The following is a 62,813-nucleotide window of genomic DNA, read 5'->3' on the forward strand; positions in this document are numbered from 1 at the left end:
ACTGGTATAAACCAGTATGGACCGGTATGGACCGGTATGGACCGGTATAAACCAGTATGGACCGGTATGGACTGGTATAAACCAGTATGGACCAGTACGGACTGGTATGGACCGGTATGGATGGGTATAAACCAGTATGGACCGGTACGGACCGGTATGGACCGGTATGGATGGATATAAACCAGTATAAACCAGTATGGACCGGTATGGACCGGTATAAACCAGTATGGACCGGTACGGACCGGTATGGACCGGTATGGATGGGTATAAACCAGTATAAACCAGTATGGACCAGTATGGACCGGTATGGATGGGTATGAACCAGTATGGACCGGTATAAACCAGTATGGACCGGTATGGATGGGTATAAACCAGTATGCACTGGTACGGACCGGTATAAACCAGTACGGACCGGTATGGACCGGTATGGATGGGTATAAACCAGTATAAACCAGTACGGACCGGTATGGACCGGTATGGATGGGTATAAACCAGTATAAACCAGTATGGACCAATATGGACCGGTATAAACCAGTATGGACCAGTATAAACCAGTATGGATGAGTACGGACTAGTATGAACCAAGAAAAACCGGTATGGACCAGACTGCGAGGGATCCCAGTATAAACCAGTATGGACTGGTACAAACCGGTAAAAACCGGTATAAACCAGCACAAACCAACCCAAACCAGTCCAAACCAGTACAAACCATTACAAGCCAGTCCAAACCAGTATAAACCAGTCTAAACCAGTGAAAAACAAGCCAAACCCCTCCAAACCAGTATGAACCATTCTAAACCAGCCCAAACCAGTCCAAACCAGTCCAAACCAGTCCAAACCTCTCCAAAGCAGTCTAAACCCATCCAAAGCAGTATAAACCAGTACGAACCAGTCCAAACCAGTATAAACCAGCGCAAACCAGTGCAAACCAGTATAAACCAGTCCAAACCCCTCCAAACCAGTATAAACCAGTCCAAACCCCTCCAAACCAGCGCAAACCACTCCAAACCAGCACAAACCAGTGCAAACCAGTATAAACCAGTGCAAACCACTCCAAACCAGTACGAACCAGCACAAACCAGCACAAACCAGTGCAAACCACTCCAAACCAGCACAAACCAGTGCAAACCACTCCAAACCAGCACAAACCAGCACAAACCAGTATAAACCAGCGCAAACCAGTGCAAACCAGTACGAACCAGCACAAACCAGCACAAACCAGTGCAAACCACTCCAAACCAGCACAAACCAGTGCAAACCAGTATAAACCAGTGCAAACCAGTGCAAACCAGTATAAACCAGTGCAAACCAGTGCAAACCAGCACAAACCAGCACAAACCAGCACAAACCAGTATAAACCAGTGCAAACCAGCGCAAACCAGTATAAACCAGTGCAAACCAGTGCAAACCAGCACAAACCAGCACAAACCAGTATAAACCAGCGCAAACCAGCGCAAACCAGTATAAACCAGTGCAAACCAGTGCAAACCAGCACAAACCAGCACAAACCAGTATAAACCAGCGCAAACCAGCACAAACCAGTCCAAACCAGTATAAACCAGCGCAAACCAGTGCAAACCAGTACGAACCAGCACAAACCAGCACAAACCAGCACAAACCAGTATAAACCAGTGCAAACCAGTGCAAACCAGCACAAACCAGCACAAACCAGTATAAACCAGTGCAAACCAGCACGAACCAGCACAAACCAGTATAAACCAGTGCAAACCAGTGCAAACCAGCACAAACCAGCACAAACCAGCACAAACCAGTATAAACCAGTGCAAACCAGTATAAACCAGCGCAAACCAGCACAAACCGGTATAAACCAGCGCAAACCAGTGCAAACCAGTATAAACCAGTGCAAACCAGTGCAAACCAGTATAAACCAGTGCAAACCAGCACAAACCAGCACAAACCAGTATAAACCAGCGCAAACCAGTGCAAACCAGTACGAACCAGTAGGGGCGGCGCTCCTCGGGGCTGAGGCTGCGCCACAGCTGGGCCAGGTCCCGCGTGGCCGCCGTGGAGGTGAGGCCGGGGATGGCGCTGTCACCTCAGTGTCACCTCAGTGCCACCAAAGTGCCACCAAAGTGCCACCAACCCCCACCCCGTGTCACCTCCCCAGGGTCCTCAGGTGTCCCCAAGGTTCCTCCCCGTCCCCATCGTCCCCATGTCCCCCTCAGTGTCCCCTCCATTGTCCCCTCCCTGTGCACCTCGCTGTCCCCAATGTCCCCAGATGTCCCCAGTGTCCCCATACCCCCATATCCCCCAACTGTCCCCAAAATCTCCACATCCCCCCAATGTCCCCAATGTCCCCAATGACCTCAATGTCCCCAATGTCCCCCCAAAGTCCCCAATGTCCCCAATGACCTCAATGTCCCCAATGTCCCCCCAATGTCCCCAATGACCTCAATGTCCCCCCGTGTCTCCAAATGTCCCCAGTGTCCCCATAACCCCAATGTTCCTATAACCCCCAAGTGTCCCCAATGTCCCCGATGTCCCCATGTCCCCCAATGTCCCCATACCCCCCCATCCCCCAACTGTCCCCAATGTCCCCGAAGTCCCCAATGTCCTCCAATGTCTCCAATGCCCCCAGTACCCCCATATCCTCCCAATGTCCCCAACGTCCCCATATCCCCAATGTCCCCAATGTCCCCACAATGTCCCCTAAGTCCCCAATGTGCCAAATGTCCCCAGGTGTCCCCAATGTCCCCAGGTGTCTCCTCATGTACACGCGGCAGAACGCGATGAAGCCACTCCCCAGTGTCCCCAATGTCCCCGTTGTCCCCCGTACACCGATGTCCCCAATGTCCCCGCATCCCCCCAAAGTCCCCAATATCCCCAATGTTCCCAGTGTCCCCTCAATGTCCCCAATATCCCAATTGTCCCCCCAGTGTCCCCCAATGTCCCCAGTGTCCCCAGTGTCCCCAATGTCCTCAACATCCCCATAGCCCCATATGCCAATTGTCCCCCAATGTCCCCAATGTCCCAACGTCCCCCCAATGTCCCCAACATCCCAAATAACCCCATACCCCCATACCTCCCAATTGTCCCCAATTGTCCCCAGTGTCCCCAACATCCCCAATGTCCCCAATGTCCCCCAATGTCCCCAACGCCTCCAATGTCCCCGAAGTCCCCAGTGTCCCCAACACCCCAATGTCCCAATAACCCCCAATATTCCCATATCCCCCCAATGTCCCCAGTGTCCCCAATGTCCCCATATCCCCCAAACCCCAATTGTCCCCCTGAAATCCCCGATGTCCCCAACACCCCCGGTGTCCCCAATGATGTCCCCAGGTGTCACCTCATGTACTCGCGCCGGTTCACGCGGCAGAACATGATGAAGCCGTTGACGCACTTGCGCTTGCGGGGACGTCCCTGTCCCTGTCCCTGTCCCTGTCCTTGTCCTTTGCCCTGTCCCTGTCCCTGTCTCTGTCCTTGTCCTTGTCCTTGTCCCTGTCCCTGTCCCTGTCCCTGTCTGTGTCCCTGTCCCCGGCCGCGGGTCCCCTCAGGGCCACCGGAGGCCACCGGGTCCTGTGGGGACAGGGGACAGAGAGGTGGCACCGGGGTGGCATTGGAGAGAGGAGAAGGGGGACAGTGAGGGTGACATTGAGGGTGACAACGAGGGCAGAGAAGTGGCATCAGAGTGGCACTGGGGGGGCATTGGAAAGGGAAGGGAGGTGACAATGAGGGTGACATTGAGGACAGGGAGGTGACAATGAGGGTGATGCTGAGGGGAGGGAGTTGGCACTGAGGGTGACACTGAGGTGGCATTAAGGTGGCATTGAGGGTGACACTGAGGGGAGGGAGGTGGCACTGGGGTGACACTGAGGGTGGCATTGTGGTGGCGTTGAAGGGGATGGCACTGGGGGTGACACTGAGGGGAGGGAGGTGGCACGGGAGCGGAATTGAGGGTGGCATTGAGGTGGCACTGAGGACAGGGAGGTGGCACTGGGGGTGGCATGAGGGCAAGGAGGTGGCACTGGGGGTGGCACTGAGGTGGCACTGATGACGCTGAGGGCAGGGAGGTGACACCGAGGGTGGCATTGAGCGCGACACCGAGGGTGACACTTGAGGGTGGCATTGTGGTGGTATTAAGGGTGACAATGAGGGTGACACTGAGAGCAGGAAGGTGGCACTGGGGGTGACACTGAGGGTGGCATTGTGGTGGCATTGAGGGTGACACCAGGGAGGTGACACTGGGGGTGGAACCAGGGAGGTGACAATGAGAGTGGCATTGGGGTGGCATTGAAGGGGATGGCAATAGGGAGGTGACACTGGAGGGGCGACAATGGGGGAGGTGACAATGAGGGAGGTGACAATGAGGGTGGCACCGGGGAGGTGACAATGAGAGAGGTGACAATGGAGGAGGTGACAATGAGGGAGGTGACAATGAGGGAGGTGACAATGAGGGTGGCACCGGGGAGGTGACAATGGGGAGGTGACAATGGGGGAGGTGACAATGAGGGAGGTGACAATGAGGGTGGCACAGGGGAGGTGACAATGGGGGAGGTGACAATGGGGGAGGTGACAATGAGGGAGGTGACAATGAGGGTGACATCGAGGTGACAATGGGGAGGTGACAATGGGGGAGGTGACAATGGAGGAGGTGACAATGGAGGTGGCAATAGGAAGGTGACACCAGGGAGGTGACAATGAGGGTGACACTGGAAATGGCAATGGGGAGGTGACAATGGGGGAGGTGACAATGGGGGAGGTGACAATGAGGGAGGTGACAATGAGGGTGACATCGAGGTGACAATGGGGAGGTGACAATGGGGGAGGTGACAATGGAGGAGGTGACAATGGAGGTGGCAATAGGAAGGTGACACCAGGGAGGTGACAATGAGGGTGACACTGGGAATGGCAATGGGGAGGTGACAATGGGGGAGGTGACAATGGGGGAGGTGACAATGAGGGTGGCACTGGGGAGGTGACAATGGGGAGGTGACAATGAGAGAGGTGACAATGGAGGAGGTGACAATGGGGGTGACATCGAGGTGACAATGGGGAGGTGACAATGGGGAGGTGACAATGGAGGAGGTGACAATGGAGGAGGTGACAATGGAGGTGGCAATAGGAAGGTGACACCAGGGAGGTGACAATGAGGGAGGTGACAATGGGGAGGTGACAATGGAGGAGGTGACAATGGAGGTGGCAATAGGAAGGTGACACCAGGGAGGTGACAATGAGGGTGACACTGGGAATGGCAATGGGGAGGTGACAATGGGGGTGGTGACAATGGGGGAGGTGACAATGAGGGAGGTGACAATGGGGGAGGTGACAATGAGGGTGGCACCGGGGAGGTGACAATGGGGAGGTGACAATGAGAGAGGTGACAATGGAGGAGGTGACAATGGGGGAGGTGACAATGAGGGTGACATCGAGGTGACAATGGGGGAGGTGACAATGGAGGAGGTGACAATGGGGAGGTGACAATGGGGGAGGGGACAGCACCCACCTGGGGGCTGAGCTGCGCATCCGGGAACAGCTCTGGGAGGGGGGGGGAGGGGACACAAAGTGACATTGAGGAGGGGGAGGGGACAACCCCAAATCCCCCCAAAACCCCCCCAAAAAAAAACCCGACAAAAATAACCCAAAAAATCTCAAAAGTCTCCCCAATTTCCCCCCCGCCAAAAATCTCAAATTTTTCACCTAAAAATCTCCCAAAAAATACAAAAAACCCACAAAAACATTAAAAGCCCAAATTTCTCCCAATCCCCCCCAAAATTCCTAAAAAAAAATAGAAAACAACCCCAAATCCCCCAATCACCCCCAAAAAACAAAAATTTCACCAAAATTTGCCCCCAAACTTCATAAAAAACCCATGAAAAATATAAAAAACCAAATTTCCCCAAAATCCCACCAAAAATACCCCAAAAACCTCAACATTTCACCAAACTTCCCCCAAAAAACCACAAAAATAACCCCCAAAACCCCAAATCCCTCAAAAAAATGACAAAAAAGGAAAAAGGCCCCAAACCCCCAAATCCCACCAAAATCCTCCCCAAAAAACCACCAAAAAAAACCCTAAAAAAAAATCAAATTTTCCCCAAATATTCCTCCCCAAAAACGCCCAAAAAATCCCCCCAAAAAATCCCAAAAAATCCCCAAAAATCCCAAATTTTCCCTCGCCCACCTCTGACGACGCCCTCGGGGGGCTCGGGGGGCTCGGGGGGGGTGAAGAGGGAGGGGCTGAGCCCCAGGACCCCCCCCCGGGGCTGGGGGGGGCTCAGGGGGGGCTCCCAGTCCGGCCCAGTTTGGCACAGCCAGGGACTGGTGTCCCCCTCCCCCTCCTCTTCCTCCTCCTCCTCCTCTTCCTCCTCTTCCTCTTCCCTGGGGGGAAATACCCCAAAATTATGCATCAAAAAAGCAAAAAAAAAAAAAAAAATCCCGAAATTTCAACTTAAAACTACAAAAAAAAAATCAACCAAAATTTTGCAAAAAACGAGCTAAAAAGCAAGTGCGAAAATTCCGCCCAAAATCCCGCCTCGAAACACCAAAAAAAAAAAAAAAATCTCGATATTTTGCAAAAAAAAAAAAAAAAAAAAAAAAGAGCCCAAAAAATAACTTCAAAATATCTCCCCCAAAACCGCCGCAAAACCCTCCCAAAACCCCCCAAAATTTTACCTTGAATGTATTAAAAAAAAAATCTCGAAATTTTGCAAAAAAAAGTACCCAAAAATAATTTGAAAATTTCTCCCCAAATCCTCCCACCCCCCCCCAAATTTCCCCTCAGAACCCCCAACATTTTCCCCCAAACCCCCCCAAATTTCCCCTCAAAACCCCCCAAAATTTTCCCTCAAATTTCACAAAAATCCCCCCAAAAAAACCTTTAAAATTTCTCCCCAAATTCTCCACAAAATCCCCCCTCAAAACCCCCCAAAATTTCCCCTCGAAATTTCCCCCAAAATCCACCCAAATTTTGCCCCCCAAAACTTCCCATTTAACCCTTCTCAAAACCCCCCCATTTCACCCCAAAACCCCCCAAAATTTCCCCCCACAAACCTCCCCAAATTTCCCCTAAAAACCCCAAAATCTTTCCCCAGAACCCCCCAAATTTCAGCCCCAAAACCACCAAAATTTCCCCTCAAAATTAACCCTCAAAATTTAACCCCTAAAACCCCAAATTTCCCCCAAATCCCCCCACAAAAAAAAGTCCCAAAATGCCCCAAAATGTCCCCAAAAAAGCCCCAAAATGTCCCCAAACGCCCCAAAAAGTCCCCAAAATGCCCCAAAATGTCCCCAAGTGTCCCCAAGTGTCCCCACCTGGGCTCGGTGTCCCCAAGGCCGGGGGGGGGCGGCTCCGAGGTGTCCCCGCAGGGGGAGAGGCCTGGGGGGGATTTTGGGGGGATTTTAGGCGATTTTGGGGTTTTGGGGGTTTTTTTGGGGGGTGGGATTATTTGAGGAGGGGTCTGGGAGGGTCTAAAGTGGAGTTTTGGGGGTGAAAGGGGATTTTGGGGTTTTTGGGAGTTTTTTTGGGGGGTCAGGATTATTTGGGGAGGGGTCTGGGGGGGTCTAAAGGGGATTTGAAGGGGGATTTTGGGGGGTTTAAAGGGGATTTTGGGGTTTTTGGAGGGTCAGGATTATTTGGGGAGAGGTCTGGGGGGGTCTAAAGGGGATTTGGGGGGGATTTTGGGGGGTTTAAAGGGGATTTTGGGGTTTTTGGGGGGTCAGGATTATTTGGGGAGGGGTCTGGGGGGTCTAAAGGGGATTTGGGGGGGATTTTGGGGGGTTTAAAGGGGATTTTGGGGTTTTTGGGGGGTCAGGATTATTTGGGGAGGGGTCTGGGGGGGTCTAAAGGGGATTTGAAGGGGGATTTTGGGGGGTTTAAAGGGGATTTTGGGGTTTTTGGAGGGTCAGGATTATTTGGGGAGGGGTCTGGGGGGGTCTAAAGGGGATTTGAGGGGGATTTTGAGGGGGATTTTTGGAGGGTTTAAGGGGATTTTGGGGTTTTTGGGGTTTTTTTGGGGGGGTCAGGATTATTTGGGGAGGGGTCTGGGGGGTCTAAAGGGGATTTTGGAGGGTTTAAGGAGATTTTGGGGTTTTTTGGGGTTTTTTTGGGGGGGTCAGGATTATTTGGGGAGGGGTCTGGGGGGGTCTAAAGGGGATTTGAGGGGGGTTTAAAGGGGATTTTTTTTGGTTTTTTTGGGGGGGTCGGGATACTTTGGGGAGGGGTCTGGAGGGGCTAAAGGGGTCCCACAATTTGGGGAGGGGTCCCAGAATTGGGGAGGGATCCCTAAACTGGGGAGGGGTCCCGAATTTGGGGAGGGGTCCCTAATTTGGGGAAGGGTCTCTGATTTGAGGGGGTTCCCTAATTTGGGGGGGATCCCTGGTTTGGGAAGGGGTCCCAGAACTGGGGACGTGTCCCTAAATTTGGGTTGGGGTCCCTGATTTGGGTTGGGGTCCCTGATTTGAGGAGGGGTCCCTAATTTGGGGTTGGTTCCGAATTTGGGGAGGGTCCCTGATTTGGGGGATCAGTTCCAAAATTGGGGAGGGTCTGAGAACTGGGGACGTGTCCCTAAATTTGGGGAGGGGTCCCTGATTTGGGTTGGGGTCCCTGATTTGGGTTGGGGCCCCAGAATTGGGTTGGGGTCTCTCTTTTGGGGGGGGTCCATGATTTGGGGGATCAGTTCCAAAATTGGGGAGGGTCTGAGAACTGGGGACGTGTCCCTAAATTTGGGGAGGGGTCCCTGATTTGGGTTGGGGTCCCTGATTTGGGTTGGGGCCCCAGAATTGGGTTGGGGTCTCTCTTTTGGGGGGGGTCCATGATTTGGGGAGGGGTCTCTGATTTGGGGGGTGCCGAATTTGGGGGGGGAGGTTCCTAATCTGGGGAGGGGTCCCTGATTTGGAGTCGGTTCCGAATTTGGGGAGGGTCCCTGATTTGGGTTGAGGTCCCAGAATTGGGGAGGGGTCCCTAAATTGAGGAGGGGTCTCTAATTTGGGGAAGGGTCCCTGATTTGGGTTGGGGTCCCCGATTTGGGTTGGGGTCTCTAATTTTGGGAGGGGTCCCTCATTTTGAGGAGGGGTCTCTAATTTGGGTTGGAGTCCCCGATTTGGGGAGGGGTCCCAGAAGTGGGTTGGGGTCCCTGATTTGGGTTGAGGTCCCTGATTTGGGTTGGGGTCCCTAAATTGAGGAGGGGTCTTCAATTTGGGTTGGGGTCTCTAATTTGGGGAGGGGTCTCCGATTTGGGTTGGGGTCCCCGATTTGGGGAGGGGTCCCAGAAGTGGGTTGGGGTCCCTGATTTGGGTTGGGGTCCCCAGTTTGAGGAGGGGTCCCCGATTTGGGTTGGGGTCCCCGATTTGGGTTGGGGTCCCTGATTTGGGTTGGGGTCCCCGATTTGGGTTGGGGTCTCTGATTTGGGTTGGGGTCCCCAATTTGGGTTGGGGTCCCCAATTTGGGTTGGGGTCCCCGATTTGGGTCGGGGTCCCCGGTTTGGGTTGGGGTCCCCGGTTTGGGTTGGGGTCTCTGATTTGGGTTGGGGTCCCCAATTTGGGTTGGGGTCCCCGATTTGGGTCGGGGTCCCCGGTTTGGGTCGGGGTCCCCAATTTGGGTCGGGGTCCCCAGTTTGGGTTGGGGTCCCCAATTTGGGTCGGGGTCCCCGGTTTGGGTTGGGGTCTCTGATTTGGGTTGGGGTCCCCGGTTTGGGTTGGGGTCCCCAATTTGGGTCGGGGTCTCTGATTTGGGTCGGGGTCTCTGATTTGGGTCGGGGTCCCCGGTTTGGGTTGGGGTCCCTGATTTGGGTTGGGGTCCCCGATTTGGGTTGGGGTCCCCGATTTGGGTCGGGGTCCCCGGTTTGGGTTGGGGTCCCCGATTTGGGTCGGGGTCCCCGGTTTGGGTTGGGGTCTCTGATTTGGGTCGGGGTCCCCAGTTTGGGTTGGGGTCCCCAATTTGGGTTGGGGTCTCTGATTTGGGTTGGGGTCCCCGGTTTGGGTTGGGGTCCCTGATTTGAGGAGGGGTCCCCGGTTTGGGTCGGGGTCCCCGGTTTGGGTCGGGGTCCCCAATTTGGGTCGGGGTCCCCGGTTTGGGTCGGGGTCCCCGGTTTGGGTCGGGGTCCCCGGTGCCGTCACCCGCCGCCGCCCGCGCCGCCCGCACGCGCTCCTGCAGGAACTCCAGGTAGCCCAGAACGTTCTGCAGCACCTGCACCTGCGGGGCAGCGACCGCACCGCCCGGGTCACCTGTGCCGGTGGCACCTGTCACAGTGGCACCTGTCCTGGTGCCACCTGTGACCTGGGTGTCACCTGTCCTGGTGCCACCTGGCCCAGTGCCACCTGTCACACTGGCACCTGGCCCAGTGCCACCTCCCAGTGGCACCTGTCACAGTGGCACCTGTCACAGTGCCACCTGTGACCTGGGTGTCACCTGTTACAGTGTCACCTGTCACAGTGGCACCTGTCACAGTGCCACCTGTGACCTGGGTGTCACCTGTTACAGTGTCACCTGTCACAGTGCCACCTGTCACAGTGGCACCTGGCCCAGTGTCACCTGTCACACTGGCACCTGGCCCAGTGTCACCTGTTACAGTGTCACCTGTCACAGTGCCACCTGTCACAGTGGCACCTGTCACACTGGCACCTGTGCCGGTGGCACCTGTCACAGTGCCACCTGTCACAGTGGCACCTGGCCCAGTGTCACCTGTCACACTGGCACCTGGCCCAGTGTCACCTGTTACAGTGTCACCTGTCACAGTGCCACCTGTCACAGTGGCACCTGGCCCAGTGTCACCTCCCAGTGTCACCTGTTACAGTGTCACCTGTCACAGTGCCACCTGTCACAGTGGCACCTGGCCCAGTGTCACCTCCCAGTGTCACCTGTCACAGTGCCACCTGTCCCAGTGTCACCTGTCACAGTGTCACCTGTCACAGTGTCACCTCACAGTGTCACCTGTGACCTTGGTGTCACCTGTCCCTGGCATCACCAGTCCTCGGTGTCACCTGTCCCCAGTGTCACCTGTCCCTTGTGTCACCACACAGTGTCACCTGTCCCAGTGTCACCTGTCACAGTGTCACCTGCCCTCGGTGTCACCTCCCTTGGTGTCACCTGTCCCCCGTGTCACCTGTCCCCAGTGTCACCTCACAGTGTCACCTGCCCCTTGTGTCACCTCCCCATGTCACCTGTCCCCGGTGTCACCTGTCCCAGTATCACCTACCCCTGGTGTCACCTCACAGTGTCACCTGTGACCTGGCTGTCACCTGTCCCCCGTGTCACCTGTCCCCTGTGTCACCTGTCCCCTGTGTCACCTGCCCCTGCCTGGTGTCACCTCACAGTGTCACCTCTGTCCTGGGTGTCACCTGTCCCCCGTGTCACCTGTCCCTGGTGTCACCTCACAGTGTCACCTCTGCCCCTGGTGTGACCTGCCCTTGGTGTCACTTCTGACCTTGGTGTCACCTCCTGGTGTCACCTCTGCCCTCAGTGTCACCTACCCTCGATGTCCCTGAGGTGTCCCCATGTCCCCCCCAGGTGTCCCCTCAATGTTCCCTCCAGGTGTGTCCCTTGTCCCCTCAATGTCCCCTCAATGTCCTCCTAGTGTCGCTCCCGTGTCCCCTCAATGTCCCCCCCAGGTGTGTCCCTTGTCCCCTCGATGTCCCCTCAATGTCCCTTTGATGTCCCCTCAATGTCCCCTCGATGTCCCCTCAATGTCCCCCCCAGGTGTGTCCCAGTGTCCCCTCAATGTCCTCCTAGTGTCGCTCCCGTGTCCCCTCAATGTCCCCCCAGGTGTGTCCCTTGTCCCCTCGATGTCCCCTCAATGTCCCCTCGATGTCCCCTCAATGTCCCCCCCAGCTGTGTCCCAGTGTCCCCTCAATGTCCCCTCAATGTCCCCTCAATGTCCCCCCCAGTTGTGTCCCCCAGTGTCCCCTCAATGTCCCCCTGGTGTCCCCTCAATGTCCCCTCGATGTCCCCTCAATGTCCCCTCAATGTCACCTCAATGTCCCTCCCCAGTGTCCCCCAGGTGTCCCCTCAATGTCCCCTCAATGTCTCCCCCAGTGTCCTCTCAATGTCCCCCCCATTTCCCCCAAATGTCCCCTCAATGTCCCCTCAAGGTCCCCCAAGTGTCCCCCCAGTATCCCCTGTGTCCCCTCAATGTCCCCTCTATGTCCCGCGGTATCCCCTCGATGTCCCCTCCAGGTGTGTCCCCTATTCCCCCCCGTGTCCCCTCAATGTCCCCCCCAGTGTCCCCTCAATGTCCCCCCCATTTCCCCCCCGTGTCCCCTCAATGTCCCCCCCAGTGTCCCCTCAATGTCCCCCCCATTTCCCCCCCAGTGTCCCCTCAATGTCCCCGCCATTTCCCCCCCGTGTCCCCTCAATGTCCCCCCCAGTGTCCCCTCAATGTCCCCCCCATTTCCCCCCAGTGTCCCCTCAATGTCCCCCCCAGTGTCCCCTCAATGTCCCCCCCATTTCCCCCCCAGTGTCCCCTCGATGTCCCCCCGTGTCCCCTCAATGTCCCTTTGATGTCCCCAAGTGTCCCCCCCCCCCCCCGTACCTCGGAGCGCGCCCCTCCCCCGCCGCGGGGCCAGGGCACCATCTGAGCCAACTCGGGGAGCAGCGAGCGCCAGTCCCGGGGGGACCTGGGGACATTGGGGACATTGGGGACATCGGGGACATCGGGGGCATTGCGGGGTGTTGGGGACACTGGGGGACATTGGGGACATTGGGGACATCGGGGACATTGTGGGGATTGGGGACATTGGGGACATTGGGGAGACAGCAGGGACAGTGGGAGGATTAGGGGCACTGGGGGCACTGGGGGCACTGGGGACATTGGGGGGCATTGGGGGCGTTGGGGTCATTTGGGACACTGGGGACATTGGGGGCATTGCGTGGTGTTGGGGACATTGGGGACATTGGGGGGCATTGGAGACATTGGGGACATTGAGGGGCATTGGGGGCGCTGGGGTCATTTGGGACATTGGGGACATTGGGGACAGTGGGGGGCTTGGAGACATTGGGGAGATTGGGGACATTGGAGGTGTTGGGGACATTGGGGACACTGAGGAGGGATTGGGGACATTGGAGACATTGTGGGGATTGGGGACAATGGGAACTTTGGGGACATTGGGGGCATTGGGGACAGTGGGGATATTGGGGTATTGGGGACATTGGGGACACTGAGGAGGCATTGGGGACATTGGGGAGATCGGGGAGATTGGGGACATTGGAGGTTATGGGGGCATTGGGGGCATTGGGGACATTGGGGACATTGGCGGCATTGGGGACAGTGGGGACATTGAGGACATCGGGGACATTGAGGACATTGGGGTATTGGGGGCATTGGGGACAGTGGGGACAGTGGCGGCATTGGGGACAGTGGGGACATTGAGGACATTGGGGTATTGGGGGCATTGGGGACATCGGGGTGACACTGGGGACATTGGGGACATGGGGGTGTCCCAGTGTGTCCCCCCCTCACCGGTGCCACTCTCCGGGGCTGCCGCAGGTCGGGGGCTCCATCCTGGGGGGGGTCCCGACCCCTTTTTGGGGGGTCCCGACCCCTTTTTGGGGAGGGGTCCCGAACCTGCAATGAGATCCGAGACCCCGCAGATCCCAACCCCACTTTTGGGGAGGGGTCCCATGTATGGGGAGGGGTCCCAATTTTGGGGTGGGGTCCCAAATTTTGGGGTGGGGTCCAATATTGAGATGGGGCCCCAGTTTTGGGGAGGGGTCCCAATTTTGGAGTGGGGTCCAATGTTTGGGAGGGGTCCCAGTTTGGGGGTGGAGTCCCAATTTTGGGGAGGGGTCTCAGTTTTTGAGAGGGGTCCCAATATTAGCGGGGGGTCCCACTTTAGGGGAGGGGCCTCAATTTTGGGAAGGGGTCTCAGTTTTTGGGATGGGGTCCCAATTTTGGGGTGGGGTCTCAGTTTTTGGGGTGAAGTCCCAACTTTAGGATGGGGGTCCCAATTTTGGGGTGGGGTCCCACTTTAGGGGAGGGGTCCCAATTTAGGGACAGGGTCCAATATTGGGGAGGGGTCCAATATTGGGGAGGGGTCCCAGTTTTGGGGTGGGATCCAATTTTGGGGTGGGTTCTCACTTTTGGGGAGGGGTCCTAGTTTTGGGGTGGGGTCCCCATTTTGGGGAGGGGTCCCCATTTTGAAACCATTCCCAGGCCCTGGAATTGGGGCAATCCCAGGCCTTGGGGGCATTTTGGGGGTGCAAATTTTGGGGTGGGGGTCCCAGTTTTGGGGCGCGCACCCAATTTAGGGTGGGGGTCCCAATTTTGGGGTGAGGGTCCCAAATTTTGGGGAGGGGTCTCAATTTTGGGGGGTCCCGGGGCTCCCCCCCCCCCTTTCGCACCTCGCTGCCTGCGCCTCGCGCGGGGGGGCGTGGCCAGCGGGAGAGGCTGCGCTGATTGGACAAGGCTGCAAACGGGGCGGGGCTTGGGCCGTACCATGTTCGGGGCGAGCGGGGGAGGGATAGAGGGGATCTCGGTATTTTGGGGGGAGGTCTCAAGGTCTCTGTGGAGTTTTTTTGGGGGGGTCCCGATACTTTGGGGTCGTCCCAGTATTTTGGGGGGAGGTCTCACCGTCTATGGTGGGGGGTTTTTGGGGGCGTGGTCCCGATACTTTGAGCGGTCCCGATATTTTGGGGGAGGGTCTCAGGGACTGTGTGGAATTTTTTGGGGGGTGGTCTCAATATTTTGGGGGGGGGGGTCTCGTGGATATAGGAAGGATTTTTTGGGGATGGTCCCCAAATTTCGGGTGTTCCCCCTCCCCACTTTGTCCCCGCTCTCTCCCTCTCCCGTGACGTAACGGAAGGGGCGGGACCAAGCGATGAAACCACGCCCTCTTTCGGCGTCGCGCGCCGGTGACGTCAGCGGCGCGCGGGAGCGGCGCGGGGGGAGACGCGGAGAGCGCGGGAGCGGTGAGGGGGGGATGGGAATCGATAAGGGATCGATAATGATCGATAAGGGGGAAATGGGGGATCTATAAGGGGGTGGGGAGGGGGCTCGGGACCCACCGGAGCCGTGGGGGCTCTGTGGGGAACCGGGGGAGACGCGGAGAGCGCGGGAGCGGTGAGGGGGGGATGGGAATCGATAAGGGATCGATAAGGGGCTATAGGGGATCGATGGGGATGTGTGGCATATCTATAGGATCTGGGGTCTCTCCCTATGGCGTCTCTATAGCGTCCCTTTTGGGTCTGGGGTCTCTTCAGGGTCTCTGTAGGGTCCCTATAGAATCTCTGTAGGATCTCTATTGGGTCTGGGGTCTCCGTGGGGTCTCTGTAGGGTCCCTGTAGGATCTCTATTGGGTCTGGGGTCTCCGTGGGGTCTCTGTAGGGTCCCTGTAGGGTCTTTTTGGAGTCGGGGGTCTCTATGGCGTCTCTTTAGGGTCTCTCTCCACAGGGTCCCATTTGGGTCTGGGGTCTCTGTGGGGTCTCTGTAGGGTTTATTTTTCTCTATAGGGTTATTTTGGGTCTAGGGTCTCTATGGGGTTATTTTGGGTCTGGGGTCTCGATAGGGTCTCTCTCCATAGGGTCCCATTTGGGTCTGGGGCCTCTATGGGGTTTATTTTGGGTCTGGGGTATCTCTGTCGGGTCTGTTTTGGGTCTGGGGTCTCTCCATAGGTTCCCGTTTGGGTCTGGGGTCTCTGTGGGGTCTCTATGGGTTATTTTGGGTCTGGTCTCTCTCCATAGGGTCCCATTTGGGTCTGGGGTCTCTCCACAGGTTCCCATTTGGGTCTGGGGTCTCTATGGGGTCTCTATGGGTTATTTTGGGTCTGGGGTCTCTCCATAGGGTCCCATTTGGGTCTGGGGTCTCTATGGGGTCTCGATGGGGTTATTTTGGGTCTGGGGTCTCTCTCCATAGGGTCCCATTTGGGTCTGGGGTCTCTCCACAGGTTCCCATTTGGGTCTGGGGTCTCTCCACAGGTCCCATTTGGGTCTGGGGTCTCGATGGGGTTATTTTGGGTCTGGGGTCTCTCCACAGGTTCCCATTTGGGTCTGGGGTCTCTCCACAGGTTCCCATTTGGGTCTGGGGTCCGGGCGGGGCCATGGCCGGGGGTCAGGAGGGGCCGAGCCCCCGGCCCAGCGAGGAGGAGCCCGGGAGCGACGGCAGGAGCACCTCGGAACGGGTGAGAAACGGGGAAAAACGGGAAAAAACTGAAAAAATGGGAAAAATGGGGGAAAAATGGGAAAAATGGGGAAAAAATGGGGAAAAACAGAGAAAAAACTGAAAAAAACTCCAGGAAAAAATGGGGAAAAAACGGAATAAAACCAAGGGAAAATGGGAAAAACAGGGACGGCAGGAGCACCTCGGAACAGGTGAGAAACGGGGGAAAACGGGAAAAAACTGAAAAAATGGGAAAAATGGGGGAAAAATGGGAAAAATGGGGAAAAAATGGGGAAAAACAGAGAAAAAACTGAAAAAAACTCCAGGAAAAAATGGGGAAAAAACGGAATAAAACCAAGGAAAAATGGGAAAAACAGGGACGGCAGGAGCACCTCGGAACGGGTGAGAAACGGGGAAAAACGGGGGAAAAACTGAAAAAATGGGAAAAATGGGGGAAAAATGGGAAAAATGGGGAAAAAATGGGGAAAAACAGAGAAAAAACTGAAAAAAACTCCAGGAAAAAATGGGGAAAAAACGGAATAAAACCAAGGAAAAATGGGAAAAACAGGGACGGCAGGAGCACCTCGGAACGGGTGAGAAACGGGGAAAAACGGGGGAAAAACTGAAAAAATGGGAAAAATGGGGGAAAAATGGGAAAAATGGGGAAAAAATGGGGAAAAACAGAGAAAAAACTGAAAAAAACTCCAGGAAAAAATGGGGAAAAAACTGAATAAAACCAAGGGAAAATGGGAAAAACAGGGACGGGAGGAGCACCTCGGAACGGGTGAGAAACGGAGGGAAAATGGGAAAAAATGGGGGAAAAACGGGGAAAATGGGGAAAAATGAGAAAAATCAGAAAAAAAAGGGAAAAACGGAGAAAAAACTGAAAAAAACCAGGAAAAAATGGGGAAAAAACTGAATAAAACCAAGGGAAAATGGGAAAAACAGGGACGGCAGGAGCACCTTGGAACGGGTGAGAAACGGGGGAAAAATGGGAAAAAATGGGGGAAAAAATGGGAGAAATGGGAAAATTGGGGAAAAACGGGGAAAAAATGGGATAAAAACAGGGAAAAATCAGAAAAAATGGGGTAAAAACTGAAAAAAACAATGGGAAAAATGGGCATGGGAGGGACGGGAGGAGCACCTCGGAACGGGTGAGAAACGGGGAAATGGGAAAAATGGGTGGAAAAATGGGGAAAATGGGCAAAACCCAGGAAAAATGGGGGGAAAAGGGAAAAAATGGGGAAAAATCAGAAAAAAAGGGGAAAAATGGGTAAAAAACTGAAAAAGAAAGGGAAAAAAGGGCATGGGAGGGATGGGAGGAGCACCTCGGAGTGGGTGAAAAATGGGGTAAAAAACTGGAAAATGGGGAAAAATGGGGTAAAAATGGGAAAAATGAGTAAAATGGGGAAAAAATCTGAATAAAACAGGAAAAAACATGGAAAAAATGGGCAAAAAAATGAAAAAAAACCAGGGAAAAACGGGCATGGGAGGGGCAGGAGGAGCACCTCGGAACAGGTGAGAAATGGGGAAAATGGGGGGAAAATTGGAAAATTGGGGGAAATGAGATTAAAAAAAGGGAAAAACCAGAAAAAATTGGGAAAAATTGGTAAAAAAGTGAAAAAACCCAGGAAAAACCCAGGAAAAATGGGGATGGGAGGGACGGGAGGAGCACCTCGGAACGGGTGTGAAACGAGGAAAATGGGAAAAAACGGGGAAAAATGGGAAAAATTGGGTAAAAATGGGGAAAAATTGGGGAAAAAGGGGAAAATCAGAAAAAAATTGGGTAAAAAACTGAAAAAAAACCAAGAAAAAATGGGAAAAATGGGGATGGGAGGGAAGGGAGGAGCATCTGGGAATGGGTGAGAAACGGGGAAAAATGGGGGAAAAAACGGGAAATTGGGAAAAATGGGATAAAAAACGGGGGAAAATGGGGAAAAATGGGGGAAAAAAGGAAAAATCAGAAAAAATTGGGCAAAAAACTGAAAAAAAACAAGAAAAAATGGGAAAAATGGGGATGGGAGGGAAGGGAGGAGCATCTGGGAATGGGTGAGAAACGGGGAAAAATGAGGGAAAAAACGGGAAATTGGGAAAAATGGGATAAAAAACGGGGGAAAATGGGGAAAAATGGGGGAAAAAATGGAAAAATCAGAAAAAATTGGGCAAAAAACTGAAAAAAAACCCAGGAAAAATGAGCATGGGAGGGATGGTGGGAGCACCTTGGAACAAGTGAGAAATGGGGAAGATGGGGGAAAAATAGGAAAAATGGGAAAAAATGGGGTGAAAAGTGAGGGGGAAATGGGAAAAATGGGGAAAAAATGAGAAAAATCAGAAAAAAAATGGGAAAAATGGGTAAAAAAACTGAAGAAAAGCAGGAAAAATGGGTATGGGAGGGACGGGAGGAGCACCTCGGAACGGGTGAAAAACCAGGGGATAATGGGAAAAATGGGGTAAAAAATTGGGTAAAAAATGGGAAAAATCAGAAAAAAAAAGGGAAAAAATTAGGGAAAAATAGGTGAAAAAATGGTAGAACAATGAGAAAAAACAGAATAAAAAATGGAAAAAAACAGGGGAAAAATGAGAGAAAAAAAAAAAGAAAAATGAGGAAAAACAGAAAAAAACCCAGGAAAAAAATGGGGAAGAAAGGAGAAAATCGTAAAAAAGGGGAAGTGGGGATGGGAGGAGCACCTTGGAATGGGTAAAAAAATGGGAAAATGGAAAAAAAAAAGGAAAAAATTGCGTTTGCAGGTGGTGGATCTGCTGAACCAGGCGGCGCTGATCGGGAACGAGGGGAAAATCACCATCCTGAAACAGGTGAGATTGGGGAAAAAGGGGAAAAAATTGGGAAAAAATGGAATTTTTGGTGGAAAAATGGGATTTTGGGCGGAATAAATGGGATTTTTGGGGGAGGATATTGGGATTTTGAGGGGAAAAATGGGATTTTGAGGGGAAAAATGGGATTTTGGGAGGGGAAATTGGGATTTTGAGGGGAAAAATGGGATTTTGAGGGGAAAAATGGGATTTTGAGGGGAAAAATGGGATTTTGGGAGGGGAAATTGGGATTTTGGGACGGGGAAAAATGGGATTTTGGTGGAGGGGAATTGGGGTTTTGGGGGGAGGAAATGGGATTTTTTGGGGGGGAAAATGGGATTTTGGGGGGCAAAAAAAGGGACTTTGGGGGGCAAAATTGATTTTTTTTAAATAAAAAATGGGATTTTGGGGGGAAATGGGATTTTTTGGGGGAATAAGTGGGATTTGGGTGGGGAAAAGGTGGAATTTAGGTGGGATTTGGGGGGGGGAATTGGGATTTTGGGGGAAAAATGAGGATTTGGGTGGGAAAAGGTGGAATTTAGGTGGGATTTGGGGAGAAAAGTTGGGATTTGGGGTGGAATGGATGGGGAAAAGTGGAATTTTGTGGTGGAACGGGTGGGATTTGGGTGGCAAAATTGGGATTTGGGGGGAAAAATGGGATTTGGGTAGAAAAAAATGAGGATTTGGGTGGGAAAAAGTGGAATTTAGGTGGGGTTTGAGGGGGAAAATTGGAATTTAGGGGAAAAATTGGGATTTTTGGGATGGAACAGGTAGGATTTGGGGTGGGAAAAAAGAGGATTTGGGTGGGAAAAGGTGGAATTTTTGTGGGATTTAGGAGCAAAAAATTGGGATTTAGGGGCGAAAACTGGGATGTGGGATGGAATGGGTGGAAAAAAGTGGAATTTGGGGGGAAAAATGGGATTTGGGGTGGAATGAGTGGGGTTTGGGGTGGAAAAAATGAGGATTTGGGTGGGAAAAGCTGGGATTGGGGTAGGGAAATTTGGGATTTTGGGGGGAAATTTGGGATTTGGGGGGAAATTTGGGATTTTGGGGGGAAATTTGGGATTTGGGGGGAAATTTGGGATTTGGGGAGGGAAATTTGGGATTTGGGAGGGGGTGGCTCTGTCCCCACAATGTCCCCACGATGTCCCCACGATGTCCCCACGTGTCCCCAGGTGCAGGAGCTGATCATCAACAAGGACCCCACGCTGCTGGACAACTTCCTGGATGTGAGCAAAATTTGGGGTGGATTTGGGGGAATTTGGCAAATTTGGGGGATTTGGGAGGGGTTTGGGGAATTTAGGATGGGTTTGGGACGGATCCAGGAATTTGGGGGATTTTGGGGATGGATTTGAGGGGAATTGAGGTGGGTTTGGGATGGATCCAGGAAATTTGGGGGGAATTTGGGATGGGTTGGGGGGAATTTGAGATGGGTTTGGGGGGATTTGGGGTGAATTTGGGGGAATTGGGGCAGGTTTGGGGTGAATTTGGGGGGAATCTGGGGGAATTTGGGATGGATTTGGGGAGATCTGGGGGGAATTTGGGGCACTTCGGGGTGAATTTGGAGTAATTTGGGATGGGTTTGGGGTGAATTTGGGATGGATCTGGGAAATTTGGGGGAATTTGGGGTGGGTTTAGGGGAGTTGGAGATGGATCTGGGAATTTGGGGGGATTTGCATGAATTTGGGGGGAATTTGGGATGGATCCAGGAAATTTGGGGCAGGTTTGGGGTGAATTTGGGGGAGTTTGGGGAATTTGAGATGGACCCAGGAATTTGGGATGGATTGGGGTGAATTTGGGGTGGGTTGGGGGAAACTGGGGGGGAACTTGGGATGGGTTTGGGATGGATTTGGAAAATTTGGGGTGAATTTGGGGGGAATTTGAGATGGGTTTGGGTGAATTTGGAAAATTTGGGGTGGATTTGGGGGAGTTTGGGATGGATCTGGGAATTGAGGATGGATTTGGGATGAATTTGGGGGAGTTTGGGATGGGTTTGAGGGAATTTGGGATGGGTTTGGGGGGAATTTGGGGAGATTTGGGATGGATCCAGGATCTAGGGATGGATTTAGGGTGAATTTGGGGGAATTTGGGATGGATCCAGGAAATTTGGGATGAATTTGGGGTGAATTTGGGAAATTTGGAGTGGATTTGGGGGAATTTGGAGGAATTTGGGATAGATCTGGCATCTGGGGATGGGTTTGGGGCGAATTTGGGGAATTTGGGATGGATTTGGGGCAATTTGGGATGGATTGGGGGGAGTTTGGGATGGGTTTGGGGGAGTTTGAGATGGAATTTGGGGGAATTTGGGATGGATTTAAGAACTGGGGATGTCTTTGGGATGGATTTGGGGGGAATTTGGGGCAGATTTGGGGTGAATTTAGGGAAATTTGGGATGGGTTTGGTGATGGATTTGGGGTGAATTAGGGACGAGATTGGGGCGAATTTGGGGGAATTTGGGGATGGGCTGGGGGGGAATTTGGGGTGAATTTGGGGGAATTTGGGGGTGGGCTTGGGGGGAATTTGGGGTGAATTTGGGGGAATTTCAGGCAGGTCTGGGGTGAATTTGGGGGAATTTGGGATGGATTTATGAACTGGGGATGTCTTTGGGGTGAATTTGGGGGAATTTGGGATGGATTTATGAACTGGGGATGTCTTTGGGGTGAATTTGGGGTGAATTTGGGGATGGGCTTGGGGGGAATTTGGGGTGAATTTGGGGGAATTTGGGGATGGGCTTGGGGGGAATTTGGGGTGAATTTGGGGGAATTTCAGGCAGGTCTGGGGTGAATTTGGGGGAATTTGGGATGGATTTATGAACTGGGGATGTCTTTGGGGTGAATTTGGGGTGAATTTGGGGGAATTTGGGGATGGGCTTGGGGGGAATTTGGGGTGAATTTGGGGGAATTTCAGGCAGGTCTGGGGTGAATTTGGGGGAATTTGGGATGGATTTATGAACTGGGGATGTCTTTGGGGTGAATTTGGGGTGAATTTGGGGGAATTTGGGGGTGGGCTTGGGGGGAATTTGGGGCTGGATTTGGGGATGGATTTGGGTGAATTTGGGGCAGGTTTGGGGTGAATTTGGGGGAATTTGGGGCGCCCCCACCCCGCTCTGACCCCCCATTTCCCCCCCCCAGGAAATCATCGCCTTCCAGGCCGACAAATCCATCGAGGTGCGGAAATTCGTGGTGGGGTTCATCGAGGAGGCCTGGTGAGATTTGGGGCAAAAAACGGGGATTTTGGGGCATTTTTGGCGGCAATTTTGGGGCCATTTTTGGGGGAATTTTGGGGTTTTTTGGGGAAATTTTGGGGCTTTTTTGGGGCCGTTTTTGGGGCAATTTTTGGGCTTTTTTGGGGCTACTTTGAGGCTGTTTTGGGGGGAGTTTTGGAGCTGCTTTGGTGGAATTTTGGGGTTCTTTTGGGGGAAATTTTGGGGCTCTTTTAGTGGGAATTTTGGGCAGTTTCCCTGGGAATTTTGGCCCATTTTGGTGGGAATTTTTTGGCTGTTTTGGTGGAAATTTTTGGGCCATTTTGGTGGGAATTTTGGGGCCGTTTCCCTGCAAATTTTTGGGCTATTTTGTTGGGAATTTTGAGCCATTTCCCTGGGAATTTGGGGCCATTTTGTTGGGAATTTTGGGCCATTTTGTTGCAAATTTTTGGGTGTCCTTTTGGTGGGAATTTTGTGCAGTTTTCCTGGGAATTTTTGGGCCATTTCCATGGGAATTTTGGGGCCATTTTGGTGGGAATTTTGGGCAGTTTTCCCTGGAACTTTTTGGCTGTTTTGGTGGGAATTTTTGGGCCATTTCAGTGGGAATTTTTGGGCTTTTTTTTTGGGAATTTTGAGCCATTTTGGTGGGAATTGTTGGGCCATTTTTGTGGAAATTTTGGGCCATATTGATGGGAATTTTTTGGCTGTTTCCGTGGGTATTTTTGGCCATTTCCATGGGAATTTTTGGGCCGTTTCCATGGGAATTTTGGACCATTTTGTGGGAATTTTTGGGCTGTTTTGTTGGGAATTTTGAGCCATTTTGCTGGGAATTTTTTGGGCCATTTCCATGGGAATTTTGGGGCCATTTTGGTGGGAATTTTTGGACCATTTCGCTCGGAATTTTTGGACCATTTTGGTGGGATTTTTTTTTGTCATTTTGATGGGAATTTTTTGGCTGTTTTGCTGGCAATTTTGGGGCCATTTTGGTGGGAATTTTTGACCCATTTCCATGGGAATTTTGGGCCGTTTCTGTGTCTTTGGGGTGACCCAAATATAAAAATAATAAAAATCACTTTTTGCCGTGCCCAGCAAGAGGGACATCGAGCTGCTGCTGAAACTCGTGGCCAACCTGAACATGCTGCTCAAGGACGAGAACGTCAACGTGGTCAAAAAGGCCATCCTGACCATGACCCAGCTCTACAAGGTGGCCCTGCAGGTGAGGCCACCTGGGGGGGACACCTGGGGACACCTGGGGACACCACGGGGGGCTCGGGCGGGGCCACGACGCAAAAAACCGCGAGTTTCTACTCAAAACCAGAGGGAAAATTCAGATTTTTTTTGTTAAATTGGGTGGTTCTGCAAAGGAGGATGCCAAGCAAATTAATGTTTATTAATTAACTGCTTATTAATAGTATCGATGTTAAATATTAATATTTCATTCCATTTAGTTAGTATTAAGTTGACTTATTTATTTGCGTGTTATTATTAAGTTATATGGAGTTATGCTTTTATGTTATAAATTAAAAATAATTATTTAGTAGGCTATGATTTTGAGTATATTAATTTTTTTGATATATTGGCAATTGGGTATTGAGTGTTAGTGCCATAATTGCACAAAAAACAGCTGTAATGTTTGATAAAAATTACCAGAATTATACATAAAATTTGCCTTAATATTCAATACCAATTACTATAATTGCAGATAGAACTGGCCTTAATATTTGATACCAATTACCATAATGAAACATTAAAAAGTCTTTAATATCTAGTACAATTACCGTAATTACCTGTAAGAATCACCTTACAATTTTCATTACAATAGTTGGTACAAGTTACTGTAATTGCAGATAAAAATTAGTTTAATATTTAATAGCAATCACCGTAATTACATATAAAAGCGTCCTTAATATTCAGTATCAATTACCGTAATTGCACATAAAAATAGACTTAATATTTGATACCAATTGCCGTAATTTTACGTAAAACTGGCCTTAATATTTGATCGCTTGTAATTAAAATTGATTTAATTACAGATACAAAGGTCTTTAATACCTAATACAATCACCATAATTACCAGTAAAAATCTCCTTGAAATTTCCACGACGCTCAGCGCGATTGCCATAATTACCTGTAAAAATCGCCTTGCAATTTCCATTACAATAGTCGATAACAATTATTGTAATTGTAGATAAAAATTGGTTTAACGTTTGGTACCAATTACCATAATTGCACATAAAAATAGCCTTAATATTCAATACCAATTACCGTAATTGCACATTAAAGTGGCCTTAATACTTGCTGCTAATTACCATAATTACCCGTAAAACTGGCTTCAATATTTGGTGGCAATTACCATAATGACACATAAAAAAGTCTTTAATATCCAATACAATTACTCTAATTGCACATAAAACTGGTCCTAATATTCAGTACCAATTACCGTAATTACATATTAAAAAAGTCTTTAATACCGAACAAAATTACCGTAATTACCCGTAAAAAATCCCCTTGCAATTTCCATTACAATAGTCGATAACGATTATTGTAATTACAGATAAAAGTTGCTTTAATATTTGATACTAATCACCATTTAAAAAATCTGTAATCTACAATAAAATTACCGTAGTCACCCACAAAAACCGCCTTACAATTTCCACGGCGCTCGACGCGATTACCGTAATTACCGATAAAAATCGGTAATTTTTTTTTTTTTTTTTTTTTTTTTTTTTTTTTTTTTTTTTTTAATTTTTCCCCCAATTCCTGAGTCGATTTTTTTTTGGGGATTCCCCCCAGTGGATGGTGAAGTCCAAGGTGATCGGCGAGCTGCAGGAGGCCTGCTGGGAGATGATGTCCTCCATGGCCAGCGACATCATCCTGCTGCTGGACTCGGACAACGACGGCGTCCGCACGCACGCCATCAAGTTCGTGGAGGGGCTGATCGTGACGCTGTCGCCGCGCACGGCCGACTCCGACGTGCCCAAGCGGCACGAGAACGACGTCAGCCTGGAGCGCATCCCGCGCGACCACCCCGTCATCAAGTACAGTGAGTGAGGGGAGATTGGGGTGTGGGGTTTGGGATTGGGATCACCCCGTCATCAAGTACAGTGAGTGAGGGGAGATTGGGGTTTGGGATCACCCCGTCATCAAGTACAGTGAGTGAGGGGAGATTCGGGTGTGGGGTTTGGGATTGGGATCACCCCGTCATCAGGTATAGTGAGTGTGGGGGAGATTGGGGTGTGGGGTGTGGGGTTTGGGATTGGGATCACCCCGTCATCAAGTACAGTGAGTGAGGGGAGATTGGGGTGTGGGGTTTGGGATTGGGATCACCCCGTCATCAAGTACAGTGAGTGTGGGGAGATTGGGGTTTGGGGTTTGGGGTCAGGAATGGGATTGGGATCACCCCATCATCAAGCACAGTGAGTGTGGGGGAGATTGGGGTTTGGGGTCACCCCGTCATCAAGTACAGTGAGTGAGGGGGGATTGGGGTGTGGGGTTTGGGATTGGGATCACCCCATCATCAAGTACAGTGAGTGAGGGGAGATTGGGGTTTGGGATCACCCCGTCATCAAGCACAGTGAGTGAGGGGAGATTGGGGTTTGGGATCACCCCGTCATCAAGTACAGTGAGTGAGGGGGATTGGGGTTTGGGGTTTGGGGTTTGGGGTCAGGATCACCCCGTCATCAAGTACAGTGAGTGTGGGGGATTGGGGTTTGGGGTCAGGAATGGGATTGGGATCACCCCATCATCAAGCACAGTGAGTGTGGGGGAGATTGGGGTTTGGGGTCACCCCGTCATCAAGTACAGTGAGTGAGGGGAGATTGGGGTGTGGGGTTTGGGATTGGGATCACCCCGTCATCAAGCACAGTGAGTGAGGGGAGATTGGGGTGTGGGGTCAGGAATGGGACTGGGACCACCCCGTCATCAAGTACAGTGAGTGTGGGGGAGATTGGGGTTTGGGGTTTGGGGTTTGGGATTGGGATCACCCCGTCATCAAGTACAGTGAGTGAGGGGGATTGGGGTTTGGGACCACCCCGTCATCAGGTACAGTGAGTGTGGGGAGATTGGGGTGTGGGGTTTGGGATTGGGGTCAGAACCACCCCGTCATCAAGCACAGTGAGTGAGGGAGATTGGGGTGTGGGGTTTGGGGTCAGGAATGGGATTGGGATCACCCCATCATCAAGTACAGTGAGTGTGGGGGGATTGGGGTTTGGGGTTTGGGATTGGGATCACCCCGTCATCAGGTACAGTGAGTGAGGGGGGATTGGGGTGTGGGGTTTGGGGTTTGGGATTGGGATCACCCCATCATCAAGTACAGTGAGTGTGGGGTGGGGTTTGGGGTCAAGAATGGGATTGGGATTTGGGGTTTGGGGTCAGCACCACCCCGTCATCAAGTACAGTGAGTGAGGGGAATTTGGAGTTTGGGGTTTGGGGATTTGGGGTTTGGGATGTGGGATGCGGGGTTTGGGATTGGAGTCACCCCGTCATGAAGTACAGTGAGCGAGGGGGATTTGGGGTGGGGTGACCCCGCTGACCCCTTGAGTTGGGACCCCGGTGACCTGCCCCTGGGTCGGTGACGTCCCCCGGTGTCCCCGTGTCCCCAGACGTGCTGTGGGAGGAGGGCAAGGCGGCGCTGGAGCAGCTGCTCAAGTTCATGGTGCACCCGGCCATCTCCAGCATCAACCTGACGGCGGCGCTGGGCTCGCTGGCCACCATCGCCCGCCAGCGGCCCATGTTCATGGCCGAGGTCATCCAGGCCTACGAGACCCTCCACGGTAACGTCCCCAGTGTCCCCTGCTGTTCCTCAGTGTCCCCAGTGTCCCCTGGTGTCCCTCAGTGTCCCCAGTGTCCCCTGGTGTCCCCTTGGTGTCCCCATGTTCATGGCCGAGGTCATCCAGGCCTACGAGACCCTCCACGGTAACGTCCCTTGATGTCCCCTGGTGTCCCCTTGGTGTCCCCATGTTCGTGGCCGAGGTCATCCAGGCCTACGAGACCCTCCACGGTAACGTCCCCAGTGTCCCCTGGTGTCCCTCAGTGTCCCCAGTGTCCCCTGGTGTCCCTCAGTGTCCCCAGTGTCCCCTGGTGTCCTTGGTCACCCCATGTTCATGGCCGAGGTCATCCAGGCCTACGAGACCCTCCACGGTAACGTCCCTTGATGTCCCCTGGTGTCCCCTTGGTGTCCCCATGTTCATGGCCGAGGTCATCCAGGCCTACGAGACCCTCCATGGTAATGCCATCTGCTGTCCCCCGGTGTCCCCTGGTGTCCCCTGGTGTCCTTTGGTGTCCCCATGTCCATGGCTGAGGTCATCCATGTCTCCATGGTGATGTCCCTGAGGTGTCCCCTTGGTGTCCCTTTGGTGTCCCTTGGTGTCCCCATGTCCACGGCTGAGGTCATCCATGTCTCCATGGTGATGTCCCTGAGGTGTCCCCTGGTGTCCCTTGGTGTCCCCATGTTCATGGCAGAGGTCATCCAGGCCTAGGAGACCCTCCATGGTAATGCCACCTGGTGTCCCCTTGGTGTGCCCTGGTGTCCCCTGGTGTCCCTCAGTGTCCCCATGTTCATGGCCGAGGTCATCCAGGCCTACGAGACCCTCCATGGTAACGTCCCCAGTGTCCCTGAGGTGTCTCCTGGTGTCCCCAGTGTCCCCTGGTGTCTCTTGGTGTCCGTGGTCACCCCATGTCCATGGCTGAGATCATCCATGTCTCCATGGTGATGTCCCTGAGGTGTCCCTTTGGTGTCCCTTTGGTGTCCCTTGGTGTCCCCATGTTCGTGGCCGAGGTCATCCAGGCGTACGAGACCCTCCATGGTAATGTCCCCAGTGTCCCCCGGTGTCCCCAGTGTCGCTTGGTGTCCCTTTGGTGTCCCCTGGTGTCCCCATGTTCATGGCCGAGGTCATCCAGGCCTACGAGACCCTCCACGGTAACGTCCCCAGTGTCCCCAATGTCCCCAGGTGTCCTCTTGGTGTCCCCAGGTGTCCCCAACCTGTCCCCTCTCCCCATAGCAAACCTGCCTTTGACATTGGCCATGTCCCAGCTGTCCCCAGGTGTCACCAGCTGTCCCCAACTGTCCCCAGGTGTCCCTAACCTGTCCCCAACCTGTCCCCTCTCCCCATAGCCAACCTGCCGCCCACACTGGCCAGGTCCCAGCTGTCCCCAGCTGTCCCCAGGTGTTCCCAGCTGTCCCCAAGTGTCCCCAACCTGTCCCCTGTCCTCTTGTAGCCAACCTGTCTCCCACGCTGGCCGAGTCTCAGGTGTCCCCAGCTGTCCCCAGGTGTCCCCAACCTGTCCCCTCTCCCCTTTTAGCCAACCTGCCGCCCACGCTGGCCATGTCCCAGCTGTCCCCAGGTGTCCCCAGGTGTCCCCAGGTGTCCCCAACCTGCCCCAAACCTGTCCCCAACCTGTCCCCTTGTAGCCAACCTGCCGCCCACGCTGACCAAGTCGTAGGTGTCCCCAAATGTCCCTAACCTGTCCCCAACCTGTCCCCAACCTGTCCCTGTCCCCTCCCAGCCAACCTGCCGCCCACGCTGGCCAAGTCACAGGTGTCCCCAAATGTCCCTAACCTGTCCCCAACCTGTCCCCAACCTGTCCCCTTGTAGCCAACCTGCTGCCCACGCTGACCAAGTCGTAGGTGTCCCCAAATGTCCCTAACCTGTCCCCAACCTGTCCCCAACCTGTCCCTGTCCCCTCCCAGCCAACCTGCCGCCCACGCTGGCCAAGTCACAGGTGTCCCCAAATGTCCCTAACCTGTCCCCAACCTGTCCCCAACCTGTCCCCTTGTAGCCAACCTGCTGCCCACGCTGACCAAGTTGTAGGTGTCCCCAAATGTCCCTAACCTGTCCCCAACCTGTCCCTGTCCCCTCCCAGCCAACCTGCCGCCCACGCTGGCCAAGTCGCAGGTGTCCCCAAATGTCCCCAGCCTGTCCCCAACCTGTCCCTGTCCCCTCCCAGCCAACCTGCCGCCCACGCTGGCCAAGTCGCAGGTGTCCCCGAATGTCCCCAACCTGTCCCCAACCTGTCCCCAACCTGTCCCTGTCCCCTCCCAGCCAACCTGCCTCCCATGCTGGCCAAGTCGCAGGTGTCCCCGAATGTCCCCAACCTGTCCCCAACCTGTCCCCAACCTGTCCCTGTCCCCTCCCAGCCAACCTGCCTCCCATGCTGGCCAAGTCGCAGGTGTCCCCAAATGTCCCTAACCTGTTCCCAAATGTCCCCAACCTGTCCCTGTCCCCTCCCAGCCAACCTGCCGCCCACGCTGGCCAAGTCGCAGGTGTCCCCGAATGTCCCCAACCTGTCCCCAACCTGTCCCCAACCTGTCCCTGTCCCCTCCCAGCCAACCTGCCGCCCACACTGGCCAAGTCGCAGGTGTCCCCAACCTGTCCCCAACCTGTCCCCAACCTGTCCCTGTCCCCTCCCAGCCAACCTGCCGCCCACGCTGGCCAAGTCGCAGGTGTCCCCGAATGTCCCCAACCTGTCCCCAACCTGTCCCCAACCTGTCCCTGTCCCCTCCCAGCCAACCTGCCGCCCACGCTGGCCAAGTCGCAGGTGAGCAGCGTGCGCAAGAACCTGAAGCTGCACCTGCTGAGCGTGCTGCGCCACCCGTCCTCGGGCGACTTCCAGCCGCAGATCACCACGCTGCTGGTGGACCTGGGCACGCCGCAGGCCGAGATCGCCCGCAGCACGCCCAGCCCGCGCGAGGCGCGCAAGCGGCCCCGCGACGAGCCCGACGCCGCCCTCAAGAAGATGAAGATCGGTGAGTGACAAAACTGTCACCTCCCCATGGTGGTGGTCATGGTGGCCATCAGGGTTCAGGGTTGGGTGGTGGCCATGGGACAAGCCCGATGCTGCCCTCAAGAAGATGAAGATCGGTGAGTGGGACGCTGGTGTCACCTCCCCATGGTGGTGGCTGTGGTGGCCATCAGGGTTCAGGGTTGGGTGGTGGCCATGGGACGAGCCCGACGCCGCCCTCAAGAAGATGAAGATCGGTGAGTGGGACACTGGTGTCACCTCCCCATGGTGGTGGCCGTGGTGGCCATCAGGGTTCAGGGTTGGGTGGTGGCCATGGGACGAGCCCGATGCCGCCCTCAAGAAGATGAAGATCGGTGAGTGACAAAACTGTCACCTCCCCATGGTGGTGGCAATCAGGGTTCAAGGTGGCCGTGGTGGCCATCAGGGTTCAGGGTGGGTGGTGGTGGCTGTGGTGGCCATCAGGGTTCAGGGTTGGGTGGTGGCCATGGGACGAGCCCGACGCCGCCCTCAAGAAGATGAAGATCGGTGAGTGGGACGTTGGTGTCACCTCCCCATGGTGGTGGCAATCAGGGTTCAAGGTGGTCATGGTGGCCATCAGGGTTCAGGGTGGGTGGTGGCGGCCGTGGTGGCCATCAGGGTTCAGGGTGGGTGGTGGCCATGGGACGAGCCCGACGCTGCCCTCAAGAAGATGAAGATCGGTGAGTGACAAAACTGTCACCTCCCCATGGTGGTGGCAATCAGCGTTCAAGGTGGCCTTGGTGGCCATCAGGGTTCAGGGTTGGGTGGTGGTGGCCGTGGTGGCCATCAGGGTTCAGGGTTGGGTGGTGGCCCCGCGACGAGCCCGACGCCGCCCTCAAGAAGATGAAGATCGGTGAGTGGGACATTGGTGTCACCTCCCCATGGTGGTGGCCGTGGTGGCCATCAGGGTTCAGGGTGGGTGGTGGCCCTGGGACGAGCCCGACGCCGCCCTCAAGAAGATGAAGATCGGTGAGTGGCACCACTGTCACCTCCCCATGGTGGCATTGTCACCCCCCTGTGGTGGTGGTGGCCATCAGGGTTGAGGGTGGGCAGTGGTGGCCATCGGAAATGGGCCCACGACGAGCCCAACGCCGCTCTCTAGAAGATGAAGATCGGTGAGTGGGACGCTGGTGTCACCTCCCCATGGTGGTGGCAATCAGGGTTCAAGGTGGCCTTGGTGGCCATCAGGGTTCAGGGTGGGTGGTGGCCATGGGACGAGCCCGACGCCACCCTCAAGAAGATGAAGATCGGTGAGTGGGACGCTGGTGTCACCTCCCCATGGTGGTGGCCGTGGTGGCCATCAGGGTTCAGGGTGGGTGGTGGCCATGGGACGAGCCCGACGCCGCCCTCAAGAAGATGAAGATCGGTGAATGGCACCACTGTCACCTCCCCATGGTGGCATTGTCACCCCCCTGTGGTGGTGGTGGCCATCAGGGTTGAGGGTGAGTGGTGGTGGCCATCAGAAATGGGCCCACGACGAGCCCGACGCCGCCCTCAAGAAGATGAAGATCGGTGAGTGACAAAACTGTCACCTCCCCATGGTGGTGGCAATCAGGGTTCAAGGTGGCCGTGGTGGCCATCAGGGTTCAGGGTGGGTGCTGGTGGCCGTGGTGGCCATCAGGGTTCAGGGTTGGGTGGTGGCCATGGGACGAGCCCGGTGCCACCCTCAAGAAGATGAAGATCGGTGAGAACCCCTGGTGGCATCAGGGTCACCTTCTCCATGGTGGTGGTGGTGGCCATCAGGGTTCAGGGTGGGTGCTGGTGGCTGTGGTGGCCATCAGGGTTCAGGGTGGGTGCTGGTGGCCGTCAGGGTTCAGGGTGGGTGCTGGTGGCCTTGGTGGCCATCAGGGTTCAGGGTGGGTGGTGGTGGCTGTGGTGGCCATCAGGGTTCAGGGTGGGTGGTGGTGGCTGTGGTGGCCATCAGGGTTCAGGGTTGGGTGGTGGTGGCCGTGGTGGCCATCAGGGTTCAGGGTGGGTGCTGGTGGCCGTCAGAAATGGCCCTGGGACAAGCCCAATGCCACTCCCAATCTGAGGTGGCATCATTGTCACCTCCCCATGGTGGTGGTGGCCATCAGAAGGTCCCGGTGGCCTCATGGGGACACTGGGGACAGGTGGTGGCGTTAAACCCCCACAATGTCCTCCCAGTGTCGCACAGTGTCATCCCAGTCCCTTCTGGGGACACTTGGTGGCATTAAACCCCCCCCAGGTTCCCCTGAGTCCCACCTGGTGACACCTGAGGGGAGGTGACAATTAAATGTCCCTCAGTTCCTCCAGGAGGCCACCACCAGTGACCCTGTGGTGTCCCCATCACTGCTGGTGGCCCTTGGGGACACTCAGTGACCCTGTGGTGTCCCCAACTCTGCTGGTGGCCCTTGGGGACACTCAGTGACCCTGTGGTGTCCCCATCACTGCTGGTGGCCCTTGGGGACACTCAGTGACCCTGTGGTGTCCCCAACTCTGCTGGTGGCCCTTGGGGACACTCAGTGACCCTGTGGTGTCCCCATCACTGCTGGTGGCCCTTGGGGACACTCAGGGACCCTGTGGTGTCCCCAACACTGCTGGTGGCCCTTGGGGACACTCAGGGACCCTGTGGTGTCCCCAACACTGCTGGTGGCCCTTGGGGACACTCAGGGACCCTGTGGTGTCCCCAGCACTGCTGGTGGCCCTTGGGGACACTCAGTGACCCTGTGGTGTCCCCAACTCTGCTGGTGGCCCTTGGGGACACTCAGGGACCCTGTGGTGTCCCCAACATTTCTGGTGGCCCTTGGGGACACTCAGGGACCCTGTGGTGTCCCCAACACTGCTGGTGGCCCTTGGGGACACTCAGGGACCCTGTGGTGTCCCCAACACTGCTGGTGGCCCTTGGGGACACTCAGGGACCCTGTGGTGTCCCCAACTCTGCTGGTGGCCCTTGGGGACACTCAGTGACCCTGTGGTGTCCCCAACATTTCTGGTGGCCCTTGGGGACACTCAGTGACCCTGTGGTGTCCCCAACATTTCTGGTGGCCCTTGGGGACACTCAGGGACCCTGTGGTGTCCCCAACATTTCTGGTGGCCCTTGGGGACACTCAGTGACCCTGTGGTGTCCCCAACATTTCTGGTGGCCCTTGGGGACACTCAGTGACCCTGTGGTGTCCCCAACATTTCTGGTGGCCCTTGGGGACACTCAGGGACCCTGTGGTGTCCCCAACATTTCTGGTGGCCCTTGGGGACACTCAGGGACCCTGTGGTGTCCCCAACACTGCTGGTGGCCCTTGGGGACACTCAGGGACCCTGTGGTGTCCCCAGCACTGCTGGTGGCCCTTGGGGACACTCAGTGACCCTGTGGTGTCCCCAACTCTGCTGGTGGCCCTTGGGGACACTCAGGGACCCTGTGGTGTCCCCAGCACTGCTGGTGGCCCTTGGGGACACTCAGGGACCCTGTGGTGTCCCCAGCACTGCTGGTGGCCCTTGGGGACACTCAGGGACCCTGTGGTGTCCCCAACACTGCTGGTGGCCCTTGGGGACACTCAGTGACCCTGTGGTGTCCCCAACACTGCTGGTGGCCCTTGGGGACACTCAGTGACCCTGTGGTGTCCCCAACACTGCTGGTGGCCCTTGGGGACACTCAGGGACCCTGTGGTGTCCCCAACATTTCTGGTGGCCCTTGGGGACACTCAGGGACCCTGTGGTGTCCCCAACTCTGCTGGTGGCCCTTGGGGACACTCAGTGACCCTGTGGTGTCCCCAACATTTCTGGTGGCCCTTGGGGACACTCAGTGACCCTGTGGTGTCCCCAACACTGCTGGTGGCCCTTGGGGACACTCAGGGACCCTGTGGTGTCCCCAACACTGCTGGTGGCCCTTGGGGACACTCAGTGACCCTGTGGTGTCCCCATCACTGCTGGTGGCCCTTGGGGACACTCAGGGACCCTGTGGTGTCCCCAACATTTCTGGTGGCCCTTGGGGACACTCAGGGACCCTGTGGTGTCCCCAACATTTCTGGTGGCCCTTGGGGACACTCAGGGACCCTCTGGTGTCCCCTCAGAGCCACCCCTGGGCGAGGACGACGAGGACAAGGACCTGGAGGCGCCGGCGGTGGCCGTGGCCAAAGTGGCCGGAGCGGTCACCGTCCCCTCGGACACCGACATCACGGCCGAGTTCCTGCAGCCGCTGCTGACCCCCGAGAACGTGGCCAACCTGGTCAGGAGGGGACAGTGGCCTTGGGGACACTTTGGGGACACTTTGGGGGGTGTCACCTGTCCTGCTGACCCTCAGAAATGTCCCCAGCCTGGTCAGGAGGGGACAGTGGCCTTGGGGACACTTTGGGGACACTTTGGGGGGTGTCACCTGTCCTGCTGACCCTCGGGAATGTCCCCAACCTGGTCAGGAGGGGACAGTGGCCTTGGGGACACTTTGGGGACACTTTGGGGGGTGTCACCTGTCCTGCTGACCCTTGGGAATGTCCCCAACCTGGTCAGGAGGGGACAGTGGCCTTGGGGACACTTTGGGGGGTGTCACCTGTCCTGCTGACCCTCGGGAATGTCCCCAACCTGGTCAGGAGGGGACAGTGGCCTTGGGGACACTTTGGGGACACTTTGGGGGGTGTCACCTGTCCTGATGACCCTCGGGAATGTCCCCAACCTGGTCAGGAGGGGACAGTGGCCTTGGGGACAATGGCCTTGGGGACAATGGCCTTGGGGACACTTTGGGGGGTTGTCACCTGCGTCACCTGTTCTGCTGACCCTCGGGAATGTCCCCAGCCTGGTCAGGAGGGGACAATGGCCTTGGGGACACTTTGGGGGGTGTCACCTGTCCTGCTGACCCTCAGAAATGTCCCCAACCTGGTCAGGAGGGGACAGTGGCCTTGGGGACATCCTGAGGGGGAGGGTGTCACCTGTCCTGCTGACCCTCGGGAATGTCCCCAACCTGGTCAGGAGGGGACAGTGGCCTTGGGGACACTTTGGGGACACTTTGGGGGGTGTCACCTGTCCTGCTGACCCTCGGGAATGTCCCCAACCTGGTCAGGAGGGGACAGTGGCCTTGGGGACACTTTGGGGGGTGTCACCTGTCCTGCTGACCCTCGGGAATGTCCCCAACCTGGTCAGGAGGGGACAGTGGCCTTGGGGACACTTTGGGGACACTTTGGGGGGTGTCACCTGTCCTGCTGACCCTCGGGAATGTCCCCAACCTGGTCAGGAGGGGACAGTGGCCTTGGGGACACTTTGGGGGGTGTCACCTGTCCTGCTGACCCTCGGGAATGTCCCCAACCTGGTCAGGAGGGGACAGTGGCCTTGGGGACACTTTGGGGACACTTTGGGGGGTGTCACCTGTCCTGCTGACCCTCGGGAATGTCCCCAACCTGGTCAGGAGGGGACAGTGGCCTTGGGGACAATGGCCTTGGGGACAATGGCCTTGGGGACACTTTGGGGGGTTGTCACCTGCGTCACCTGTTCTGCTGACCCCCAGGAATGTCCCCAGCCTGGTCAGGAGGGGACAGTGGCCTTGGGGACACTTTGGGGGGTGCCACCTGTCCTGCTGACCCTCGGGAATGTCCCCAACCTGGTCAGGAGGGGACAGTGGCCTTGGGGACATCCTGGGGGGGAGGGTGCCACCTGTCCTGCTGACCCTCGGGAATGTCCCCAACCTGGTCAGGAGGGGACAGTGGCCTTGGGGACACTTTGGGGACACTTTGGGGGGTGTCACCTGTCCTGATGACCCTCGGGAATGTCCCCAACCTGGTCAGGAGGGGACAGTGGCCTTGGGGACACTTTGGGGGGTGTCACCTGTCCTGCTGACCCTCGGGAATGTCCCCAACCTGGTCAGGAGGGGACAGTGGCCTTGGGGACACTTTGGGGACACTTTGGGGGGTGTCACCTGTCCTGCTGACCCTCAGAAATGTCCCCAACCTGGTCAGGAGGGGACAGTGGCCTTGGGGACACTTTGGGGGGTGTCACCTGTCCTGCTGACCCTCGGGAATGTCCCCAACCTGGTCAGGAGGGGACAGTGGCCTTGGGGACAATGGCCTTGGGGACAATGGCCTTGGGGACACTTTGGGGGGTGTCACCTGCGTCACCTGTCCTGCTGACCCCCAGGAATGTCCCCGGCCTGGTCAGGAGGGGACAATGGCCTTGGGGACACTTTGGGGGGGCTCTGAGGGGTGTTGGGGACACTCTGGGGGACCTGAGGTGGTTTTGGGGTCCCTGAGGTGATACCAGGTTCCGTGAGGTGTTTTTGGGGTCTCTAACGGCGGTTTTGGGTTCCCCGAGGTGATTTTGGATTCCCTGAGACGATTTCAGGGTCCCTGAGGTGATTTTGGGGTTCTCCAAGGCAGTTTTGGGTTCTCCAAGGTAGTTTTGGGTTCCCTGAGCTGACTTCAGTTTCCCTGAGCTGTTTTCAGGTTCCCCGAGGTGATTTTGGGGTTCCCCGAGGTGATTTTGGGTTCCCCGAGCTGATTTTGGGTTCCATGAGGTGATTTTGGGGTTCCCCGAGGTGATTTCACCTCCCTGAGGTGTTTTTGGGGTCCCCGAGGTGATTTTGGGTTCCATGAGGTGATTTTGGGGTTCCCCGAGGTGATTTTGGGTTCCCCGAGCTGATTTTGGGTTCCATGAGGTGATTTTGGGGTTCCCCGAGGTGATTTTGGGGTTCCCCGAGGTGATTTCACCTCCCTGAGGTGTTTTTGGGGTCCCCGAGGTGATTTTGGGTTCCATGAGGTGATTTTGGGGTCCCCGAGGTGATTTTGGGTTCCATGAGGTGATTTTGGGGTTCCCCGAGGTGATTTTGGGGTTCCCCGAGGTGATTTCACCTCCCTGCGGTGTTTTTGGGGTCCCCGAGGTGATTTCACCTCCCTGAGGTGATTTTGGGGTTCCCCGAGGTGATTTTGGGTTCCCCGAGCTGATTTTGGGTTCCATGAGGTGATTTTGGGGTTCCCCGAGGTGATTTTGGGTTCCCCGAGCTGATTTTGGGTTCCATGAGGTGATTTTGGGGTTCCCCGAGGTGATTTTGGGTTGCCCGAGGTGATTTCACCTCCCTGAGGTGTTTTTGGGGTCCCCGAGGTGATTTTGGGGTTCCCTGAGGTGTTTCTGGGGTTCCTGAGGTGTTTTTGGGGTCTCCAAGGGCAGTTTTTAGATCCCTGAGGTATTTTTGGGTTCCCCGAGGTGATTTCAGTTTCCCTGAGGTGTTTTTGGGGTCCCGTGTCCCCGCAGGTGCTGATCAGCATGGTGTACCTGCCCGAGGCCATGCCCGCCTCCTTCCAGGCCACCTACACGCCCGTGGAGTCGGCCGGCACCGAGGCGCAGATCAAGCACCTGGCGCGGCTCATGGCCACGCAGATGACCGCAGCCGGCCTGGGGCCAGGTCAGGGGACACCCCCGGCCCCCAAAATTGGGGTGGATTTGGGGGAAATTGGGATCGGGGTGGGATTCGTGGGAGGTTGGGTGAGGTCGGTTGGGTTTTGGGGTTCTCCTGATTGGGGGAGTTTTGGGTTTTGGCCCCATGGAGGGGCAGAATTTTGGGGGAAATTGGGGTTGAGGTGGGATTTACAGAGGTTGGGTGAGTTTGGTTGGGTTTTGGGGTTGGGCTGATTGGGGGAATTTGGGGTTTTGGCTCCAAGGAGGGGCAGAAATTGGGGTGGATTCGGGGGAAATTGGGATCGGGGTGGGATTCGTGGGAGGTTGGGTGAGGTCGGTTGGGTTTTGGGGTTCATCTGATTGGGGGAATTTGGGGTTTTGGCTCCATGGAGGGGCAGAAATTGGGGTGGAGTGAGGATTTGGGAGGAATCCAAGGCTGGGACGTGGATTTGGGGAGATTTGAGTGCAATTCTAACCCAGGTTGGAGAAGTCTTGTTGGGTTTTACCTGCCCCCCGTGAGTTTGTGAGTGGCCCAAGCATTGTCCTGGTGGCCACCCACAGTCCCCGAACCCCCACCCCGTTCCAACCCCATTTTGACCATTCCCACCCCATTCGCACCCCAGCTTGACCAACCCCACCCCAGTTTGACCATTCCCACCTCATTTTGACTGTTCCCACCCCAATTTCACCACTCCCCCCGCCAATTTCACCATTCCCACCCCATCCCCACCCCATTCTGACCATTCCCACCCATTTTGACCATTCCCTTCCCATTTTGACCCCCTCCATGCTGTTGGAATGGGGACACCAGATTGGGATGGGGACACCAGATTGGGTTGGTGCCACCAACCCATTCTGACCGTCCCTACCCAATTTCCCCATCCCCACCCCATTCCCACCATCCCCACCCCAATTTCCCCATCCCCACCCCATTCGGACCATCCCCACCCCAGTTTCCCCATCCCCACCCCAATTTCCCCGTCCCCACCCCATTCCCACCATCCCCACCCCAATTTCCCCATCCCCACCCCATTCCCACCATCCCCACCCCAGTTTCCCCATCCCCACCCCAATTTCCCCATCCCCACCCCAGTTTCCCCATCCCCACCCCAGTTTCCCCATCCCCACCCCATTCGGACCATCCCCACCCCAGTTTCCCCATCCCCACCCCAATTTCCCCGTCCCCACCCCAATTTCCCCATCCCCACCCCAATTTCCCCATCCCCACCCCATTCTGACCATCCCCACCCCAGTTTTCCCGTCCCCACCCCAATTTCCCCATCCCCACCCCAATTTCCCCATCCCCACCCCATTCCCACCATCCCCACCCCAATTTCCCCATCCCCACCCCATTCGGACCATCCCCACCCCAGTTTCCCCATCCCCACCCCAATTTCCCCGTCCCCACCCCATTCCCACCATCCCCACCCCAATTTCCCCGTTCCCCACCCCAATTTCCCCATCCCCACCCCAATTTCCCCGTTCCCGCCCCGATTCTGACCATCCCCACCCCATTCTGACCATCCCCACCCCAATTTCCCCATCCCCACCCCATTCCCACCATCCCCACCCCAATTTCCCCATCCCCACCCCAGTTTCCCCATCCCCACCCCATTCTGACCATCCCCACCCCAATTTCCCCATCCCCACCCCAATTTCCCCATCCCCACCCCAATTTCTCCGTTCCCCACCCCAATTTCCCCGTCCCCACCCCAATTTCCCCATCCCCACCCCAATTTCCCCATCCCCACCCCAATTTCTCCGTTCCCCACCCCAATTTCCCCGTCCCCACCCCAATTTCCCCATCCCCACCCCAATTTCCCCATCCCCACCCCAATTTCCCCGTCCCCACCCCAATTTCCCCATCCCCACCCCAATTTCCCTGTCCCCACCCCAATTTCCCCATCCCCACCCCAATTTCCCCGTCCCCATCCCAGTTTCCCCGTCCCCACCCCAATTTCCCCGTCCCCACCCCAATTTCCCCGTTCCCGCCCCGATTCTGACCATCCCCACCCCAATTTCCCCATCCCCACCCCAATTTCCCCGTCCCCACCCCAATTTCCCCATCCCCACCCCAGTTTCCCCGTCCCCACCCCAATTTCCCCATCCCCACCCCAATTTCCCCGTCCCCACCCCAATTTCCCCGTTCCCGCCCCGATTCTGACCATCCCCACCATGTTCCAGGCGTGGAGCAGACGAAGCTGCTGCGGGAGGAGCCCAAGGAGGAGAAGGTGGCCAAGCCGGACGCGGTGGTGATCAAGCGGCGCCTGTCGGCGCTGGGCCAGGGCCAGGCCATCGCCGTGCTGGGCGCGCACGGCTCCGCGCCGGGGCTGCCCGACGAGACCCCCCAGGCCAAGCGCCGGCCCGAGCCCATCATGCCGGCCACGCAGCCACGGTCAGTGCCACCGTGGCCACCGTGACGCCAGATGTTCCTCTGGATGGTCCCGATGACCCCATTTCCCCCAGATGACCCCGATGACTCCAGTGTTCTCCTGGATGACCCCAGTGTTTCCCTGGATGACCCTGATCCCGATGACCCCATTGCCCTGGGTCACCCCGATGACCCCCAGTGCTCCCCTGGATGACCCCAATCCCAAAGACCCCGTTCCCCCAGATGACCCCAATGACCCCAGTGTTCCCCCGGATGACCCCGATGACCCCCAGTGTTCCCCTGGATGATCCCAATGACCCCGTTTTCCATGGATGACCCCGATCCCGATGACCCCGTTTTCCATGGATGACCCCGATCCCGATGACCCCATTGCCCCGGATGACCCCAATGACCCCCAGTGTTCCCCTGGATGACCCCAGTGTTCCCCTGGATGATCCCAATGACCCCGTTCCCCTGGATGACCCCGATCCCAATGACCCCGTTTTCCGTGGATGATCCCGATCCCGATGACCCCGTTTTCCATGGATGACCCCGATCCCGATGACCCCATTGCCCCAGATGACCCCAATGACCCCCAGTGTTCCCCTGGATGACCCCAGTGTTCCCCTGGATGATCCCAATCCCTTGGATGATCCCATTCTCCTGGATGACGCCGAGGATCCCAATGCCCTGGATGATCCCATTCCCGTTCGTGATCCCATTCCCCTGGATGATCCCCATCCCGATGACCCCGGTGATCCCATTCCCGTGGATGATCCCATTCCTGTGGATGATCCTGATCCCATTGCCCTGGATGACCCCATTCCCTTGGATGATCCCTATCCCATTCCCATGGATGATCCTGATGACCCCAATGTTCCCCTGGATGACCCCGATCCCGAAAACCCCATTGCCCCGGATGACCCCGATCCCAATGACCCCGTTTTCCATGGATGACCCCGATCCCGATGACCCCATTGCCCCGGATGACCCCATTGCCCCGGATGACCCCAATGACCCCCAGCGTTCCCCTGGATGATCCCAATCCCTTGGATGATCCCAATCTCCTGGATGACGCCGAGGATCCCAATGCCCTGGATGATCCCATTCCCGTTCGTGATCCCATTCCCCTGGATGATCCCCATCCCGATGACCCCGGTGATCCCATTCCCGTGGATGATCCCATTCCTGTGGATGATCCTGATCCCATTGCCCTGGATGACCCCATTCCCTTGGATGATCCCAGTCCCATTCCCATGGATGATCCTGATGACCCCAATGTTCCCCTGGATGACCCCGATCCCGAAAACCCCATTGCCCCGGATGACCCCGATCCCAATGACCCCGTTTTCCATGGATGACCCCGATCCCGATGACCCCATTGCCCCGGATGACCCCATTGCCCCGGATGACCCCAATGACCCCCAGTGTTCCCCTGGATGATCCCAATCCCTTGGATGATCCCAATCTCCTGGATGACGCCGAGGATCCCAATGCCCTGGATGATCCCATTCCCGTTCGTGATCCCATTCCCCTGGATGACCCCGATCCCGATGACCCCGTTGCCCCGGATGACCCCGATCCCGATGACCCCGTTCCCCTGGATGACCCCAATGACCCCATTCCTCCAGATGACCCCACTGACCCCAATGACCCCATTCCCCTGGATGACCCTGATGATCCCAATGACCCCATTCCCCTGGATGACCCCACTGACCCCATTCCCCTGGATGACCCCAATGACCCCGCTGACCCCATTCCCCTGGATGACCCCGATGACCCCACTGACCCCTGGCTGACCCCGGTGCTGCCCCGCTCAGGCTGGCGGGCGCCGGGGGCCGTAAGAAGGTGTTCCGCCTCAGCGACGTGCTGAAGCCGCTCAGCGAGGTGCAGGTGGAGAAGCTGAAGCTCGGCGCCGTGCGCCGCATCCTGCGCTCCGAGAGGGCCGTGGCCGCCAGCGGGGCCGCACAGGTAGGTGCTGCACACCTGGGCACACCTGAGGTACAGCTGGGCACACCTGGGTACACCTGGGATAACCCAGGGATACAGCTGGGCATAGCTGGGATAACCCTGGGTACAGCTGGGCACATTTGGGACGCATCTGGGTGCACCTGGGCACACCTGAGGTACAGCTGGGCACACCTGGGTACACCTGGGATAACCCAGGGATACAGCTGGGCATAGCTGGGATAACCCTGGGTACAGCTGGGCACATTTGGGATGCATCTGGGTGCACCTGGGCACACCTGGGATACAGCTGGGGACACCTGGGCACAGCTGGGATAATCCAGGGATACACCTGGGTGTAGCTGGGGACACCTGGGCACATTTGGGACACACCTGGGTGCACCTGGGCACACCTAGGATACAGCTGGGATACACCTGGGTACAGCTGGGCACATTTGGGACACACCTGGGTGCACCTGGGCACACCTGGGATACAGCTGGGGACACGTGGGCGCATCTGGGGTAACCCTGGGATACAGCTGGGCATAGCTGGGGACACCTGGGCACATTTGGGACACACCTGGGTGCACCTGGACACAGCTGGGTACACCTGGGTACAGCTGAGAGACACCTGGGATACACCTGGGTACAGCTGGGCATAGCTGGGGACACCTGGGCACACCTGGGCGCATTTGGGACATACCTGGACACACCCAGAGCACACCTGGGCACACCTGGGATACACCCAGAATTCCCCTGGAAATGCCCCCAAGGAACCCTTGAGTGACCATTGAGTACCCTTTGAGTGACCATTGAGTGACCATTGAGTGACCATTGAGTGATACTTGACTAATCCCTGAGTAACCATTGCGTGACCATGGAATGACCATAGAGTGACCACTGAGTGACCACTGAGTGACCATTGAGTGCCCCCCCAGGCCCGAGTGAAGATCCTGGCCTCGCTGGTGATGCAGTTCAGTGACCATTGAGTGACCCTTGAGTGACCATTGACTAAACCCTTGAGTAACCCTTGAGTAACCATTGAATGACCACTGACTGACCATGGAATGACCACTGGGTGTCCGGAGTGAAGATCCTGGCCTCGCTGGTGACGCAGTTCCAATGACCCTTGACTAATCCCTTGAGTGACCATTCAAATGACCATTAAATGACCATGGAATGACCACTGAGTGTCCTCCCAGGCCCGAGTGAAGATCGTGGCCTCGCTGGTGACGCAGCTCCAGTGACCATTGAGTGACCCTTGATTGACCGTTGACTAAACCCTTGAGTAACCCTTGAGTAACCATTGAGTGACCATTGAGTGACCATTCAAATGACCATGGAATGACCACTGAGTGTCCTCCCAGGCCCGAGTGAAGATCCTGGCCTCGCTGGTGACGCAGCTCCAGTGACCATTGAGTGACCCTTGAGTGACCATTGACTAAACCCTTGAGTAACCCTTGAGTAACCCTTGAGTAACCATTGAGTGACCGTTCAAATGACCACCGAGTGACCCCCGTGTGTCGTCCCAGGCCCGAGTGAAGATCCTGGCCTCGCTGGTGACGCAGTTCGAGGTGCCCCTCAAGGGCGAGGTGCTCTCCTTCATCCTGGACGACGTGCGGGGCCGCCTGGACCTGGCGTTCGCGTGGCTCTTCCAGGAGTACAACGCGCACCTGGCGCGCGGCGGCGGCCTGGAGCGCTACGACGAGTGCCTGATCGGGCTGCTGGCCGGGCTGCAGGAGAAACCCGACCAGAAAGATGGGTATGGACACCAGGGTTGAGCCAGGGACACCAGGGTTGGGTTGGGGACACCACGGTTGGGTTGGGGACACCAAGGATGGGTTGGGGACACCAAGGTTGGGTTGGGGACACCAAGGTTGGGTTGGGGACACCACGGTTGGGTTGGGGACACCAGGGTTGGGTTGGGGACACCACGGTTGGGTTGGGGACACCAAGGTTGGTGGCCTCGAGCGCTACGACGAGTGCCTGATCGGGCTGCTGGCCGGGCTGCAGGAGAAACCCGACCAGAAAGATGGGTATGGACACCAGGGTTGAGCCAGGGACACCAGGGTTGGGTTGGGGACACCACGGTTGGGTTGGGGACACCACGGTTGGGGACACCACGGTTGGGTTGGGGACACCAAGGATGGGTTGGGGACACCAGGGTTGGTGGCCTGGAGCGCTACGACGAGTGCCTGATCGGGCTGCTGGCCGGGCTGCAGGAGAAACCCGACCAGAAGGACGGGTATGGACACCAGGGTTGAGCCGGGGACACCAGGGTTGGGTTGGGGACACCACGGTTGGGTTGGGGACACCAAGGTTGGGTTGGGGACACCAAAGATGGGTTGGGGACACCAAGGTTGGTGGCCTGGAGCGCTACGACGAGTGCCTGATGGGGCTGCTGGCCGGGCTGCAGGAGAAACCCGACCAGAAGGACGGGTATGGACACCAGGGTTGGGCTGGGGACACTAGGGTTGGGTTGAGGACACCATGGTTGGGGACACCACGGTTGGGTTGGGGACACCAAGGATGGGTTGGGGACACCAGGGTTGGTGGCCTGGAGCGCTACGACGAGTGCCTGATGGGGCTGCTGGCTGGGCTGCAGGAGAAACCCAACCAGAAAGACGGGTATGGACACCACGGTTGGGTTGGGGACACCAAGGATGGGTTGGGGACACCAGGGTTGGGTTGGGGACACCAGGGTTGGGTTGGGGACACCACGGTTGGGTTGGGGACACCAGGGTTGGGTTGGGGACACCAAGGTTGGGTTGGGGACACCAAAGATGGGTTGGGGACACCAAGGTTGGTGGCCTGGAGCGCTACGACGAGTGCCTGATCGGGCTGCTGGCCGGGCTGCAGGAGAAACCCGACCAGAAGGACGGGTATGGACACCAGGGTTGAGCCAGGGACACCACGGTTGGGTTGGGGACACCAGGGTTGGGTTGGGGACACCAGGGTTGGTGGCCTGGAGCGCTACGACGAGTGCCTGATGGGGGTGCTGGCCGGGCTGCAGGAGAAACCCGACCAGAAAGATGGGTATGGACACCACGGTTGGGTTGGGGACACCAAGGATGGGTTGGGGACACCAGGGTTGGGTTGGGGACACCACGGTTGGGTTGGGGACACCACGGTTGGGTTGGGGACACCAAGGATGGGTTGGGGACACCACGGTTGGGTTGGGGACACCAGGGTTGGGTTGGGGACACCACGGTTGGGTTGGGGACACCAAGGATGGGTTGGGGACACCATGGTTGGGTTGGGGACACCAAGGATGGGTTGGGGACACCAGGGTTGTGGCCTGGAGCGCTACGACAAGTGCCTGATGGGGCTGCTGGCCGGGCTGCAGGAGAAACCCAACCAGAAAGATGGGTATGGACACCATGGTTGGGCTGGGGACACCAGGGTTGGGTTGGGGACACCACGGTTGGGTTGGGGACACCACGGTTGGGTTGGTGCCATTGGGATGGGGACACCAGGGTTGGGTTGGTGCCACCAGGGTTGGGTTGGGGACACACCAGAGTTGGATTTGTGCCGTTGGGATGGGGACACCAAGATTGGGTTGGTGACACCGGCGCTGTCCCTGTCCCCACCCAGGATCTTCACCAAGGTGGTGCTGGAGGCGCCGCTCATCACCGAGAGCGCCCTGGAGGTGATCCGGAAATACTGCGAGGACGAGGTGGGGACACCTGGGGACACCTGGGGGCATCAGGGGGACATCAGGGGGACACCTGGGGACATTGGGGGGACACCTGGGGACATCAGGGGGACACCGGGAGGGGACACATGGAGGTGGCGCACAAAGGTGACACAGCCAGGGTGGGTGGGGAGGTGACACCTGGAGGTGGCACATGGGGGTGACACCAGGTGGGCATGGGGAGGTGACACCTGGAGGTGACACCAGGTGGGCACATGGAGGTGACAAGGGAGAGGTGACACCTGGAGATGACACCTGGAGGTGACGCCAGGCGGGGAGGTGGAGGTGCCACCTGGAGGTGCCACCTGGAGGTGACGCCTGGAGACACGTGGAGTTGACAAGGGCGAGGTGACACTTGGAGATGACGTGGGGAGGTGACACCTGGAGACACCCGGGGGTGCCACCCAGAGGTGCCACCTGTGTCCCCTCAGAGCCGCACCTACCTGGGCATGTCCACCCTGAGGGACCTGATCTTCAAACGGCCGTCGCGGCAGTTCCAGTACCTGCACGTGCTGCTGGACCTCAGCTCGCACGAGAAGGACAAGGTGGGCACACCTGGCACACCTGGGGACAATGGGGACATTGGGGCAGTTCCAGTACCTGCACGTGCTGCTGGACCTCAGCTCGCACGAGAAGGACAAGGTGGGCACACCTGGGGACACCTGGGGACATTGGGGACACCTGAGGGGGGTTTCGGGGGGATTTTGGGGAGGTTTGGGGGTTCCAAGGGACTTTTGGAGGTGCCAAGGGGGTTTTGGAGGGTCTGGGTGACTCAGGTGACACAGGTAGCACAGGTGGTAGAGGTGGCACACACAGGTGACACAGGTGTGCCCAGGTGACACAGGTGTGTCCCCAGGTGCGGCAGCAGGCGCTGCAGTTCATCAAGCGCATGCACGAGAAGGAGCAGGTGGCACACAGGGGTGTCCCAGGTGTCCCAGGTGGCACACACAGGTGACACAGGTGTGACACAGGTGTGTCCCCAGGTGCGGCAGCAGGCGCTGCAGTTCATCAAGCGCATGTACGAGAAGGAGCAGGTGGCGCAGAGGGGTGTCCCAGGTGTCCCAGGTGGCACACACAGGTGACACACAGGTGACACAGGTGTGACACAGGTGTGTCCCCAGGTGTGGCAGCAGGCGCTGCAGTTCATCAAGCGCTTGTACGAGAAGGAGCAGGTGGCACACAGGGGTGTCCCAGGTGTCCCAGGTGGCACACACAGGTGACACACAGGTGTGCCCAGGTGACACAGGTGTGTCCCCAGGTGCGGCAGCAGGCGCTGCAGTTCATCAAGCGCTTGTACGAGAAGGAGCAGGTGGCACACAGGGGTGTCCCAGGTGTCCCAGGTGACACACACAGGTGACACACAGGTGTGCCCAGGTGACACAGGTGTGTCCCCAGGTGCGGCAGCAGGCGCTGCAGTTCATCAAGCGCATGCACGAGAAGGAGCAGGTGGCACACAGGGGTGTCCCAGGTGTCCCAGGTGGCACACACAGGTGACACAGGTGTGACACAGGTGTGTCCCCAGGTGCGGCAGCAGGCGCTGCAGTTCATCAAGCGCATGCACGAGAAGGAGCAGGTGGCACACAGGGGTGTCCCAGGTGGCACAGGGGTGGCACAGCTGGCACAGGTGGCACACACAGGTGTGCCCAGGTGACACAGGTGTGTCCCCAGGTGCGGCAGCAGGTGCTGCAGTTCATCAAGCGCATGCACGAGAAGGAGCAGGTGGCACACAGGGGTGTCCCAGGTGGCACACACAGGTGACACAGGTGTGACACAGGTGTGTCCCCAGGTGCGGCAGCAGGCACTGCAGTTCATCAAGCGCATGTACGAGAAGGAGCAGCTCCGCGAGTACGTGGAGAAGTTCGCCCTCAATTACCTGCAGCTCCTGGTGCACCCCAACCCCCCCTCCGTGCTCTTCGGCGCCGACAAGGACACAGGTGAGCGCCCGGGATTCCCGAATTTTCCATGGGAATCCCAAAATGTTCCGTGGGAGTGGGAAATATCCCATGGAAATGGGAAATATCCCATGGGAATGGGAAATATCCCATGGGAAATGGGAAATATTCCATGGGAAATGGGAAATATTCTATGGAAATGGGAAATATCCCATGGAAATGGGAAATACCCCATGGAAAATGGGAAATATCCCATGGGAAATGGGAAATATTCCATGGGAAATGGGAAATATCCCATGGAAATGGGAAATATCCCATGGAAATGGGAAATATTCCATGGGAAATGGGAATTATTCTGTGGGAAATGGGAAATATCCCATGGAAATGGGAAATATTCCATGGGAAATGGGAATTATTCTGTGGGAAATGGGAAATATTCTATGGGAAATGGGAAATATCCCATGGGAAATGGGAAATATCCCATGGGAAATGGGAATTGTTCCGTGGGAAATGGGAAATACCCCATGGAAATGGGAAATATCCCATGGAAATGGGAAATATCCCATGGGAAATGGGAAATATCCCATGGAAATGGGAAATATCCCATGGAAATGGGAAATATTCCATGGGAAATGGGAATTATTCTGTGGGAAATGGGAAATATCCCATGGAAATGGGAAATATTCCATGGGAAATGGGAATTATTCTGTGGGAAATGGGAAATATTCTATGGGAAATGGGAAATATCCCATGGGAAATGGGAAATATTCCATGGGAAATGGGAATTATTCTGTGGGAAATGGGAAATATCCCATGGAAATGGGAAATATTCCATGGGAAATGGGAATTATTCTGTGGGAAATGGGAAATATTCTATGGGAAATGGGAAATATCCCATGGGAATGGGAAATATCCCATGGAAATGGGAAATATCCCATGGAAATGGGAAATATCCCATGGGAAATAGGAATTGTTCTGTGGGAAATGGGAAATACCCCATGGAAATGGGAAATATTCCATGGGAAATGGGAATTATTCTGTGGGAAATGGGAAATATTCTATGGGAAATGGGAAATATCCCATGGGAAATGGGAAATATCCCATGGGAAATGGGAATTGTTCCGTGGGAAATGGGAAATACCCCATGGAAATGGGAAATATCCCATGGAAATGGGAAATATCCCATGGGAAATGGGAAATATTCTATGGGAAATGGGAAATATCCCATGGAAATGGGAAATATCCCATGGAAATTGGAAATATTCCATGGGAAATGGGAATTATTCTGTGGGAAATGGGAAATATCCCATGGAAATGGGAAATATTCCATGGGAAATGGGAATTATTCTGTGGGAAATGGGAAATATTCTATGGGAAATGGGAAATATCCCATGGGAAATGGGAAATATCCCATGGGAAATGGGAATTGTTCCGTGGGAAATGGGAAATACCCCATGGAAATGGGAAATATCCCATGGAAATGGGAAATATCTCATGGGAAATGGGAAATATCCCATGGGAAATGGGAATTGTTCCGTGGGAAATGGGAAATACCCCATGGAAATGGGAAATATCCCATGGGAAATGGGAAATATTCTATGGGAAATGGGAAATATCCCATGGAAATGGGAAATATCCCATGGAAATGGGAAATATCCCATGGGAAATGGGAATTATTCTGTGGGAAATGGGAAATATCCCATGGAAATGGGAAATATTCCATGGGAAATGGGAATTATTCTGTGGGAAATGGGAAATATTCTATGGGAAATGGGAAATATCCCATGGAAATGGGAAATATCCCATGGGAAATGGGAATTGTTCCGTGGGAAATGGGAAATACCCCATGGAAATGGGAAATATCCCATGGAAATGGGAAATATCCCATGGGAAATGGGAAATATTCTATGGGAAATGGGAAATATCCCATGGAAATGGGAAATATCCCATGGAAATTGGAAATATCCCATGGGAAATGGGAATTATTCTGTGGGAAATGGGAAATATCCCATGGAAATGGGAAATATTCCATGGGAAATGGGAATTATTCTGTGGGAAATGGGAAATATTCTATGGGAAATGGGAAATATCCCATGGGAAATGGGAAATATCCCATGGGAAATGGGAATTGTTCCGTGGGAAATGGGAAATACCCCATGGAAATGGGAAATATCCCATGGAAATGGGAAATATCTCATGGGAAATGGGAAATATCCCATGGGAAATGGGAAATATCCCATGGAAATGGGAAATATCCCATGGGAAATGGGAAATATTCTATGGGAAATGGGAAATATCCCATGGAAATGGGAAATATCCCATGGAAATTGGAAATATTCCATGGGAAATGGGAATTATTCTGTGGGAAATGGGAAATATCCCATGGAAATGGGAAATATTCCATGGGAAATGGGAATTATTCTGTGGGAAATGGGAAATATTCTATGGGAAATGGGAAATATCCCATGGGAAATGGGAAATATCCCATGGGAAATGGGAATTGTTCCGTGGGAAATGGGAAATACCCCATGGAAATGGGAAATATCCCATGGAAATGGGAAATATCTCATGGGAAATGGGAAATATCCCATGGGAAATGGGAAATATCCCATGGGAAATGGGAATTGTTCCGTGGGAAATGGGAAATACCCCATGGAAATGGGAAATATTCTATGGGAAATGGGAAATATCCCATGGAAATGGGAAATATCCCATGGGAAATGGGAATTATTCTGTGGGAAATGGGAAATATCCCATGGAAATGGGAAATATTCCATGGGAAATGGGAATTATTCTGTGGGAAATGGGAAATATTCTATGGGAAATGGGAAATATCCCATGGAAATGGGAAATATCCCATGGGAAATGGGAATTGTTCCGTGGGAAATGGGAAATACCCCATGGAAATGGGAAATATCCCATGGGAAATGGGAAATATTCTATGGGAAATGGGAAATATCCCATGGAAATGGGAATTATTCTGTGGGAAATGGGAAATATCCCATGGAAATGGGAAATATTCTATGGGAAATGGGAATTGTTCTATGGAAATGGGAAATATCCCATGGAAATGGGAAATATCCCATGGGAAATGGGAATTATTCTGTGGGAAATGGGAAATATTCTATGGGAAATGGGAAATATTCTATGGGAAATGGAAAATATCCCATGGGAAATGGGAAATATTCCATGGGAAATGGGAAATATTCTATGGGAAATGGGAAATATCCCATGGGAAATGGGAAATATTCCATGGGAAATGGGAATTATTCTGTGGGAAATGGGAAATATCCCATGGAAATGGGAAATATTCCATGGGAAATGGGAATTATTCTGTGGGAAATGGGAAATATTCTATGGGAAATGGGAAATATCCCATGGGAATGGGAAATATCCCATGGAAATGGGAAATATCCCATGGAAATGGGAAATATCCCATGGGAAATAGGAATTGTTCTGTGGGAAATGGGAAATACCCCATGGAAATGGGAAATATTCCATGGGAAATGGGAATTATTCTGTGGGAAATGGGAAATATTCTATGGGAAATGGGAAATATCCCATGGGAAATGGGAAATATCCCATGGGAAATGGGAATTGTTCCGTGGGAAATGGGAAATACCCCATGGAAATGGGAAATATCCCATGGAAATGGGAAATATCCCATGGGAAATGGGAAATATTCTATGGGAAATGGGAAATATCCCATGGAAATGGGAAATATCCCATGGAAATTGGAAATATTCCATGGGAAATGGGAATTATTCTGTGGGAAATGGGAAATATCCCATGGAAATGGGAAATATTCCATGGGAAATGGGAATTATTCTGTGGGAAATGGGAAATATTCTATGGGAAATGGGAAATATCCCATGGGAAATGGGAAATATCCCATGGGAAATGGGAATTGTTCCGTGGGAAATGGGAAATACCCCATGGAAATGGGAAATATCCCATGGAAATGGGAAATATCTCATGGGAAATGGGAAATATCCCATGGGAAATGGGAATTGTTCCGTGGGAAATGGGAAATACCCCATGGAAATGGGAAATATCCCATGGGAAATGGGAAATATTCTATGGGAAATGGGAAATATCCCATGGAAATGGGAAATATCCCATGGAAATGGGAAATATCCCATGGGAAATGGGAATTATTCTGTGGGAAATGGGAAATATCCCATGGAAATGGGAAATATTCCATGGGAAATGGGAATTATTCTGTGGGAAATGGGAAATATTCTATGGGAAATGGGAAATATCCCATGGAAATGGGAAATATCCCATGGGAAATGGGAATTGTTCCGTGGGAAATGGGAAATACCCCATGGAAATGGGAAATATCCCATGGAAATGGGAAATATCCCATGGGAAATGGGAAATATTCTATGGGAAATGGGAAATATCCCATGGAAATGGGAAATATCCCATGGAAATTGGAAATATCCCATGGGAAATGGGAATTATTCTGTGGGAAATGGGAAATATCCCATGGAAATGGGAAATATTCCATGGGAAATGGGAATTATTCTGTGGGAAATGGGAAATATTCTATGGGAAATGGGAAATATCCCATGGGAAATGGGAAATATCCCATGGGAAATGGGAATTGTTCCGTGGGAAATGGGAAATACCCCATGGAAATGGGAAATATCCCATGGAAATGGGAAATATCTCATGGGAAATGGGAAATATCCCATGGGAAATGGGAAATATCCCATGGAAATGGGAAATATCCCATGGGAAATGGGAAATATTCTATGGGAAATGGGAAATATCCCATGGAAATGGGAAATATCCCATGGAAATTGGAAATATTCCATGGGAAATGGGAATTATTCTGTGGGAAATGGGAAATATCCCATGGAAATGGGAAATATTCCATGGGAAATGGGAATTATTCTGTGGGAAATGGGAAATATTCTATGGGAAATGGGAAATATCCCATGGGAAATGGGAAATATCCCATGGGAAATGGGAATTGTTCCGTGGGAAATGGGAAATACCCCATGGAAATGGGAAATATCCCATGGAAATGGGAAATATCTCATGGGAAATGGGAAATATCCCATGGGAAATGGGAAATATCCCATGGGAAATGGGAATTGTTCCGTGGGAAATGGGAAATACCCCATGGAAATGGGAAATATTCTATGGGAAATGGGAAATATCCCATGGAAATGGGAAATATCCCATGGAAATGGGAAATATCCCATGGGAAATGGGAATTATTCTGTGGGAAATGGGAAATATCCCATGGAAATGGGAAATATTCCATGGGAAATGGGAATTATTCTGTGGGAAATGGGAAATATTCTATGGGAAATGGGAAATATCCCATGGAAATGGGAAATATCCCATGGGAAATGGGAATTGTTCCGTGGGAAATGGGAAATACCCCATGGAAATGGGAAATATCCCATGGGAAATGGGAAATATTCTATGGGAAATGGGAAATATCCCATGGAAATGGGAATTATTCTGTGGGAAATGGGAAATATCCCATGGAAATGGGAAATATTCTATGGGAAATGGGAATTGTTCTATGGAAATGGGAAATATCCCATGGAAATGGGAAATATCCCATGGGAAATGGGAATTATTCTGTGGGAAATGGGAAATATTCTATGGGAAATGGGAAATATTCTATGGGAAATGGAAAATATCCCATGGGAAATGGGAAATATTCCATGGGAAATGGGAATTATTCTGTGGGAAATGGGAAATATTCTATGGGAAATGGGAAATACCCCATGGAAATGGGAAATATCCCATGGGAAATGGGAAATATCTCATGGGAAATGGGAAATATCCCATGGGAAATGGGAAATATTCCATGGGAAATGGGAAATATTCTGTGGGAAATGGGAAATATTCTATGGGAAATGGGAAATATCCCATGGAAATGGGAATTATTCTGTGGGAAATGGGAAATATCCCATGGAAATGGGAAATATTCTATGGGAAATGGGAATTGTTCTATGGAAATGGGAAATATCCCATGGAAATGGGAAATATCCCATGGGAAATGGGAATTGTTCTGTGGGAAATGGGAAATATTCCGTGGGAAATGGCAAGTACTCTATGGAAATTCCTGTACCTGTACCTGGCCCGTTTCGGGTCATTAATCCCATTTTTTCTCACTCTAACCCCATTTTTTGTCACTCTCGCCCCATTTTGGTGTCCCCAGAGGTGGCAGTGCCATGGACAGAGGAGACCATCAAGCAGTGCCTGTACCTGTACCTGTACCTGTACCTGTACCTGTACCTGGCCCATTTTTACCCACAAAAACCTCATTTTTGCTCACAGAACCCCCGTTTTTGCTCACTCTCACCCCATTTTGGTGTCCCATTTTGGTGTCCCCAGAGGTGGCGGCACCCTGGACGGAGGAGACCATCAAGCAGTGCCTGTACCTGTACCTGTACCTGTACCTGTACCTGTACCTGCACCTGGCCCATTTTTACCCACAAAAACCTCATTTTTGCTTACAGAACCCCCGTTTTTGCTCACTCTCACCCCATTTTGGTGTCCCATTTTGGTGTCCCCAGAGGTGGCGGCGCCCTGGACGGAGGAGACCATCAAGCAGTGCCTGTACCTGTACCTGGCCCTGCTGCCCCACAACCACAAGCTGATCCACGAGCTCGCCTCCGTCTACACCGAGGCCATCGCCGACATCAAGCGCACGGTGCTGCGCGTCATCGAGCAGCCGGTGAGGGACACTTGGGGACATTTGGGGACATTGGGGACATCCATTGGCACCGTGGGAAATCGCCTTTCCTGTCCCTGTTATCAATTAATGGCATCAGTTAATTGGGGCAGTTGGGTGTCGCCATCATGGAGGTGATGTGGAGGTCATCGAGCAGCCGGTGAGGGACACTTGGGGACATTTGGGGACATTGGGGACATCCATTGGCACCGTGGGAAATCGCCTTTCCTGTCCCTGTTATCAGTTAATGGCATCAGTTAATTGGGGCAGTTGGGTGTCACCATCATGGAGGTGATGTGGAGGTCATCGAGCAGCCGGTGAGGGACACTTGGGGACATTTGGGGACATTGGGGACATCCATTGGCACCGTGGGAAATCGCCTTTCCTGTCCCTGTTATCAATTAATGGCATCAGTTAATTGGGGCAGTTGGGTGTCACCATCATGGAGGTGATGTGGAGGTCATCGAGCAGCCGGTGAGGGACACTTGGGGACATTTGGGGACATTGGGGACATCCATTGGCACCGTGGGAAATCGCCTTTCCTGTCCCTGTTATCAATTAATGGCATCAGTTAATTGGGGCAGTTGGGTGTCGCCATCATGGAGGTGATGTGGAGGTCATCGAGCAGCCGGTGAGGGACATCTGGGGACATTTGGGGACCTTGGGGACATCCATTGGCACCGTGGGAAATCGCCTTTCCTGTCCCTGTTATCAGTTAATGGCATCAGTTAATTGGGGCAGTTGGGTGTCGCCATCATGGAGGTGATGTGGAGGTCATCGAGCAGCCGGTGAGGGACACTTGGGGACATTTGGGGACATTGGGGACATCCATTGGCATCGTGGGGATACCCACTGGTGTCATTGGAAATCGCCTTTCCTGTCCCTGTTATCAATTAATGGCATCAGTTAATTGGGGCAGTTGGGTGTCGCCATCATGGAGGTGATGTGGAGGTCATCGAGCAGCCGGTGAGGGACACTTGGGGACATTTGGGGACATTGGGGACATCCATTGGCACCGTGGGAAATCGCCTTTCCTGTCCCTGTTATCAATTAATGGCATCAGTTAATTGGGGCAGTTGGGTGTCGCCATCATGGAGGTGATGTGGAGGTCATCGAGCAGCCGGTGAGGGACACCTGGGGACATTTGGGGACATTGGGGACATCCATTGGCATCGTGGGGATACCCACTGGTGTCATTGGAAATCGCCTTTCCTGTCCCTGTTATCAATTAATGGCATCAGTTAATTGGGGCAGTTGGGTGTCACCGTTGTGGAGGTCATCGAGCAGCCGGTGAGGGACATTTGGGGACACTGGGGACATCCACTGGCACTGTGGGAAAGCACATATTTATATAAGTTAAATTATATATATATATACGTATAAAATGTGTATATAGATATATATAGGATGTATGTGTATGTATATATATATATGTATATATATACGTATATATATATGTATATGATCTAAGTAATTATTTATAAATATGTTATATATCGTTGTATTATGCTATAGTATATATAAACAATACATATATAATATAATAAGATTATTTCAATAAAATTATTGAAATTATTGGGCATAAATTATTCCACTACATTATTTAAATAAAATTATTTCAATTATTGGCTATAAATTATTCAATAAACTTACTTCAATAAAATTATTTAAATAAAATTATTTCGATTATTGGGTATAAATTATTCAATTATTTTATTTAAATAAAATGATTTGAATTATTGGGTATAAATGATTTAATTAAATTATTTAAATAAAATTATTTCAATAGAATACGAACAATAAAATTATTCCAATTACTGAACGTAAATCATTAAATAAAATTATTCAATTCCATCGAACGCTTTATACTCAATAATTAGAATAACTTCATTCAAATTAAAAATTAAACAATTTATACTCAATAGCGTTATTTAAAATTGCCTAAATCATTTCTGCTTAAAAAAAACCTGATTTTTGTGACCAAAATTTGTATTTTTTTTTTTAGATCCGCGGGATGGGGATGAACTCCCCGGAGCTGCTGCTGCTGGTGGAGAATTGCCCCAAGGGCGCCGAGACCCTGGTGACGCGCTGCCTGCACAGCCTGACGGACAAAGGTGGGGCTGGGCACGCCTGGCGGCGACACAGGTGACACCAGAGGTGGCACCCAGAGGTGGCACAGGTGACATTGCTGTCCCCTCCGCAGTGCCGCCCTCGCCCGAGCTGGTCAAGCGCGTGCGCGACCTCTACCACAAGCGGCTGCCGGACGTGCGGTTCCTCATCCCCGTCCTCAACGGGCTGGAGAAGGTGGGGGTGGCTTCGGTGGCCCTTGTCCCCTGCCCCGGTGTCACCCGGGTGTCACCGGGCGTCACCCGGGCTGACGGGGCGGTTTTGGTGCAGAAAGAGGTGATTCAGGCGCTGCCCAAACTCATCAAACTCAACCCCATCGTGGTCAAGGAGGTGTTCAACCGCCTGCTGGGGACGCAGCACGGTGAGGGGACAGTGGGGACAGCTGGGGACAGTTTGGGGACATGGGACAGCCCTGGGGACAGGCCTGCTGGGGACGCAGCACGGTGAGGGGACAGTGGGGACAGCTGGGGACAGTTTGGGGACATGGGACAGCCCTGGGGACAGGCCTGCTGGGGACGCAGCACGGTGAGGGGACAGTGGGGACAGCTGGGGACAGTTTGGGGACATGGGACAGCCCTGGGGACAGGCCTGCTGGGGACGCAGCACGGTGAGGGGACAGTGGGGACAGCTGGGGACAGTTTGGGGACATGGGACAGCCCTGGGGCCAGGCCTGCTGGGGACGCAGCACGGTGAGGGGACAGTGGGGACAGCTGGGGACAGTTTGGGGACATGGGACAGCCCTGGGGACAGGCCTGCTGGGGACGCAGCACGGTGAGGGGACAGTGGGGACAGTTTGGGGACAGTTTGGGGACATGGGACAGCCCTGGGGACAGGCCTGCTGGGGACGCAGCACGGTGAGGGGACAGTGGGGACAGCTTGGGGACAGCCTAGGGACAGTTTGGGACAGCTGGGGTGGGACACAGCATAGCAGGGGACAATTTGGGGACAATGTGGGGACATGGGACAGCCCTGGGGACAGGCCTGAGGACAGGGGCCAGGCCTGCTGGGGACGCAGCACGGTGAGGGGACAGTGGGGACAGCTTGGGGTGGGACAGGGGACAGCTGGGGACATGGGACAGCCCTGGGACAGCTGGGGACAGTTTGGGGACAGCCCTGGGGACAGCCCTGGGGACATGGGACAGCTTGGGGTGGGACACAGCACGGTGAGGGGACAGTTCGGGGACATAGGACAGCCTTGGGACAGCTGGGGTGGGACGCAGCACCGTGAGGGGACAGTTTGGGGACAGCTTGGGGACAGGCTTGGAATGGGACACAGCCCCTGTCCCTGTCCCCCGTCCCCGTCACCCCGGTGTCCCCGCAGGTGACGGCACCTCGGCCGTGTCCCCCCTGAACCCCGGGGAGCTCCTGATCGCCCTGCACAACATCGACTCCTCCAAGTGCGACATGAAATCCATCATCAAAGGTGGGGACGTGGGGACACCCCTGGGGACACCCCTGGGGACATGGGGACACCCAGGGGGTGACAGGGACACAGGGGGTGACAGGGACATGGGACCCCTGCACAACATCGACTCCTCCAAGTGCGACATGAAATCCATCATCAAAGGTGGGGACATGGGGACACCCCTGGGGACACCCCTGGGGACATGGGGACACCCAGGGGGTGACAGGGACACAGGGGGTGACAGGGACATGGGACCCCTGCACAACATCGACTCCTCCAAGTGCGACATGAAATCCATCATCAAAGGTGGGCACAGGGGACCTGGGGACACCCCTGGGGACATGGGGACACCCAGGGGGTGACAGGGACACCCAGGGGGTGACAGGGACATGGACATCGACTGCTCCAAGTGCGACATGAAATCCATCATCAAAGGTGGGGACGTGGGGACATGGGGACACCCAGAGGGGACACCCCTGGGGAGATGGGGACACCCAGGGGGTGACAGGGACACAGGGGGTGACAGGGACATGGACATCGACTGCTCCAAGTGCGACATGAAATCCATCATCAAAGGTGGGGACGTGGGGACAGAGGGGACATGGGGACACCCAGGGGGTGACAGGGACACAGGGGGTGACAGGGACATGGGGACACCCAAAGGGACAGAGGGACCCCTGCACAACATCGACTCCTCCAAGCGCGACATGAAATCCATCGTCAAAGGTGGGGACGTGGGGACAGAGGGGACACGGGAACACCCAGGGGGACATGGGGACACCCAGGGGGTGACAGGGACACAGGGGGTGACAGGGACATGGGACCCCTGCACAACATCGACTCCTCCAAGTGCGACATGAAATCCATCATCAAAGGTGGGGACATGGGGACACCCAGAGGGGACACGGGGACACCCAGGGGGTGACAGGGACACAGGGGGTGACAGGGACATGGGGACACCCAAAGGGACAGAGGGACCCCTGCACAACATCGACTCCTCCAAGTGCGACATGAAATCCATCATCAAAGGTGGGGACGTGGGGACAGAGGGGACACGGGGACACCCAGGGGGACATGGGGACACCCAGGGGGTGACAGGGACACAGGGGGTGACAGGGACATGGGACCCCTGCACAACATCGACTCCTCCAAGTGCGACATGAAATCCATCATCAAAGGTGGGGACATGGGGACACCCAGAGGGGACACGGGGACACCCAGGGGGTGACAGGGACACAGGGGGTGACAGGGACATGGGGACACCCAAAGGGACAGAGGGACCCCTGCACAACATCGACTCCTCCAAGTGCGACATGAAATCCATCGTCAAAGGTGGGGACGTGGGGACAGAGGGGACACGGGGACACCCAGGGGGACATGGGGACACACAGGGGGACATGGGGACATCCCTGGGGCTGACAGGGACATGGGACCCCTGTCCATGGACTCCAGTTCCTTCCCAGTCCCTCCCAGTTCCCTTTTAATGTCCCCCAGTCCCTCCCAGTCCCCTCCCAGTCCCTCCAGCTCTGCTCCCAGTCCCTCCCAGTTCCCTTTTAATGTCCCCCAGTCCCTCCCAGTCCCCTCCCAGTGCTCTTTTAGTGCCCCTCCAGTGCCTCCCAGTGCCCCTCAGTCCTTCCCAGTGCCTTTTTGATGTTCCCCAGTGCCTCCCAGTGCCTCCCGGTGCCCTTTTAATGCACCCCAGTGCTTTCCCACTCCCGCCCAGCGAGCCCCGTTCCCTCCCACTCCCTCCCACTCCCCTCCCAGTTCCTCCCAGTTCCTCCCTGTGCCCTTTTAATGTCCCCCAGTCCCTCCCAATGTTCTTTTAATGCCCTTTTGGTCCCTCCCAGTGCCCTTTTGATGCTTCCCACTCCCTGTCCAGTCCCTCTCAGTTCTCCCTCAGTCCCTCCCACTCCCTCCCATTGCTCTCCCGTTCCCCCCCAGTGCCCCTCAGTTCCTCCCATTCCCCCCCAGTCCCTCCCAGTGCCCCCCAGTCCCTCCCATCGCCCCCCGTGTCCCCACAGCCACCAACCTGTGCTTCACCTTAGTGACCCTCCCAGTCCCTCCCAGTGCTCTTTTAATGCCCCCCAGTCCCTCCCAGTGCCCCTCAGTTCCTCCAGTGCCCCCCCAGTCCCTCCCAGTGCCCCCCAATCCCTCCCAGTTTATCCCAGTCCGTCCCAGTCCCTCCCAGTGCTCTTTTAATGCCCCCCAGTGCCCCCCAGTCCCTCCCAGTCCCTCCCAGTCCCTCCCAGTGCCCCCCAGTCCCTCCCATCGCCCCCCGTGTCCCCACAGCCACCAACCTGTGCTTCACCTTAGTGACCCTCCCAGTCCCTCCCAGTGCTCTTTTAATGCCCCCCAGTCCCTCCCAGTGCCCCCCCAGTCCCTCCCAGTGCCCCCCAGTCCCTCCCAGCTCCTCCCAGTTCCTCCCAGTGCCCTCTCACTCCCGCTTCAGTCCCTCCCAGTGCCCTCCCAGTGCCCCCCAATCCCTCCCAGTTTATCCCAGTCCGTCCCAGTCCATCCCAGTGCTCTTTTAATGCCTCCCAGTGCCCTCCCAGTCCCTCCCAGTGCCCCCCATCATCCCCCCGTGTCCCCGCAGCCACCAACCTGTGCTTTGCGGAGCGCAACGTTTGCCCTCCCAGTGCCCTCCCAGTGCCCCCCAATCCCTCCCAGTTTATCCCAGTCCCCCCCAGTCCCCCCCATCATCCCCGGTGTCCCCGCAGCCACCAACCTGTGCTTTGCGGAGCGCAACGTTTGCCCTCCCAGTGCCCTTTTAGTGCCTCCCAGTCCCTCCCAGTCCCTCCCAGTCCCTCCCAGTCCCCCCCATCATCCCCGGTGTCCCCGCAGCCACCAACCTGTGCTTTGCGGAGCGCGACGTTTGCCCTCCCAGTGCCCTTTTAGTGCCTCCCAGTCCCTCCCAGTCCCTCCCAGTGCCCTCCCAGTCCCCCCCAGTCCCTCCCAGTCCCCCCCATCATCCCCCGTGTCCCCGCAGCCACCAACCTGTGCTTTGCGGAGCGCAACGTTTACACCTCGGAGGTGCTGGCGGTGGTGATGCAGCAGCTGATGGAGCAGAGCCCGCTGCCCATGCTGCTGATGCGCACGGTGATCCAGGCCCTGACCATGTACCCCCGCCTGGGCGGCTTCGTCATGAACATCCTGTCCCGGCTCATCATGAAACAGGTCTGGGGGCCCCAAAATCCCCCAAAAAATCCGCTGAAATTGCCCCAAAAATCCTGCAAAAATCACCCCAAAATTCATCCCGACATCCCCGATGCGCACGGTGATCCAGGCCCTGACCATGTACCCCCACCTGGGGGGTTTCGTCATGAACATCCTGTCCCAGCTCATCGTGAAACAGGTCTGGGGGCCCCAAAATCCCCTGAAATTACCCCAAAAATCCCCCTGAAATTACCCCAAAATTCACCCCAAAACTGGCCGTGAAATCCCCGATGTGCACGGTGATCCAGGCCTGACCGTGTACCCCCGCCTGGGCGGCTTCGTCATGAACATCCTGTCCCGGCTCATCGTGAAACAGGTCTGGGGGCCCCAAAATCCCCTGAAATTACCCCAAAAATCCCCCTGAAATTACCCCAAAAATCCCACAAAATTCACCCCAAAACCAGCCCCAAAATCCCCGATGCGCACGGTGATCCAGGCCCTGACCGTGTACCCCATCGTGAATGTCCTGTCCAGGCTTATCATGAAACAGGTCTGGGGACCCAAAGTCTCCTGAAATTACCCCAAAATTCCTGCAAAAATTACCCCAAAATCTCTGCAAAAATCTCCTGAAATTACCCCAAAATTCCTGCAAAAATTACCCCAAAATCTCTGCAAAAATCTCCTGAAATTACCCCAAAATTCCTGCAAAAATTACCCCAAAATCTCTGCAAAAATCTCCTGAAATTACCCCAAAATTCCTGCAAAAATTACCCCAAAATCTCTGCAAAAATCCCCTGAAATTACCCCAAAATTCCTGCAAAAATTACCCCAAAATCTCTGCAAAATCTCCTGAAATTACCCCAAAATTCCTGCAAAAATTACCCCAAAATCTCTGCAAAAATCCCCTGAAATTACCCCAAAATTCCTGCAAAAATTACCCCAAAATCTCTGCAAAAATCCCCTGAAATTACCCCAAAATTCCTGCAAAAATTACCCCAAAATCTCTGCAAAAATCCCCTGAAATTACCCCAAAATTCCTGCAAAAATTACCCCAAAATCTCTGCAAAAATCCCCTGAAATTACCCCAAAATTCCTGCAAAAATTACCCCAAAATCTCTGCAAAAATCCCCTGAAATTACCCCAAAATTCCTGCAAAAATTGCCCCAAAATCTCTGCAAAAATCCCCTGAAATTACCCCAAAATTTCTGCAAAAATTACCCCAAAATCTCTGCAAAAATCTCCTGAAATTACCCCAAAATTCCTGCAAAAATTACCCCAAAATCTCTGCAAAAATCTCCTGAAATTACCCCAAAATTCCTGCAAAAATTACCCCAAAATCTCTGCAAAAATCTCCTGAAATTACCCAAAATTCCTGCAAAAATTGCCCCAAAATCTCTGCAAAAATCTCCTGAAATTACCCCAAAATTCCTGCAAAAATTACCCCAAAATCTCTGCAAAAATCTCCTGAAATTACCCCAAAATTCCTGCAAAAATTACCCCAAAATCTCTGCAAAAATCTCCTGAAATTACCCCAAAATTCCTGCAAAAATTGCCCCAAAATCTCTGCAAAAATCTCCTGAAATTACCCCAAAATTCTGCAAAAATTACCCCAAAATCTCTGCAAAAATCTCCTGAAATTACCCCAAAATTCCTGCAAAAATTACCCCAAAATCTCTGCAAAAATCTCCTGAAATTACCCCAAAATTCCTGCAAAAATTACCCCAAAATCTCTGCAAAAATCCCCTGAAATTACCCCAAAATTCCTGCAAAAATTACCCCAAAATCTCTGCAAAAATCTCCTGAAATTACCCCAAAATTCCTGCAAAAATTGCCCCAAAATCTCTGCAAAAATCTCCTGAAATTACCCCAAAATTCCTGCAAAAATTACCCCAAAATCTCTGCAAAAATCTCCTGAAATTACCCCAAAATTCCTGCAAAAATTACCCCAAAATCTCTGCAAAAATCTCCTGAAATTACCCCAAAATTCCTGCAAAAATTGCCCCAAAATCTCTGCAAAAATCTCCTGAAATTACCCCAAAATTTCTGCAAAAATTACCCCAAAATCTCTGCAAAAATCCCCTGAAATTACCCCAAAATTCCTGCAAAAATTACCCCAAAATCTCTGCAAAAATCTCCTGAAATTACCCCAAAATTCCTGCAAAAATTACCCCAAAATCTCTGCAAAAATCCCCTGAAATTACCCCAAAATTCCTGCAAAAATTGCCCCAAAATCTCTGCAAAAATCCCCTGAAATTACCCCAAAATTCCTGCAAAAATTACCCCAAAATCTCTGCAAAAATCCCCTGAAATTACCCAAAATTCCTGCAAAAATTACCCCAAAATCTCTGCAAAAATCCCCTGAAATTACCCCAAAA

The 62,813-nt window shown here is 54.3% G+C and overlaps 1 protein-coding gene across 1 annotated transcript; it reads left to right on the forward strand.

Moving 5' to 3' along the window:
* Nucleotides 1-15,954: 15,954 nt before the first annotated feature.
* On the forward strand, nt 15,955-60,459 carry SYMPK (symplekin scaffold protein; the record flags this gene model as incomplete). Its single annotated transcript, XM_054295359.1, has 22 exons — nt 15,955-16,068; nt 18,795-18,860; nt 20,033-20,086; nt 21,989-22,062; nt 23,149-23,275; nt 24,853-25,102; nt 26,661-26,831; nt 29,564-29,803; nt 33,843-33,997; nt 37,000-37,150; nt 39,328-39,538; nt 41,335-41,485; nt 42,994-43,223; nt 45,056-45,137; nt 45,587-45,700; nt 46,942-47,089; nt 53,596-53,756; nt 55,759-55,867; nt 55,957-56,057; nt 56,151-56,241; nt 57,202-57,303; nt 60,272-60,459. Coding segments are annotated over exons 1-22 (3,057 nt in total), but the record flags the coding sequence as incomplete, so codon positions are not given.
* Between the last annotated feature and the right edge of the window lie 2,354 nt (nt 60,460-62,813).

This window comes from Melozone crissalis, unplaced genomic scaffold (genome assembly GCF_028551555.1).
Source record: "Melozone crissalis strain CALT ecotype California unplaced genomic scaffold, PUWL_Pcris_2 ptg000652l_1, whole genome shotgun sequence".
NCBI lineage: Eukaryota > Metazoa > Chordata > Aves > Passeriformes > Passerellidae > Melozone > Melozone crissalis.